The sequence below is a fragment of the Elephantulus edwardii genome, unplaced genomic scaffold (assembly GCF_000299155.1).
Source record: "Elephantulus edwardii isolate Elephantulus edwardi_28Jun2011 unplaced genomic scaffold, EleEdw1.0 scaffold00015, whole genome shotgun sequence".
NCBI classification, from domain to species: domain Eukaryota; kingdom Metazoa; phylum Chordata; class Mammalia; order Macroscelidea; family Macroscelididae; genus Elephantulus; species Elephantulus edwardii.
The window spans coordinates 4,171,794-4,234,561 of NW_006399765.1; the positions used below are offsets into that span (position 1 = coordinate 4,171,794).

General features: G+C 49.6%; 1 protein-coding gene and 1 pseudogene across 3 annotated transcripts; both read left to right on the forward strand.

The window, feature by feature from the left end:
* The first annotated feature begins 3,778 nt into the window (after window positions 1–3,778).
* Window positions 3,779–41,062, forward strand: HM13 (histocompatibility (minor) 13). 3 transcript variants are annotated; one of them, XM_006881415.1, is made up of 13 exons: window positions 3,779–4,109; window positions 14,550–14,648; window positions 19,808–19,890; window positions 24,642–24,730; window positions 26,503–26,588; window positions 26,680–26,805; window positions 27,597–27,654; window positions 29,651–29,734; window positions 31,665–31,701; window positions 33,178–33,280; window positions 38,340–38,425; window positions 39,972–40,118; window positions 40,972–41,062. In XM_006881415.1, exons 1-13 carry the CDS (start codon window positions 3,927–3,929, stop codon window positions 41,060–41,062), a joined length of 1,272 nt encoding a protein of 423 aa, XP_006881477.1. In that variant the 5' UTR covers window positions 3,779–3,926. The 3 variants fall into 3 exon arrangements, with proteins under 3 accessions (XP_006881477.1, XP_006881479.1, XP_006881478.1); XM_006881417.1 differs by lacking the exon at window positions 39,972–40,118; XM_006881416.1 differs by lacking the exon at window positions 40,972–41,062 and having other exon boundaries at window positions 39,972–40,175.
* A 15,736-nt stretch (window positions 41,063–56,798) lies between these two features.
* On the forward strand, window positions 56,799–57,059 carry LOC102847522 (annotated as a pseudogene).
* The last annotated feature ends 5,709 nt before the right edge of the window (window positions 57,060–62,768 follow it).

Consider the following 62,768-nt stretch of genomic DNA (forward strand, 5'->3'; position numbering starts at 1 on the left):
AGAGGCCTGCTATTTCAGAAGTGGGTGGCCAATCCTTCTTCCTAGTCTGTCTTAATCTGAATGTTCAGATTTAGAGGAGTATCTGACAGACAAGCAATTTGTGAAGCAGTGGAAGATAAATCCCTTATTGTGGAGTTAAGCATTAGTTATAGTGTTGACCCCACCCCTAGCCCAGAAATATTATAATTGGAAAAATTCAGAATATAGAATGAACTTTTGAAGGTAAAAAAGAAAAAAATACCTGAATGGCCTAACTTGGATGTATCTTAGTCTTTATTATTATTTTTTATTGATATTTTGACTAAAGTTAACAGAAAACTTGAATTTCCATTCATTCATTGTTGCACATTTTCCTCCTTACAGCACCCCCCCATTTGCTTTTCTCTTTAAAAAGATTCACTGTTGCACTATTCCTTCCCTCCCCATATCAGTTTTTATTCCTACGTAGTTCAGAGTGAAGAGGACTTGAAATGCTTGGTAAAGAAGCACAATAACTACTGTCTCCAATCTGGATTACATTTCAACATCAAGAAAATTAAAATCCTTACCTTGGGCTCATAGGCAGCACGAAGATAGAGAAAAGGTTGATCTTGTCAATGATTTCATCATACTTGGATCCACAATCAGCATCCTTGGCTGAGGGAAGCCGAATATCAAATTTAATAATAGTAGACCAAATGCTGTATAGGGAAATGAGGGAAGTTTAATACAAGCTGAAGGTCACCTTGTGACACTGGGGCATTCCCTAGGAGTCAACATTGTTCTTAGTTTGTGTCAAATGAATCCCTCCCTCTTGAGATTAGCATAAAGAGGAACTTGGCCTTATCTGTAAAAGACTTCACCATTATCCTTTGTTTTTGCTTTGTACTTCCTTGTGATTTTACTTTGCTTACCTTCCTTATGATTCTAAAGAAATACTCAGAGAAGCATGGCTTGGGGCCTTCAGCCATGGGAACTGTTGGCCCCCTGTTTTTCACACTCTGTTCTGTATCATTCCTGGTAGTCTGTCTCATTATTAATAATTATAAAATTATTTCATTCTTTGGGACCCTTGGTGTGCAACACTTGGCACTGGCAGTAAAGAAATCAAAAGACATGTTACACTGGCGAAGTCGGCTGTCAAGGATCTCACCAGAATACCAGAATAATAATAAGGGTAATAATGTCAGGAGTCACTGGATGGTGCAACTAGTTAAGTACGGATTACTAATCAAAAGGCTGGCAGTTTTAACCCACCCAAAAAGTGCTTCAGAAGAAAGACTCATTGGTGTACAAATCTCATCTTCTCATCAAAGTTCTCATCCTCTCAGGGTATATTCCAAGTATGGAATGGCTGATCATATGGAATTTCTATGTTCAGCTACTTGGGGAAGCTCCAGACTGTCTTGCAGAATGGTTGCACCATTTTACAATCCCACAAACAATGTATAAGAGTTTCTTTCTCGCCATATTCACGCCAACATCTATTACTTGCTGTCCTGTTAAACTTTGCCACTGTTTCTGGAATGAGATGGTACCTCGTTGTGGTTTTGGTTTGCATCTCTCTTATTGCCAGTGATTTGAAGCATTTCTTCATGTGTCTGTTTCCATCTCAAGAACATGGAAATAGCCAAATGTCCAACCACAAACAAATGGATTGAGAAATAATGGCATATTCACACAATGGAATACTATGCAGCACACAGAAGCAATAACTTTATAAATTATTACCTAACTTGAGAGGGACTGGAGAGCATTATGCTGAGTGAACTAACTCAGTCCCACAAGGATAAATATTGTATAAAATCATTATTATAGAATGAGTATAAGGATCTAGGAAGGGTGGGAGAGGCTGGAAGCAGAGGGATGTGGATGTGCAGGGGGAGGGGGGATTAATCATTGGGTTGTACAATTTGACGTGGGGAGTTGAGGGAAATTGAAAGAATTTGTTCGAATTTGTATTCGAGTTTTGTAAATAAACTAGTTGTTTGTTACGTGCTGTCGAGTCGCTTGGGACTCATAGTGACCTTATGTACAAGAGCCCTAAACCCTGCTCTATCCTATGCCAACCTCATTGTCTCCAACATACCCTACTTCCACTACCCCAATCACTGAATTGATCCATCTCATCGAGGGTCTTCCTCTCCTACACTGTCCCTCCACTCTCCCAAACATGATATCCCTCTCTGAGGACTGGTTCCTCCTTGCAACATGCCCAAAGTATGTCAGATGAAGCTTCAGAGTCTTTGCCTCCAAGGAGCAGACCAGCTTCACCTTCTCCAGGACAAAACTGTTCTCTTTATCAGTCCATGGTATATTCAACACTCTTCTCCAGCACCACAGCTCAAAGGTATCAACTCTCTACCATCTCTAGTCACTGCCCAGCTCTCCGGATGCATAGCACACAATTGAGAAGACTGTAGCCCGGATCAGGCACACCTTAGTCTCCAGCATGATGTCATTGCTCTTCAGTACTCTGAAGAGATCCCTGACAGCTGACTTCCCAAATGCAATTCATCCCTTGATTTCCTGGCTGCTGTTACCAATAGTGTTGACTGTGGAGCCAAGCAAACTAAAACTATTAACTATCTCAATCTCTCCACTGTCTATTATGATGCTGCCAATTGACACAGTGGTGAGAATCTTTGTTGGGTTTTTTTTTAATTTAATTTTTTTTTTTTTTTGTGAGTGTACCGTCAAATCAGATCTGACTGGTAAAGGAGGAGATTGTCCCTCCTTTTCCCGGCAGAGCATCTGGTGGATTCGAACCGTGAGCCTCTGGGATTGTAGTTGCAGCTTCTTGCCACTAGGCCACCAGAGCTCCCCAATCTGTGTTTTTTTTTTATGTTGAGCTTCAATCTGTATTGAAGGCTGCAGTCCTTCACCTTCTGCAGCAAGCACTTCAGGTCCTCCTCAGTTTCAGCAAGTAGGGTTGTGCCATTTGCACAACGCAGGTTATTGATGAATCTTCCACCAGTCCTGACGCCACATTCCTCTTCGTACAGCCCAGCGTCCCAGATGATCTGTTCTGCATACAGGTTGAAAAGGTATGGAGACAGAATACATTCCTGGCAGACGCCCTTCCCAATTTTGAACCATGCAGTGTCTCCTTGCTCTGTTCTGACTACTGCCTCTTAGTTCAAGTATAGGTTTGCATTAGCACGATCAAAAATGTTGTAGGATTCCCCTTCTTCTTAGAGTCAGCCACAGCTTGTTGTTTTTGTGCCGTTTAACTCATAATGGTTACAACCCTGGAAATATCTTCAGTAAAAGACCAAAAACCAGTAAGCTCCAGAGTGAAACCTGAGTAGAGCCACAGCTTGTTGTGATCCACAGTCAAAAACCTTCGCATAGTCAATGAAGCACAGATAAGACATTCCTCTAGTACGCTTAGCTTTCTGCCAAGATCCATGTAACATTAGCTATAATATCCCTAGTACCACGGCCTCTTCTAAACCCAGTCCGCACATCTGGCAGCTCTCTGTTGACAAAACACACACACACACACACACACACACACACACACCAAAAAAAAAAGAAGACTCAGTGTTGTCCCTCCAAAATATCCAAACTAAAACCCACAGCCATCCAGTTACAGCTTGAAAGTTATATTTCTACTTCACGACATCTCCAGCTGCATGGATATAGTTCTACTCCACTACAACAGTTGGATTAGGTTTTGGTTTTGGTTTGAGTAGGTTGCTTAGCAACCCTTGGCTTCCCCCGCCCCCTCTGTGGCCACTAGAGGGCGAGCGGGCGGGGAAGCGCGTGCGCGCGCCTGCGTGCGCGCTCGCACGCCTGCGCAGCGCGAGTCACCGAGGGGTCTCGTCACTTCCTGTTTCTTTAGGGGAACGTGGCTTTCCCTGCAGCGCCTGTTTCCCTCCCCGCTTGAGCATACGGAGCCTGGAACTGTAGTTCTGTAGACTCACCCCGAGCGCGGCCTCGCTATGGACTCAGCCCTCAGCGATCCGCACAACGTCAGCGCCGAGGCCGGCAGTCCGGCTAACGGCACGACGAGGCCACCCTCCACCCCCGAGGGCATCGCACTGGCCTACGGTAGCCTCCTGCTCATGGCGCTGCTGCCCATCTTCTTCGGCGCCCTGCGCTCGGTACGCTGCGCACACGGCAAGGTAGGACGGCGGCACGCCGGGGCACTTTCTGTCCCTCTCCCTGAGGATGACATGGTCCCTCCCCCTGCCGGTGTAGATCTGACAGTTACCTCCCCTTCCCAGACACTGGCCCTTCCCAGCATCGAGCACCGGCACACCCTCCCGAATCTGCATCCCGGACTGACTCTCGTTCCGCAGGATCGGGGCACCAACCCCCGAAATGACACGAGGACTGACACTTTGCCTCTCGGCCCTGACACACCCCTCCCTCCGTGCCTCATACCAGCAGCTGCTGTCATTGTCAGCTGATGAGTAGGTTGGGGTTCCAGCACTGGTTGCTTTGAGCCTCCTGGACCCAGGCGACCTGTCCTGTCCCGGACATAAGACCCGGCTCTTTAACTGATGGCTCACTGGCCCTGTAGCGCTCCCGAGGGGATGCCATCCCTTGTCATCCTCAGCCCACCCCCGCTCCAGCGCTTTCATCCAGGCCCAGCCGAGACTCTTGCCTTCTGCCCAGCTGGGATCTTTGACTTTAATGTGTCTCGTCCCCGAACCCCTGGATTAGACCCTTGCGTGTACCTCAAAAAAATTAACCCAGAGACGTAAGGCTTCACTTCACCCTCAGGTTTTCACAACACTCTCGGAAACCGGTTCCGATCAGCCAGCTGCCCAGAACCTGCCACCCTTGTGCCTCTTTTTAACCAGCCACAGACTCGTTATTCTGCTGGGTTCCCCTCTGCAACTGCTACCCAATGTTGGGCCTGCATCTTGTCCCATCCTGTAACTGCCCAAGTCCCCGACTCCGCCCCATCCCACCCAAGACATCCACCCTGCCAAGAGGGCGGACCTGCTGTCAGCTTCTCTTTTTTTTGTTTCTTGAGAATGGACCAAACCCCATCTCTCACCTTCCACGTCATCTGTCCCATCGGACACCTGCCTTCTGTGCTTCTGCCCTACCTGAAGGCCTCTCCCACCCATTACACAGATGGCTTTCCACTTCAGGCTCCTTCCCTCCTCCCCTCTGTTCCTCCCCCACCCAGACCTGCAGGCTCAAGAGGAAGCTGTCTCACCCCAAGAGGGCAGGCCCACAAAGCAGCTGCCACTTTTGAAACTGCTCAAGCCCAGGTTGTCAAAACGTTACCCATTTTGGGAAGGAGCAGAGGTTTCACCGGGTTGCTCAGTGATCACATGCTAAGGACAGTACCCAGCCTGGATTTAGGCTCATAAGTGACCCTATTATCCTTTCTGCTCTGTCCCTTCTAAGCAGAGTTCAGATGGCCTTAAGCCTGTGTCTGCTGGGCCGACATAGCACAGAAAAGTTCTGAAATACACCAGGACAGAGGATACAGATGGACAGCATGACGTAAAAGGGAGGGAGGGGCAACCTGACCTGAGCAGCTCCCAGAACTAACTGAATGATTCCCGATACACCTTTCACCCGTGGATCAATAACCTCCTCAGAAAACACCTGTCAGACAGCAATTTCCTAAACACTCACAGTTGTCCAGGCTGAAGGATGCTTCAGTGAAGATAAATATAGTAGAGCCCCATCACCTAGGAATTTAGGAATTTTGATGAGTCAGAAATGATTCAGTCTGTGATTATAACACACATGGTACTTGGAGGTGAGGAAGCAAGGTGGAACACCTGTAGGGCAGAGCAGGGGACCCTGTGTTGGAGGTGGGCTTGATCCTGAAGTAAAAGGTGGGGTTTCAACTAGGAGAAAGCATTTTATGCAGGGGAAACGGAGGCAAGATGGTACTAGGCAGTTCACGAACTAATGGACAGTGTGATGTGGCGGAAGCAGGAGGTATGTGTAGAAGAAAGCTCCAGGTCCGCTGTCACCCCCAGATGCTTCCCAAATGTCTCCTGGCGGGGTCGGAAGGCAGCTCATGAAGCTGCAGACTCCTGCTAGCCTATACCAATAGCCATGATGCTCAGTTGAACAAATCATTTAACCAGCATCCTTTGATCCTCGCACCAAAGCAAAGCCAGTATTATTGTCCCCACTTTACACCCAGATGAAACTTCGTCAAAGAGAACTTCCCACGATCACTGTGCCAGTTGGGCTCTTCTTGATACTAAGGCCATACTGGCTGCTCTCACATGAACTCCAGCTCATAACAACCCCGTGGAAGAAGGAAAACTGCCCCACGGGGGTCCCGAGAATGCAGGTCCTAATGGAGGCTGACTGCCTATTTTTATACTGTAGAACAGCTCGTGGGTTCAAATGGCCAACCTTTTGCCAAGCAACCAGTGCTTAAACACTGTGCTACCAGGGCTCCTTCTTGTGCTAAAATGCTCTGTCATCAAGCCAGTTCTGACTCATAGGGACTCTGTAGGATAAAGTCGCACTACCCTGTGGCATTGCTGAGGCTGTTACTCTTTAAACAGGCTGCTTCACCTTTCTCCCACAGTGCAGCTGGCAGGTTCTTTCAGTTTGTCATGTAGCCAGCACCTACCCCGCTGCGCCACCAGCGTTCCCTTTTCCTCCACCCCACCACCGCTAAAGTTAAACTGGGAGGCTCTGGTGTTCTAGTGGTAAGGCGTTGCACTGCTAACCCAAAGGCAAGTGGTTTGAATCTACCGCCTACTATATGAGAAAAAGATCATCTCCTCCTATGTGATGTGCAGCTCTGAAAACCCACTGGAGAGTCAGCTGTGAGTCAGGTCCGGCTTGATGGCATCTAACAACAAAGACGACTAAACAAGAGCCATATATGCACCTGCTCCAGCTGACCTACAGATTTGGCTTAGACACACGCTGGGGGAATAGATCTCGTTAGGAACCCGCGGACCACCTCTACTTATCACCTTAAAACTTTATGCTTAACTTTAAAACCTCCTCAGCGCAACAGTGATGAGTAAAAACCCCAAGTCTCTGTAAACTTTCATTAAAATTAATTAAAAAACCCCCAAATCTCCTCAGCACAAATCCCTAGAAGTAACCCATATTGCTGTGTAGTATGTGACCTTCCACAGCTTTTCCTATATACACACACACTGTGTGTGTACAGCGTACAGACACATGAGATTATATGGCATATCCTTCTGTACAGGTGTGTGTACACGTACATGTAATTGAGATTGTGTGGTACATCCGTCTCTGCAGCTTGATCCTCACCTCCCCATCTCCACTCCAGTCCCCCCAGCTGCCTCACCTTTGACAGGAAATCTGGGTCATTTTTCTGTGTCACTACCTATAGATCTGCCTCATTCTTCTCTGATGGGATGGGTAGGCAGTGTGTGCCCACAGTAGAGAATTTAGAAGGAACAAAAAGGTGCATGGTGAAAGCCTCCCTCCCACCCCAGCTGCCCACTCCCTCTCCCCAGAGGTGCCATGTTCCCCGTTTCTCCATCTCTGTCTAGATTCTGTGCCTTGACAAATAGGAAAAACAGGTCGCCGTCAAGTCATTTCAAACCCTTTACGACTCGAAGTGTCAATGCAGAGCCATGCTCTGTCCACAAGGTTTTCTAAGGTCGATCACCAGGCCTTTCTTCCCACGTGCCTTTGAGTGGACCCAAAGTTTTAGCCTTTTCTCTGTGTCCTTCCCCCCACACGCACACCCCTGCAAATATTGATCATGAGCTTTTCTCCATTTTTATTATTATAAAACCATGTGTCTTATTCTGTGTACATCATTTTTTACACCTTCCTTTGTATATCAGTGTTATATACTGTTTATGTTCCTCTTTAACAGCTGCATGTTATCCCCATCTCCGTACCCTTCTCTTTGTTTAGATTGATGGTTTTCCAGAGGTAGGTAGTCCCCTGGCAGAGGAACAGCCACTTCACCTGGGAATTTACTTGAAAAGCAGATCCTAGACTTGTTAAATGTGTATTTTAATGAGCCCCCGAAATGTATGTCCAAGTGGGAGAAGCACTGATTTAGTGTCTGTCCTTGGTCATACTGGTCATGTAGGCTCTTTCAGCCCACCCTTATTGGTTTTTCATTTCATACCTGTCTGTGTTTTTATTTATTTATAAATAAACCCTAGTGGATTGGTGGTAAGAAATTGGGCTGCCAACCCAAACATCCATGATTCAGATCCACCAGCTGACCCACAGTAGAAAGATGTGCAGTCACTCATGGAATTTACTGCCTCTGAAAACCCACTGGAGGGTCCACTATGGGTCTCTTCCACTTGATGGTACACAACAATTGTGTGTTTATAGAGTAAATTCCAACTGGGTAAATGCTCTGTGCATTTTGGAGTTATATCAGTTTTTGCCAGACTGCTTACCAGAGAACGTTTACATTTTCATCAGCAGTGACCTCGGTTTTGTTGAATGGCTACACAGTATTCCATTTTTCGGAGATATTTAAGCCGATGTGGCATGCAATTGGATATTGGCTCTAGAGTATCTCCCTGAAGGATAGGTGTTAAGTAGGAGAACAGAAGAGAGGATGGTGTCAAGATGAAGATGAAGGCCTGGAGGAGGAGGACTTGTGATGTGTAGGAAGCTGAATCGTGGAGAATTGGGTGCATGAATATGGTGGAGAGAGGAGGAGGCCTGGAGACTCCAGCTGGGCAGCACTTAGAGAAAGATTTATGAATTCCAGACCTTTCTAGGCCATGGCCTGAAAGCAGGGCTCCCAGAGCTCACGCTGAGGTAATGGCTTGGAGCTGGGCATCTGTCTTCCATTACTGGTTTGCTTCCGTCCTGATAGATGAACATTCAGCGTGTGAGTGCAAACTGTTTTGTCAGCTCTCTCGACCCCCCCCCCCTTATATTTTGTGTTTCAGAAGCTATTACACCTTGTTAAGGAGTCTGGTTGAAAAATGCAAATTGAATTGGTAGAGAATCTTAGCTTACTTCTTTTTTTTTTTTTTCTTAGCTTCTTAACTTCAATGGAAATCTGTATGGTGTCGGTAGTTTAGAGGAGCTCTGATGGTCTACTGGTAAGGAGTTGCACTGCTAACCCAATGGCACTTAGTTCAAATCTACCAGCTTCTCTGCGTAGGAAAGAGGGCCAGTATCTTCCCATGCCATTTACAGACTGAAAATCTATTGGAGGGTGAGCTATGAGCCAGTTCTGGCTCGACAGTACATAACAACAACTACCATGTAGAATAAAGAGTTATAATCTGAGCTCTGGAACCAGACTTCTTGAGTTCAAATCCTGATTCTGCCATTCATCAGCATGTGACTCAAGTTGTTTCACCTCCCTGAGCCTCGTTTCCTCATCTGTAAAGTGTTGTTGGTTTTGTTACTGTTGTCTCGGAACTGAATTGCACAGGAGGAGTTTCCCCGCCTGGATTCGAACTGCCTGCCAGTTTGAGTTGGCAGCATCACTCTTTACCACCAATCTACTAGAGCACCTCTCATCTATGGTAAAATAAAGTACCTACTTCAAGGGGGTTTGTGAGAGTGGAATCATATAAAGTACCGACTAGCGCTTGGCACGTAGAACATTCTTGATGAATGATTTCATTATTTGTTGGGGGTGTTTGTGGGGTTTTTTTATCTCATTATTTGTTGTCAGTTGGATTTCAGAAGTCTTCCATTGTAACCCAGCATGCATGGAATGCCCCTCACAGTAACCCACAGAGGAAAGAAATACATGGTGGGACCTCTGCCCACCCTGAGGGTGGCATCGAGTGTACTGTCATTGTATCTAGACCACTGGACTGGATTGAAAGGAGCATTTAGAAATGAGCCCTGTCTCTGTGTATAGGGACACCAGTGTTGTATGTGTGGTTTGACATCCTAGAGCTGCCCCCCTGGTGTGTGCCCCTTCCTTGTACACAGCAGAGCCTCAGCGCGGGCGAGCAGGACCCTGTGCTTGACCACCAGGGTCACCCTTAGGTGGCATGTGTTCCAGCCGCCCGACTCCCCCTCTTCTTTTTCCAGCGAGTGAGTGAGTGCTGATTCCAAATCACTGAGGTGGTGGTAGTGATTATGTTGGAACCAACTCCTGACAGACCCTCCAGTGGGTTTTCAGAGGCAATAAAGTCACACAGGAGGAAATTGCCTATCTTTCTGCATCAGAGCAGTTGGTAGATCCAAACTCCCTGACTTTGGATTGGCAGCACAACTCCTTACCCAGTAGACCACTAGATTAGCAGCCCCATATCTTACTCCCGTTACAAGGGCTCCTTACTGATAAAAGGCAATTAATGAAAATTCTTTTTTAAAAAGAGACATTTAACTTACATCAGAACTGACTTACCACGAAGCCATCAGAACAGGACGCCGGTGTCAGTCAGGCACTGCTTGTGTCTTGTCTGCGTTTGTGCCATCTCTTTATAAACAGAGCTGTTGACATAGCTTGTGTGGCCTGCACAGCACTAAGTGCTTTCTCTGCCAGGATTCCCACAACCCATTTTACAGCTGAGAAAATTAAGGGGGTGAGAGAGGGAAATTAACTTTCCCAGGGTCCCCTCGCCGGGATGAAGTAGAAGAGACTGAGCTTTCTGACATCAGAGCCATCTCGGCTATATGGGACACATACTGTGTCTCACATCGTTCTACATGTCTGTGGTCTTGTGTCCCTGTCACTGAGTACTACACTAACCTGTTTACGTCTGAGGGTCTTGCCTGCCTGCCTGTAAACCGGTTCCCTTTTACACTCAGCGGCACTGCTGTGCAGGAAGCGCATTAACTTGCCGGACAGTTTGTGCACAGAGCTGTTGAGAGACTTGCCCAACTTCCACAGCACGCTGCTGCCAAAAGTAGAAACCGAGAGCTGGAAGAGAGGAGGGAGGAAGGAAGCTCTGCCCCTCGGTGTCAACATTGCTCCCCCACAACCCCATCGCCCTGCCAAAGCCTCAGAGGTGACTCACAGCAGCCAGAGGTGGTGGAGGCCTGCCACCGCCCTGTGCACTGGAGTGGCAGTGGTGATCCACCCCTCACCACACTTCTCCACACACTGGACTTCATTAGGCCTGAGCGTTTTGGCTCTTTTAGAACTGAGTGTGGTTATAGAGTATCACCCTGTTTAACTGATGAGTAAAAGAGCTCAGAGGACCAGTGTCTTACCTCAGCCTTCCTGTCTGTAAGCTGTCAAGGGAGCAGTGGTTATATTATTGCCATTGGGTATTTTGGGGTCAGTTCTGATTCACAGCATCCCCATATGACGGTAGGACTGCCCTGCAGGGTTTTTTCGGCCATGACCTTTACAGGGGCAGATTGCCATGTCTCTCTCCTGCAGAACCAAGTATGACTGGCTGTTAAACTCCCCCAGTGGCTTAGCCGTCATGCCAGCCGGCCTTCACCTCGCATGGACTTCACACATTAATTGTTTAGCAAGTGTTTGAATTTTACTTGGTCAGAAGCCTCCCAGGAATGAAATTGCTTGGTCAAAGAGTTTGGGTGTATACTGGTTTGCTGTCACATCAGCTGTGGTTGAACACCTCTGCCCACAGCCAGACGATTTAGTATGTTATCAGGCATGTGAGTTTTTGCCATTATTTGAGTGTCTCAGTAAGTTTTATCTTCTTAGGAGTTTTTCATGATGGATGAAAAAATGGAATCTTGCCATATTTTGAGAGTCTTACAGAGAGTCAATGTGAACATTTTTTTTCTCACTTAGAGAACATTTGTAGTTCACGTCCTGAGTCCTCTGCTTGTGTCCTCTGTTTAGAAGACCGAAACACTGGAGCCTGGTGGTGGTGGTGGTGGTGGTTGTTAGGTGATGTCTAGTTGGTTCCACCTCAGTGAAACCCATCTGGTCCTGTGCCATCCTCACAGTTGCTGCTGGACTGGAACCCATTGTCCTACGACAGTGTCAGTCCATCTGATTGAGGGTCTTCACTGGCCCTCTGCTTTACTGAGCATGACGTCCTTCCCCAGGGATCAGGCCCTCCTCATAACATGCCCCGAGTATTTAAGCCATGCTCGACTCAACGGCAATCAACAACAACAACATATATACGAATATTTTTTTAAAAAAAAACTATTGTGATATCAGCTCCAACTCATGACAGCCCCATTGTCCCTACATAACGTTTTCAGTGGTTGATATTTTTGGAAAAGATCCTCCAGCCTTTGGGGGCATTTCTGGGTGGACCTAAACCACCAGCCTTTCCACTAGCCGTCATGTGTGCTAACTGCTCACCTCAGCCGCGGGATTGTTGCATTCTGCCCCCACCGCGTGCTGCACCCCTGCACTGCTGCTCACAGAGGGCCCCAGCTAGCAGGAGTGCGCCCTCCACAGGTGCTGTGTCTGCCTCTTCCCCTTGAGTCCAGACACCTTGGCTGTCAGTGAAAGCTACTTCTAATTGTTAAGATAGGTAACAAGCGGCAAATGACAAACCTAGTGAAAGAAAACCAGGGTTGCCTTTCAGATAACAGTACCATGGTAAGACATCAGTGTTCGCTTTAGCTTGTTGGGTTCCTTTGCCTCCTCCCTCCCTCTCTCTCTGAGGTTCTTTTTTGTTGGGACAAGGATGGAGGTGAGGGGTTAGAACAGAGCTTCCATATGTGCTGGGGCTGGACTCACCCCTTCTCCTAGAACACAAAGTCTCAGCTCCAGCAGGAAGTTCCAGGAGCCTTTTCAGACTCACCAGGGACCTCCCTCCTGGGGCATAGTAGCCAGCAGTGAGCTTCTGGGTGATCCTTTTCCATCAGGTCAGTTGCTTCTCATTGACCTTGTGTGATTTCCTTAGGAACAGAAGAAAACTAAATTGCCCACTGCCAAGGAGTTGCATGCCTCGTAACCAGTCTGCACTGATGCCCAGGATGTGTGATTATGGAACTCCCCGTACTGTTTCATGTCCTTGCTGCCCCCAAAACTCCCATCTCGGTCCCTTTCTGCAGCTCTCCACCCCGGGACACTCCAAGCTATTCGTTGAATTTGCCTAAATTCTTGAGGGGAAAGAATCAGGATTAGCTAGTTAATGGCAGACCCTTCTTCTCTTGGCCTACCCTCTCCAGACAGAGCTGGAATATTAGTGACCCCACAGATGAACAGTGCTGTCTCCCACAGCTGCGAGTGCCCTTGCTCATGAGACGATAGACCAGTGGTGGAATCTCTGGTCTGGGGTGAGCCTGTGGCTGTGTGAAGAGAATTCCTCATTGCCAGGAGCACAGGCTTTTAGTAACTATGACATAAAATATCTAAAAGGCTTTGGGGTGTGTATTTGAGGAGGCTGGTCCCGGGGGCAAACTTCATAGCAGTGGCTTTGGAGCTGTCTTTAGAGGACTGCGGGATCTTGACTAGCAGTGAGGGTACAGCTAGAATCCTGTAGTCCTGAAAACTTTAACTTCATGGTTTTAATACACATTTTAACCAGAAATAAACTACCATTATAAATTTTTCATTAACAGAGTATTTCTTGCCATGAAGCCAATTTAATTCCCGTATTGCAATGTTAATTTCCAGGTTTCTCTCTTTTTAAAAGACTGACATTGTTTTGACAGTGTTCAGTTCTTTCTCGTGCAAATATTTACCTTCCACCAGCTCTTTGCCCACATCGTTCTCTTGCCAACGTAGCATCTGCCATTACAAATTTTGTCATGGATTTTGTTTCTACCATGTTGAATTTTCCAGGTTGGGCCTCTTAAGCTTCTGTTTTGTCAAGACTTGACCCTCCTGTCAGTTGATAATCGGCATGTGTGCCACTTTCAGCATTGTTAGTTTGATTTTGTGTTGTTTTATTTCTATTTCTATTTATTATCTACTAGACTGTTGTTGTGGAGTCAGAATTCACCCATAGCTGACCTTCCAGTGAATTTTCAGAGACAATAAACCAAATAGGAAGAGATTATCTTTCTCCCTTGGAGAAGCTGGTAGATTCAAACCACATGCCTCCAGACTGACAGCACAGCTCCTTACCACTAGGCCAGGAGAGTTCCCTGTCTACTGAGTAAGGGTCGTTGGAAAATATAGTTAATTATATTTACTTCTTGCTAAATGTAAGAAAATTGGAAGTTATTCTCCTAATGTTCTCCAGTTGTTCTGTTGCCCCCAGTTTTTCACCCCATTATTACATATTATGCTCCGCCCTCACCCCCACCCCGGTAGACAGCATGTGCCCTGGGCCTTCCCTGGCTGTTGAGATCCAGATCTCTTGACATTGGCCTGGCAGGGGCAGAACATCTTGAGGAGACAATAAATAGCCCAGAGGCAGAAAACTGTTGGAGGTGCCAGAGTAAAGCTCCCCCTCTTCCACGAGTGAGTACTGCTGTTAGAACAACCAGTGTCTGCTAGGATCCAGCTTGGGGAGCCTGAACTGCACCCCCACCTGGTCAGCCCCGTCTTCTGGAACACCGCTCCTTGCATCTTGGCTTGTTTCTTTTTATCAGTCTTTTTAAAATCTATTCTTTTTATTGTGATTTTAGTGAAAGTTTAAAGTTGGATTTTCATTCATTCCTTATTGTACATTTTCCTCCCTACCTCTTCCAGTTCACTTTAATTTAAAAAAAAAATCATTCACTGTTACACAGTTTCCTCCCTAACCCCAGAGTCCACGTTGCAGTGCACCTCTTATTCTGGCCTGTGATCCTCTTTCTAGAACGCCTCCGACATGCCGGAGACCATCACCAGCCGAGACGCTGCCCGTTTCCCCATCATCGCCAGCTGCACGCTCCTGGGCCTCTACCTCTTTTTCAAAGTAAGTCCTTTGCTACCTGTTGTGTATTATTTGGTTCTAATAAGTTTCTTTTCCTTTGTTTTGTTTTCTTTTCCTCATCACAGGAGCCATACATGTTTGTTTCTAGAAAGTAAAAGAGCCAGGGGAAGGCTAATCATTGGCCCACAACCCAGCAAGAGCGCTGCTATGTGTATGGAACACTCTCCCTCCAACCTTCCCCCCCCTTCCCCTGTGTAGCTTTTTGTTTATGATAGCAGTTCACATTTCATTGTGTTTTTGTCGGGATGGGAGATGGCTTGTGTCAGACTTCCACCATACTAATTGCTTTTTGTTCTTGTTTTCAATCTGTTGAGGTTTATTTTCCCAATAAAAGTTACACAGACTCAGTGTTGAAAACCTGGAAAACACAGAAAAGTAAAAAGGGGAAAACAGCAGCCATCCAAAACCCCTGTGGCAGGGACAGTCCCCGTCTCCCTCCGGAGGTGTGTCCTTCCGCTCTTCTGCACGGTGCCCCCCCGCCTGCAGCCATGTGGTGTGTTCGGTGTTGTAGCTGCTTTCCCACTCAGGCCACTGCCATCATAAGCATTTCCTCATATTTCTGCAACTGCTCCGCTTTTCTTTTTTCTTTTTCTATTCTAAATACCAGCTTGTACTACTCTGTGATTCTAAAAGTAATATATGCAGAAAAGTTAAAGACAGACATAGCAAAAGAGGGAAACTAAATAACGTGGATACTTACTATTGATATTTTGAGATAGCTCCTAGAAGCTTTTAATAAGTATTTTTAATGTATTGATAAAATAGCTGTAAAATTTTTTGTTTTGTTCTTAATGATATACCTCATTTTGTTTTCTTTTTAATGAGGTACCTTTTTCATGGTTGTTGAAAATTCTTCAAAGACAAGAAGTACATTCTTGTACCTTTTAAAAATAAATGTTCAGGGAGCTCTGGTGGCCTAGTGGCAAGAAGCTGCACTGCAATCCCAGAGGTATGCGGTTTGAATCCACCAGATGCTCTGCTAGAGAAGGAGGGGCAGTCTCCTCCTGTACTAGTCAGGTCCAATTTGATGGTACACACACACAAAATAATAAAAAAGTAATTTTAAAAATAAAATAATAAAAATAGGTGTTCGTGTTTTATAGGGTTTTTTAAGAAAATTAAACCTTAAGGAAGGATACGAAAGAGCCTAATATAGTTTCTGCTAAAAAGTTCTGTTCTGCTTATTCTGTGTTGGGCTATAGAAACGTCAGTAAGCATGATTGTTCGCACAGAGACATTTCTGTACCAGCCCAGCCCGAGTCTCCTCGTTTTCTTTCATGGCTGCTTATGGTTCCATTCAGGTGGCCCACCAAGGGCTAAGCAGGGGGCTTTGTCACAGCTTGACCACCACCACCATGGCTTGGCATGTTTTCAGGTACCTCCTCAGTGAGATTACCAGGCCAAACAACATTTGCAATTTAGAGTCCTTTTTAAAAAAAGAAAAGAAAATCATTTCTCTAACTCATGGTGACCCCACACAGGTCAGGACTGAAGTGTGCTCCGTGGGGTTGTCAGTGGTTGATTTTTTCAGGAGACAACCAGGCCTTTCTTCAGAGGCACCTGTGGGTGCCCTCAAACAACTAGCTTTTTGATTGACAACCAAGCCTCTTAACTGCTTTACTACCTGGATTCCCTAGAGCTTAAATAGGTGATGCCAAATGTCTAATACCTATTTCCTATCCCCTTGCCCCTCATTGGTACATCAAAAGCCCTCTTTGTAATAGTGTTATGAGTTTACTTAAAGCATTACATTAAACCTTGATTTGTACATTTAATAGAATGAGAGTGATTCAGGAACCATAGATGTTCGTTGATTTTTTTTTAAACAGATCTTTATTTTCTTCTTCTTTTCCTGGAACTTAGGGTGCAGAAGTGTATTTATCACGTGCCTTTGTTCATACCGTATGACAATCAGTCCACACCAAGACCTTGTCTTTGGTTCTTAATCCCCTGCACCCTGAGTCCCCGATTCATTTCCCTCTCTGCAAGAGGAACCTGCTGTTATGCGTTTGATGTATGTTGCCTGCTAGATAGTGTTAGTGCTGCTGTGTGTGTGAGGGAGAGGCTGCCTTCTGTAAATAGAACTGTGCTGGGCATTCCCCTGTTCCATTTCCTCTCTCCTGCACTGTTTAGGTCTCTCTCACTTGCTCTTTGTTCATCTAATCCATTGCCTCTGGCTCAATTTTTTTCCCCCAGCAATTTCTCAAGTCTCTACTGTGCTCATTTCCAGGAATACACACCCAGTCCCTTGGCTTAAAATCTTCTGCTGTAAAATGTATTTAGCATTCTTTCCTTAGGCTAACATACTAAAAAAACCAACCTGTCACCAGAGGCTGTGAATGCTTTTATTTAAGGCACTGGATGCCTCTTGTCCAACCTGCCCTCCTCTCCAGGCAGGTAAGCCTCAACTCTTTTGAGCAAAACTGTCCCTGGCCCTAACATATCAGGTACCAGGAGGACAGGGCACACCTGCGCCCCAGCCTAGGTGTGTCCATGTTGAGATTGCTGACCAGCAACTACCTGAAAAACAGCCACCCATCTCGTTTTGAACCTCAGGCTGACACTGATTGCTTGGTTTTCTAGAAAAAGAACTCCAGTGGCCTTCACTGACCCCCTTCATCCCTCCTCCTGATCAGGGTACTACGATTTGTATCATTCCTCAGAGTCACAGCATTTGATTTCTCCCACCCCGTTTAAAGCTGCTGTCTTTGAGGCAGCTTTTAGAAATTAAGCCCCACAGTATAAGTAAAACAAAGGAGGAAATTGAAGTGGAAAAGAAAACTAAACTGAAGGGAAGCAATGAAGCCTTGAGTGACAATGGGACACAGACTCCATGCTTTGAAATCTTATGTTTTTGTCCGTGACCATAGACTTGGCCCCAGCTTCCCAGCCAGCAAAGCATAAAAGAAAGTGAGGCTTGGTGCACAATCCTTAGTCAAACCAACCAGAGCTCAGAGGTGCAGCCAATGGCCCATTTGTCTCCAGGACCCCCATAGATATGTGTGAGAGGCACACCGCAAAACTGTCCACAAGCCAGCAGGTCCTTTTCTCATAGTACTCACAATGTAGATCACCAGTGTGTTCGTGAATTATTCTGCAAATAGTTGATGAGTATCTGCTACATGCTGGGCCCTGTGCTGGGTGCCAGGCCACCATAGTGAGAAAAGCAGATGGTTCTGGATCATTTTGTTACATGCACAATGGAGATGGACACCACATAATTACAGATAAATGGCAAGTTCCGCTTTCACGAGTGATATGAAGGAGACCACAGAGCCACTGGGGTGAACCCTCTTCTCGAGTCACCACCTTGGACAGCAGCACTCCCCTGCTGTGCAGCCCGAGACCCCTGAGTCCTTAACATCCCTGCTTTTCCCCCTCAGCTCTTCAGGGCAGGCTCCAGCTCCAGCTTGAGAACAGACTTGTGGTCGGCCACTGCTGGTCACTTCCCTGCCTCCTTCCAGTCTGGGGCACTTCCTCCCTCCGCTCTGGCCTCTGTTTCTGCTCTGCCCTGCTCTAAGACATAAGAGCAGAATCTTCTCATGCCCCGAGCCCTCCAGCACCTGTCTCATCCAGATGAAAACATGTGCAGCATCTGACTGCTTCCTCCCCGTCCCTCTATCCCCCCAGCCTCTTTCCAGCACTCTGCCCTCCCTTCCTCAGCCCCAGGCTCCTGGCCCTGCATCTGCTCAACATAGTTGCACACCCATCTCAAAACCTTGTACTTGGTCTTCCCTTGAATATCCACATGACCTGTCCCCTCACTTCATTTAGGGTTCTGCCACAGTGTCGTCTCATCAGAAGGCCCTCCCTGCCTACCAGTCTAATCTCACATTCCCCCGTCGCCCTCTATCTCTTTGCTTTCTCTTTTGCATCCATCAGCACCTGGAAGTATTTGCTTCTGCTAAGTCTGTCCCTTCAGTGGCACATAACCCAACCCCATAAGGCCCTTGTCTGTCTTACTCATTACGATGTTCCTCGTATTGAGCACAGTCCCTGGCCCGAGCCAGCAGCAGGCAGTTAATAGGTGCTGATGAGAGAGCGTCATGTCAAGGGGTGTTTCTCTGAGCTGAGAGCTGGAGGATGAATAAGGTGGTCCAGGTGAAGTGAGGCAGGTGAGCATCTTGGGCAGTGAGAGAAAAGAAGCCCAGGCCACCCACACCTGCGGGTGTCCTGGAGAACAGAGCAAGTGTGGAGTGAGGAGAGGCTGAGATGAGGACTGGAGCCTCCAGCTCAGATGAGCGGGTGGATGTTTTGAGAAGCAGAGTGATCGGAGGTGGTTCACATGTTCCCTGACAGCCTCCTTCACAGTGGCTAGTGTCCCTGCACCTCCAAGAGCGTGCTCTTCCCTCTCACTGAGCAACCATCACAACAACAAAGTCGGGGCGATGCAGCAAACTTCAGATTAACATGGTGCAGTGTGCTGGGAGCTTTGTGAAGAGAACACTTCCCAGGTTCACCTACATGAAGGTCCAGAAGGGGCCTTCAAGGTCAGTGTCACAGCATCCACCCCCACTGTGGGAATTGGTCAGGTGCTGTCATGTCGGAACCCTCTAGAGGGTTTTCAGAAGCTATAAATCACACAGGAGGTGTCTGACCATCTTTCTCCTGAGGAGCAGTTGGTGGATTTGAACCACAAGCCTTTGGGTTTACAGCCAGCTAACTTTCCAGTAGGTTTTCTAAGGCTGTAAATTGCATGAGTGCAGATTTCCCTCTTTTGTCCAGAAAGCGTTGAGGATAGAGCAGAATGCATAGGTGACCAGTAACCAGCATGCCTAGGGACTGTTGGCCACTCTGGAAAGGCTTGCTAGATGCTTTGAGCAGGGAGAAAGAAACTCGAGTGTGTTTTCTGAGGATCAGACAGTTTGTTTTGGGAACAGTGTGGATTATATGTCCCCAGATACGACCCACCAAGCAGAACCCTGCAGACTCCTTCAGGCGGTGCCTCCAGGAGCTTGAGATTTGTTTCTCTCTCACAGCCACAGAAACTAGAAGGCCCCCAGGGGTGTCTGAGATTCCTCCTGACCCTGTCGCCCAACTCCAGAGGGTTGTGACCACCTACAGAAGAAACAAGGGAGCTCCAGTTTTCTTCTAGCCTCCAGCAAGCCTAACTTCCCATTTCTCTTGTTTTTCCATCTCAGATCTTCTCCCAGGAGTACATCAACCTCTTGCTGTCCATGTATTTCTTCGTGCTGGGGATCCTGGCCCTGTCCCACACCATCAGGTCAGAAGGCATATTTGCCTGCAGTATTTGAAGCCACTTTCTCAGGGGCCTTTCAGGGTCTTGGGTAAGAGTGTGACCTTTGGTGTCACCATGAGCCAGGTGTGAATCCAAGCTGTAAAATCCGAGGGGATCTTCCCCCTCCCTTCCTGTGGCACACTGGGTGACCTAGGACAAAAGCTAGAACCTCTCTGGGCCACAGTTTCCTGGCTGGGGATGATGATGATGGTGATGATGGCGGCGGCGGCACCGTCCACCAGTGCGGGTGTCAGGGAAGTTGTCTGTGAACAAGGAGGTCCATGTTTTTTGTTACAGAATTGAGGTAAGCACAGTCCCACCTACCACGCCCTGACGGGACTCCTTACATGGTCTCCCTGAGGAACAGGAGAGCATCAGACATTGAGAGTGTGGACTCTGGAATTTGACTACCTCTGAATCCAGGCCCTGCCATTTAATAGCCCTGTTACCCTGTTACTTAATCTCTCTGGCCTCAATTTCCTTACCTGAGTGTAGAAGAAAACAGCACCTTTCTCGAGGGGTCACATCGGAAGCTCATTGTAGCACAGTGTCTGGCGTTATAGGTGGTTTCTGTAGCTTAGCGATGTTTCGTTGTTGCTATTGTCAGTATTATTACTGTTCTCTGTGGTATCCTGCCAGGTATCCCGTAAGGTCATCTTGTACTTCTAGTCCTGCAGTACATTCAGAAAAACTGAAGTTCAGACTTGAGTTCACCTCTGAAGGTGGGACCCCTGGAGGAGGTGCCAGGGCACGGGAGAGGCTGGGCATTAGAAGGGCTGTGTGCACATTGAAGGTACTGTTAGAAACTCCACAGTTACAGCCAGTGAAGAGGAGCTGGAGAGAGGATGTGTTGAAAGCCAGGGAGGGTTTGACCTCCCTCCTGTGGGCACATTGGCAGGGCGATGTCATCGTCTAGATCTGACCTTGATGGTGCTGTAATTCTACAAGTTCCTCCAGCTCCCTGAGCATCCTTTGCTTCGATGTAAGATGGAGATCCAAGGGCCCTCGCAGTGCGGGCAGTCAGGACCAAGTGAGCCGGAAGCCCTGGGCATCCTGAGGGACATGGAGCTGGCAAGATCATGGCTGACCTGCACACACTTCCTCACAGGACAGCACTCTGCTGTCTGGCACAGGGTGTTAGGCACTGGGGCCTCTCCTTTCTCCATGTTGTTTATGATCCTTCTCCCAACTCCATCCCAGCTCACCTCAGCATCTATGCGGTCCCCAAGACCAGAGACTCCTCAGTTCCCTCCATGACCCAACCACCGCCAAAAAGTTGTCTCCCAGCTACCATGCAAGAGACCTGACTGACCTCCATCAGGTGACCAAGCAGGGCATTGTGAACCTCTCTCATGGTAGCACCAAAAAAATTTTCCCCCCTTTTAAAGTAAGAGCCAAGGGACTTTGTCCCAAATTTCCCACAGAAACTTGTTGTCTTTTGGCCAAGCCATAATTTTTTACAACAGAAAGGGAAAATAACAGCAGCTCAAACTATACATGTTCAAATTTGTTAGTGCTAAAAGAAATGAACAGGAAGAAGTGTTTTCTTGATAAAAGTTTCAAGCAAAAAATTGGCCGTTGTATTGCCTTGGCCTGGCCTGTGGCCTGTGCTTTCCCTGGGCCCGCTCCATCCCCCCGCCCCTAGGCTTAGCTCTGAGGGGTCTGTAGGAGGATGCACCACAGTCTCCCTGTACCTTCAGGAAGGCTGTTCTTTCAGGGATAGGGGGATGGACCCTGTGAAGGACAGGACAACGGGCTGCTCCTCTACTCAGAGCCTTCCTCCGGAAAGATCCCAGACAGGGTAGAGCAGTGAAATCTTGTAAAATTTACATAGAGAAGAACCTACCCATATGAAAAGAAGGGGAGCATAATCGTGCTGTTTAGTAAGTGGATATGAGGATGAAATTTGCATTCTCTGAAATGCTTTTTTAATGGAAATCCAGTGACGTCGTTAGACTTTAGAGAAGCTGTTTGTGTCCACAAAATTAGTCAGTCCTCCCGCGGGACACCAGCGACAAGGTCCAGCCAAAGGTTCTGAGCAGGGACACTGTGGCCCAGAGGACTGTTACCATCGGGACTCACAGTTGGTGAGGGCAGAGGAGAGGGGCCCCCAGTGACTCAGTGGTTCAACACTTGTCTGCTAATCATAAGGTGGGCGATTGGAAGCCAGAGGCCCCTCCACAGAGGAAAGATGTAGCAGTCTACTTCTGTAAAGATTTACCCCCTTGGAGCCCTATGGGTGGTTCTGCTCTGTTGTGTGTGGTCACTGAGAATGAAAATGGACTTAGAGCAACAGATTTGGTGTGGTGGGTAGGCGGCAGTGAGTTTTGTTTCATTTTGTTAAGCACAATGTGAGGTTCTGAGCCTGCCTGCTTATCCAAGTCTGGCAAGGTTGACCAGAGAGCTTATAAGGAGGGCAGACTGGCTGCCCCCTCCCGAACAGACCTGTAGGATCAGCACAGGCCTGATGAGCTCCAGGCAGGTCAGCCCCCACCCAGGCGCTCTCAAGACCCCTTCCATCTCCACCAGCACTCCACCCATTTCAAGAAAACGGCACAGTTGGGGTATTAAGTGAAGGCAGTCTGCCATGCCAACACCCTCATTGTTCACCAAGACTCAGATGAGCCCAAACCACAGCCCTGACTCCCTCTAAGGGAACCTGGCTTGTTTTGACCACCTCTGAGCCAGGCCCCACCCAGCTGACCTTTAGAAAAGAAAGGGCCCCAAATCCAAAAAGTTGCCACCCCAGGAGGAAGAAGCCACGTCACCAGCTCTGCTGACCCTTCCTCCCTCTCCCAGGGGAGGAGGGCTCTGGGATGTGGTTTCTTTGTGGGAAGCAGTGACCTTTAGGAACCAGCAAGGGCAGAGACTTCCTGTTACAAAGCTCACATTCAGAGGCAGTCGGTAAGCAGGTGCCAGACAAGCGGATGCCAGATGGACGCCAGGCTTGGCCTAGGAGCATCGAGGTGTGCAAGTGCTGCGCTCAGCCTCTCCATCCTTGGCTCTTGTCCTTGGGTCACCCAGAAGCCCCTCTCCTTGTGGGGTAATAAAAGCATTAACACTGAGGGAAAGGGACTGGAGTCTCAGTTTTCCAGACTAGGCACAGTTCCACAGAGAGTCACGGAGCCTGTACATGGCAGGGCTGGAGTTTGAACCTATGAAGTCTAACTGCATGCTCTTGACCCCTGCACTCTGCCTCCTGGGGAGGGTCCTAAGGAAGAGGCCTGGTTGAAGTGAATGCCTCTGTGGGCCTCCTCTACTCCACCCATTCCTGCCCACACTCCCCCACCCCAAACACCCCACCCCCAGCTATGCACAGTGAGCTGAAAGCAGCTTCTAGCTTCCTCCATGCTGTCTTCAGCTTCCGGATGCTGCTCCAAAGCCCTCTGTGTGGCCCCCACATCACTGTGTAGGTGTCCCGTCCAGTCACACCCTTGCCCTGCGAGTGCAGAGGGACCACCAACTCATGACAATGGGAAGATAGAGACCCAGCACACTTCTTGAAGTCTGTCCATGACCTTCCCCCCCCTCCCCCGCCCCAGGTTCTTAGGAAGAGAGCTAGCTCATTTCACCTTCACTTATGTGACCCGGCATGGCCCTGGCTTGCCTGTCCCAGCGAGGAGGCCGTGCTGGATTTGCCTGCCTCGTCAGTCATTATTAGTATGACCTGTGGCCATGATAGGACTTTCAAGCTCAGGCTGTGGACAGTGTCTAGATGACAGAAGGCCCGGGGACCTAGGTACCTGCTGTGAGTCCAGTGATGGACCAGGCAGCTCACCTGCTGTCTCTCCGATCTTCACAGCAAGTTGAGGAAGCTGAGGCTCAGGGAGCAGAAATGGTTCAGCTAGGGCTCCAGAGCTGGTGTGTGGCAGAGAAAGGATTGATGGCTTGGCCACCCAGGAGGATGGCCACAGGCCAGGAGGCCCTGTTGTTCCTCTTGCTCTGAAGAAGGACCCAGAAGAGAAAGACTCCCTGCTCAGCCAGGAAGCAGGTTGCTGGGTGATGAGACTATTGCCAGAGCAGAGCAAGCTGGTCTTGACTGGACAGGAAGCCGGCTGAGTCCAGCCTGTTGCTGGAGAAGCAGCAGTTCTCATCTGAGTTTGCGTTGGGTGAGGGGTGACCATCACACCTTCAGGTCCGGAAGGAGGTCCAGAAATGCGAGTCCTGGACAAGGCAGCATAAGGTCCATTGAATCCAAAGTTGTGAAACAGGGACACTGTGACTCAGAAGGCTTTAATGCCACCGGATTGGCAGGTGTTAAGAGCAGAGTGGGGTCCTGAGCTTGTCTGTCTGACTGCACAGGCAGTTGGTGAAGGTGCAGGAGACAGGACAGCTTAAGGAAGCTGGGCTGACCACCACTCCCAAACAGACCTAGGGTCTCCTGAGGTTACACGTCGCACAGGGATGTGTGCACTGGCCAGATTTTCTAATCCATGCTCTCCTGAATATTGCTTTGTGCCTGGAAGTCTGTCTCCCTCAGCTTTCTCTTTTGTTAATGGTGCTCAGAAGACAGGACAGAGTACTTACAGAGACTGAGGTTCAAAGTTTCAGCTCAGACACGGTTCTCCTTATCACCCTGGGCAAGTCACTTCCCCTCATTTGCACATGTTAAGAATAGTAAAGTCAGCCTCTCAGGGCAGCTGCTCGGAAGCAGGGATAGAACACTGTGAATGGGGAGCCTGGGTGTGTGACCCATGAGGACTCAGTTGGTCAACCTCCTTCGTCTTCCCTTTCAGCCCCTTCATGAATAAGTTTTTTCCAGCCAACTTCCCAAATCGACAATACCAGCTGCTCTTCACGCAAGGCTCGGGGGAAAACAAAGAAGGTGAGTACTGCCGCTTCGCTTCCCCCAACTGTGAGCTGGGCCCCGGGGGTCTTCCCCTCCACCTGGCCTCTCCTGCTGGGCCCTAGAGTCCCTCAGAGAACAGGGAACAGGATAGCGGGGCTCCTGAACATAAGACCAGGGCTCTTCTCCTAGCTCTGCTGCTGCCTACAAACTTCCGTGTTCTCTGACCCTTGGGGTGTTTTGGCTGGTGCTGCTGCTGTTTCATCTGTTAAACAGAAATAGTAACCTCGGGAGCTCTGGTGGCCTAGTGGCAAGAAGCTGTGCTGCAATCCTGAAGGTGTGCAGTTCGAATCCACCAGACGCTCTACTGAAGAAATAGGGGCAGTCTCCTCCTGTGCCATCGGATCTGATTCTATAGCACACAACAAGTGGGGGCAAAAAAGAAAAGAAATTAGTAACCTCGTACCACTTCCCTGCTGGGGCCGCTGCTAGATAGGGAGGGGGCACACGGAAGGTACAGTACAGTGCCTGGCCCCACCCACTGCCCACCTCTGGACCATATATCATCATTCTCTGTAGCGTGTTTAGTATCCCATGCGAGGTTTGATAATTGTTTCCATGATTTTAATCAAGCTGGAAACCATGGGGAATTGGGGGAAGCCTGGCCTTTGTGGATAAGCTAGAAATGGCTTCGCCAAGTGGAAGGTGTTTCTGTCCAGGTGTCAGGCTCTTACTGGTGCCTGCCACATGCCACTTCATCCCTAGAAAGCAGTGAGTGAACATGTTTCCTTTCTGCATCTCCAGGGCGCCTGTGACCCATAAATGCTCATTGGATTTTAAAAAGTCAGAAGTCAAACATGCCAAGACAAGTCAGCACCACAGAGTCCCAAACTCAGCTCTCTTGTGCCCGGGGGTCCCCTCTGGGCCCGGCTCAAGCACCTGGCCTTCCTCATTCCACCCAGAAGGACAGGAGAAGCCAGCACATGTCCCCCATTTAGCTGCCGGGAAAGCTGACAAATGTGTCAGTCAACTAGTTGGCCTCACATCCAGTTAGACTTCATCAGGGTTCTGTTACCACAGAGGAAAGAGGGGACAGAATTTGGAGCCATCCAGGCTTCCCTGCACTCAGGAGTCAGAAATTGCTTTACCTTTCGCCCTTGGTTGACCTCTGGGCATTTGGAGACTGTCGACAGCGGGTCTAGCATCTGGGTGTCTTCTTGGGGTTCCCACAAGAGCAATCTCAGGGACTCCGGCCTGCTCCTCTCCAGGCTTCTGCTGGTATCCACTTTGCACTTTCTTCCTGCACTTCAAATGGAATGGGCTGCCAGCAACCTTTTTGATTCCCTTGTTGGCAGAGTAGAAAGATCCCAAGCTGAACTGACCCGGCTAAAGGCCAGGGATCGGTGACACCGTGACCTGGGCACTGACCAAGCACCTGCTCAGCTGAGCGCTTTCTAAGTATGCTCCCGTTTACTCCCCACATCGGCGATCTAAGGTGGGAGCATTGTCCCCTTTTTACAGATGAGGAAACAGACACTCAGAGAGGGAACTGCCTCCCCCAGAGTCACTCAGTTACCAGTGACAGAGTCCAGATTCCAGCCAGCTCTGTCCTCAGAGCCTCCATGCCCAGCCTCGCTGACTGAGCCTACTTCCTCACAGAAAATGGGGGGCTGGCAGTAGTTCCGGGGAGCTCTCCTTGTCCCAACACCCCTGACTGACCCCACAGCTGCTCCCTCCTCCCTATGGAGGCTGAAGGGGGTGGGAGGAAGCCCGCAACCTGGGGAGTGGACTGACCTGCCTTCTCTGCCCAGAAATCATCAATTATGAGTTTGACACCAAGGACCTCGTGTGCCTGGGCCTGAGCAGCATCGTTGGCGTCTGGTACCTGCTGAGGAAGGTGAGGAGGCTGGGCACTAGCCGGAGGGGCAACACCAGGGCGAGGGGATGAGTGAGTGAGCTGGCCTCACCCCCGAACCACCTTTCCCCAGCACTGGATCGCCAACAACCTCTTTGGCCTGGCCTTCTCCCTCAACGGGGTGGAGCTCCTGCACCTCAACAACGTCAGCACAGGCTGCATCTTGCTGGGCGGCCTCTTCATCTACGACGTCTTCTGGGTGAGTCGGGCCGAGACAGCAGATCACAGACTGGAACATTCTTGAGCTAGAAATCAGAACCCTGGAGTAGGTCCTCTCCCAGCTACCCTCGTCCGTGAAATGGGCCACAGAGTAACCTCCACCATTCACCAAGAGCCCTTCATGAGGTGGCACTTGCCCGTGGTTCTAACGTCAGCACAGTGGCTCTGGAGAGGTTTATATAACCCTGTGTCTCCCCAGCAGGAAGTTGAGAGGCAGGGAGGTGGGACAGTGGGGCCCACGCATGACCTGGTGCTCACTACCTGGGCGGGACCAAGGACAGGCTGGCCCCTGCCTCAGGTGGCCCCTTCCTGCCTTCAGTAGATGGTGATGGAAAATGTCATCACATGAGAAAGGGTTGCCTGGAAAACCTCAACCCCATGGCCATCAAGTCAGAATCAACTCATAGCTGATCCTCCAGGGGGCTTTGAGAGAGTATAAATTGCACAGGAGGAAATTGCCCGTCTCTTCGGCAGAGCAGCTGGTGGATTCGAACCACCAGAGAAGCTCCACTCTAGGGTTAACAGCATAACTCTCTGCGGACCATGTCATTTACCTGACTTGGGCCACCTGCAGTCCTTTTCAGACTCCCTCAGATGACTCCCTCGTCGCTTCCCAGAATCAGGAGCCCCCAGTAAGGTGCCCGTGTGACCAAGTGGCCACCTGACCTCAGCTTCCAGTCTCTCTGGAGCACCTTCCAGCTTCCCATCCAGCTGGGTCTCAGGTTGACAAGAGAGGACCATCCTTTCCCACTCACACTTTTCTCCTTACAGGTATTTGGCACCAACGTGATGGTGACAGTAGCCAAGTCCTTTGAGGCACCAATAAAATGTAAGTGGCCACATGCACCACACTGTCCCCTACTCTGGCTCATCCCCTCGTGACCCCTTGTTGCAGTCAGTTCTTTTCCGTGTCCTCCCTCCCACCTCCCTCCTCCAGGCTCCCCAGGCCTCTCTGCCCGGTCTGGTCCTCACTGATTCGTTCGGCTGCAGCCACGAGCCACCACCCTCTGGCCAGGCTGTGACGTCAGGCCCCTGGGTCATAGTGCAGTGAGGTGTGAGGGGTGCTGCTTTGGGAGCAAGCACAGAGCAGGGAACGGGACCCCGGGATTTCCTTAGAACTGATGCTTCCCTCACAGGATCCCCCAGCACCTCACCATCGGCCTCCGCCCCACACCTTTCACTGCCTTGGTTTTTTCTTCATTGGTTTCCACTGGTTTCAAGTATTAGGAAACTCACTTTACACAAGGGGAAATTTTGTTACCTCACATGACAGCAAGCTTAACGTTAGAGGCGCTCAGAGATGGATTAACTAGTGCCTCAGCGGAATAACCCGCAAACCAAGGTCACTTCCTCTTCCTGTCCCTTCAGCTCATCCTCTCCTGGTCGTAAGATGGCTGCCACAGTTCTTAACAGCTCTCCAGAGGCCGAAAGGGGAGAGATTGGGTTTTCTTCCCCCACAGCTCCTTCATATCTCACTGGCCAGAATTGGGGTCATAGGCCTGTGTCCGTGTCCACACTGGTTTATCAGCTCGGGAGTGGGAGAACTGGATGAGGCTGAACTGTAGACTTGTCAGGCATTACCTCAGGGACCCAGGGTCTCCGAGAAGGGAAAGAGGCTTCTGGAAAGCCGTCTACGGGGAGAAGGCTGACTCGACCATGGGCAGTTGAGGGGAAGTGCGTCTCGGAGAGTGTAGAATCGGTGTCCTTCCCACAGTCCCCTCCTGCAGTTAAGATTCTCTGGGAGCGAGGGAGGGGCTCGTGGCCACACTGGTCCCAGATCCAACAGACCCAGCTCAGCAACCCCAGAAGAAAGCAAGTTTCTCCCCACATGAACCTAAATAAAACTAAGGGCCTGAGCTGGTCACTCCGACCATGGCGATGGAGTGTGACGGGACAGGCCTGTGTCCCGGCCCTTTGAGTATTTGAAGGGGCAGCTACCAGACCCGAGTGCAGCAGGGAGGCCAGTGGTCCGGAACAGTGCTGGGCAGGCCCGAGCCGCAGTGCTTCCCCGTGCATTAGGATGCGTGCAGGGTGTGGGATAGGAGACACTGCTTCAGCTAAGGGCTAGAGGAGGCAAATATGGGGGGTCTCCTGAGAGTAGACAGCCAGCGGGGAAGTGTTGCTGAGTTTGCGGCAGTAGCAGGGACGTCTTGCCAGGGAGCCTGGGTACAGCTAGTGAGCAGCGGCGGGCCATTGGTGGGTACTAAGAAAATGGCACCCCCATTTGGCCTCAGGTACTTAAATTCGCATTTTCTAGGTTGGGATTGCTTTCTGCCATAAACAGCTCAGGGCAGAGAGCAGAGTGGGTACATGCGCCCATGCTGAAGCCAGGTCTCCTGGGCTTAAATCCCAGCTCTCACTTGCTGCTTGTGTGGCCCTGGGGAGACTTAATCTCCCTGGGTCCAGGTTGCAACCTCTAAAAAATGGAGACAGAGCTCTCCACAGCCCAGGCTTCCTTCCTTCAAAGGGACGCATCTGTCCAAATCTGTGGTAGAGAGGACACCCTGTTAGATGGCAGCACTGCATGGGGCTGGCTTATGTCTCAAACAATGGGCTTTTGATTCAGTCCCTTTTACCCAGAGGATCAATCCCATACCTGTGAAAAATGGGGAATGTGAGTCATATCTCAAGGCATCAAAACCTGGGGCCCAGATGGTCCCAGATTCCACCCCACTTCCCTGATTCCAGGTGGTGCCATCACCCTTCAGCCTGCCTTCCCCCTGGCCTCCACCAGATAGAATGGGGGGGTTTCCAACACACTCTTGGAGCTGGGAGTGGAATAAAATGAGCTCCAACAACTCCTCACACCCTCCCTCCCCTTGCAGTGGTGTTTCCCCAGGATCTGCTGGAGAAGGGCCTCGAAGCAGACAACTTTGCCATGCTGGGACTCGGAGATATTGTCATTCCAGGTAACCCTGCCAAGACGAGGGCCATGGTACAGGGTGGAGAAGGATGTCCCCTGAAGCAGAGGTCTTATTTCAAAACTGATAGTGTTTCTATTGGGGGTCTAGGGGCGGGAAGAGGACTGGCCTCACCACTGGTCAGCACAGGGTTTGGTGAATGATTGAACCTCAGCACACAGGGATGGCGTGCCAGCCCTGGCCCAGCCGTGCACTGGGCAGACAGCAGTGAATAAGGCTGTCCCTGTGGAGCTTCTGGGACAGAATAATGTAATCATAGACTAGACTGAGAAGGAGCACGTTCCATGACTGTCAGATGGGAACCCTACTCCTCTGACACACATGCTCCTTCCTGGTGTTTACAGGTATTTTAAATAGACTGGAACCACCAGCATGTCCTGGTGCCCCTTCCCCAAGTGTGGGCCTGTGGGCCACATCTGAAGGCTGCAGAGTCTTCACTGGGGTAGGCACCAGTGTGCATGCAGCTGCTTGTGTGCGTGAGCTGGCGTTTGTGCACATGCTCCTACATGTAGTGTTCCTTAGTGGACCTGTGGCTCTGGGCACAGGTGCCCCAGCTGCAGTCCCAAGTCTAGACCTACATCCTTAGGAATCCCTGGCCTCGCCCCACCAGGGCAACCAGCAGCACAAACTTCCAGTCAAAAGACTTCAGAGCACATGGAGCTGGCCCTCTGAGGGGAGCTGAAGGCTGAGACTTTGACTCCCTGGTATTCCCCTAGGCCCAGAGTTGGGAAACCAGAACACTCGATGCTTACTCAGAAGAAAAAGTGGAGCAAATTAAAAGCCAGTTTCTAGTGTAGCAAGTAACAACACACAACATCCACTTTATAGAGCCAAATTTTTGTGTGCTGTCAAGTTAGAACCAACTCCTAGCTGACCTTCCAGGTTCTCAGAGGCAGTAACACACAAGAAGAGATTGCCCATACTCCTGCAGAGCAGCTGATGGATTTGAACCATGTGCCTTTGTGATTGCAGCCCAGCTTCTTACCCATAGGCCACCAGAGCTCCCTTATAGGGCCAAGTAGAACTGCTCTTTCCAAGACTGCTACATCTCTCACACAGAGCACATGGTGGATTTGAACTGTCAACCTGTTGAGTAGCAGCCTAGCACTTAATCACGATGCTACCAGGTCTCCTTAAACAGTTTTCATGAGAAAAAAAGCCACTTCTCTCTTTAAGTCACTGGGCCTTCTGGGGTTTCTGGAGTCCAGATATTGCAGCAGGCAGACCTACAGAGCCTCTAAGATCTCCTCACTTGTCTGTCACAAAGAGAGGGGTTTTCATTCATTCGTACACATTTGTACCACCCCTTTATTCTTGAGATAAAGATCCAGCTCCTTCTGTGGCCCATGGCAGTACAACCCTTGCATCAGTGGCCCAAGGCTGAGACTTAACTGGCTTTCTCAGTTTCTGCCACATTCCCTGAGCCCTCTTGCCTTTGCATGTGCTGTTCTTGCCCTAGAACATCATGCCCTCCTAGGTTTCATCCCCTTTTTACACCGCCATGAAGGAAACACCCGTTCACTAGGTAATTGAGTCTCTACCCTCTGCACCTTCACTGAACTCAGTAGGAGCAGAGATTTTCCACGTTCCTCTGCTGCCCACAGTGCCCAGTCTTAGTAAACGTAGTCCTCTGTGAACTTGGTAACCTATACCCTGCTGTGGGATGCTGGAGCAGTGAGGGCCCAGTTGAAAGCAAAATCTTGGGGCCTTCTTGTTGATGGTAGAGAAGGAGGGTTTCTGCTGGTGGTTGGCCCCCTGAGACAGCCCTGTGGCTGGGGTACCAGGATGGGGACCAGGACTCAGTCAGCATGTTCTCTGTCCTGCTCTTAGTAGTTGAGACGAGCGCTCCACCTCCATCCCTAAGCTACAGAGGCTCTGCCTTTCCTGGGCCCTCTTTAACTGCGCCTTTCTGTCACAGGAATCTTCATCGCCTTGCTGCTGCGTTTTGACATCAGGTAAGCTTCTTGAAGTGGAGACTGTCACCCACAGCCCCAGTGAGTGAGAGGCTCCCCTTTCCAGGACCTCCTGGAGCCCTCCGGCACCTCCATTCCTGCCCAGCCTGTACAGTGTCCTATGTCTGCAGTTCACATGTGAAAGGAAAACCTGGGGCCGCAAAACATTCACCCCAGAAGGCTCTCTGACAGTGTGACTTTGGCAAGTGGCCTGACAGTTCTGACCCTCAGGTTCCTCCTTAAATTAATGGTAGAGAGTCGTGACCTCAGCTTCTCCGGAAAATTCAGCTGATGCCGTCAGTATTATTATTATTATTATTATTATTATTACTATTATTAATTAATAGTTTTTCATTATCCCGGGCCAGGTTACTGTGTCCCACCATCTGGCTCTGGCTGTTGCCCGTCCATTCTTACTCTGACTTTTGAGTCTTTTCTTGAAAATAAGGCCAGAGGACAGGGAGGGGGCCAGCGAGCCAGCCACCAGCAGGTGGCACCAGCGACTGCTCACCATCTGTTCTCAGCACCCGGAAGGGCTTGCTCGATTTTTCACCCAAATTTTTATGCTTAATCTTGATTTATGAACATTTCTTAATTTTCTTGTGCTTGGTAACTCCAAAAACAGTCCCAAGAAATGCTAACCCTTTCAAAATCAAGTCAGCACGTGAAATAGCTCTTCCGCCCTCATGTGCACGTGGGTGGTCTGGACTGTCACACGGGACCTGCTGGACATGGGCTTTCCCCGGAAAGGGGCCCACCTGGGTGTAAGTAGGGCCATGTCTGTCCCTGCTACCTGTGCTCGAGGCTGTTCTGAAATGACACAGATAAACCCACGAGACTAGGGTTCCCTGGAGGTTCCCCTCTGGTGCTGTGAGCTCAGCTGCCCGCACCCTTGGCAGCTGGATTCCCCACCCAGCCCGTGCTTGCCGAGCGAACGAGCCCAGCCCTTCGGAGCTGGTCCCTGGGTGAATCTGTTCCCAGAGGCCGTCAGCTGGACCCCAGCTTTCCAGCAAGAGAGCTCAACACTCAGCTCAGGCTCAGAAGCAGTCCAGGCAGGGGGAGAAGGAGGCAGGTGTTCTCAGTCCACGGCATTAATCGAACACATACTCCTTTCCGGGCACTATTCCAGGTGCCAGGGACACATGGGTGGCAAGGAGCCAGAGATCTGTAGGGGAAAAGTGAAGTGCAGGTTCCTGGCTCCACCTCATCCCTGTTAAATTAAAACCTCAATGCCAAAGTCATAGAGCCACTGCCTTACGTTATAACATTTGATTTTCACAACCACCAGGCAGCTGGGCCCCTGGTTTTCCCACTCTCTGCACATGCGAGGAGCAGTATTAGTCCAGAGACAGAGTGGAGGGCAGCCTCGGCACACAGCCCCAGGCTCCCGGCCCATGGTCCTCAGGCTCCCTGGCAGCCTTGGCTTGGCTCCCCAGGAAGCCCCACAGCTAAGCCTCTTTTTCCTCGCCTCTTCCCCAGCTTGAAGAAGAATACCCACACCTACTTCTACACCAGCTTCGCAGCCTACATCTTCGGCCTGGGCCTGACCATCTTCATCATGCACATCTTCAAGCACGCCCAGGTGAGCCTGCCTGCTCTGTGCAGGGCGTTCACTGCAGCTCCCGGCCTCACACAGGCTCACTTGTCACACCTTCAGACGGTCTATGGGCAGGCGGCCGCTCATCGCGTTGGACCAGGCATGTCTGTGTTTCTCTTGCTTCCTGCACTGTGGCTTCCCCTGCTCCAGGCACATCCACACTTGTTGCAAAGAGGAGAACGCAGTACCGCAGTACCAGCCCTGTGGGTCATCTTCCATCAGGAAGGCAGACTCCCAGAATGACCTCACAGGTCAAGGGGACAGATCTATGGCATGTGGCAACCCCAGCGGCCAGAGTGTCTAGAATTTGTCCTTTTAGCCCAGGAAATGGGGCAGACAAAAAGGAAGAGGAGTGGGGTGGGTGCTAGATGGTTTTGCCCCATGTCTGTCTCAGGACAGGAGTGATGGAGGAGTTCACCAGGGTGGGTATTGAAGCAGGAGGTGGCGAGAGCATGACACGGGAGTCAGCCCTGTGTCCTGGAGGAAATGGGCAGAATCACTCTCTTGGAGTAGACAGAACCAGCTGGCTAGGTGGGCAGTAGTAGTCCAGTAGTAGCACTTTCTCCTTCCTCTGGGAAAACATGGGTTCAATTCCCTCCCAGTGACCAGTCATCTGTCAGTGGAGGCCTGCGTGTTGCTGTGATGCTGAAGAAGTGTCTGTCGAGCTGACAAACAAAGGCAGACTAGAAAGAAAGGGCTAGCAGCCAGCTTCCAGAACTCAGTCCATAAAAGCCCTGTGGACCACAGCGGTTTGATCTGGGGATGGTGGCAGGAGGTTGGGGAGAGGGTTCACCGTGAGCTGACTGCAAGGCAGCAAACTCTGGGTTAAGCCCCTCCCAGTGCCACAGTCTTTGTAAATAGGTGCCATGGGATCGGCACATGAGGGACCCAGGGTTCCAGCCCGTACTGCGTGGAAACTCAAGTCAGAGAGGTATTGGGGCCGGAGGCTAAAACGAGCCAGAACCAGGAGTTCTGAGGGTAAATGCAGACTCCACCGTTGAGTTGTGTGAGTGAGCAGGTTGCTGAATGTAAGGCTGGTTTCTTCTTAGATAAAAACAGAAAAGGGATAGGTAGATAATCCTTGGTGTCATTTGAGGATGGAATGAGTTAATGGGAGTACAAGTTCTTCGAGCCAGGCCTGGCCCAGTTAGTGTCTGCTGCCCCCGTTACTGTTGCTCCTGCTGTTCCCCACGCCACCCCCAGCAGCCACAGAGGAGCTGTGTCTGGCGTAATCACGACAGCTGTTCGGGGCTCCCACCCCGGGCTGAGCACTGTGTCATAGACCCTTACTCACTCGGTCATTCGAGCTTCACAGCGCCACTCTGATGTTGGTCCTGTTTGTGTTGTTAGGTGCCATTGAGCCGATTTTCAGCTCATCACAACCCCATGGGACATAGGAGAAGTTCCCCTGTGGGGTTTGAAGCTATAATCTTAGAGACCACCAAGTCTTATCCCCCCACAAGCCATGAAGTGAGCTCAAGTCACCAGCTTCTCCGTAAGCAGCAAGCACTTAACCATTGCACCGCCAGGGTTTCTTGTTTGCTTCTCGTACAGAAGAGTAAAGGAGTCATGGAGAGATCGCCATAACTGACTCAGGGTCCCCGAGCAAAGACGGGGTGTCACCTGTTCCACATCTGTTCCACACGGCCTCTGGAGGACACTCCTGTGTCAGGGACAGTGTGTGCACAGTATTGCACTCATCCAGGGAGCTGTAGAGTGTGGCTGGGCGTCAGTAGGGCCAGATGGGAGACCTCTGGAGTACTTTACTGCCTGTTAAAGTCGGAACCCCCTCATAGCTGACCCTCCAGTGGGTTTTCAGAGGCAGGAAGAAGGCACAGGAGGAGGTTACCCATCTTTCTCCCACACGGCAGCTGGTGGATTCGAACCATGGACCTTTAGGCTGGCAGCACAACACCTTACTCACTAGACCACCAGAGCTCTCCCTTTTCTGCCTGTATTAGATTAATGCTGTCCCTTTCCCCAGGAACATGGCTGTCAGACTGCCCTTCTCCGCTTCCCACTTCAGTCATAGCACTCAGAACCTACCTTGACAAACCCCATCACTCCTGCTGTGGGATGGGCACTGGGCAGAAACATCCAACACACTGTGTTCATCTGCCCCAGTACCCAGGCTGAGAAGCCAAATTGCAGACTGGCAGCTGGGCTTCAGCTCTGCCTGTTGATTCCCCCCGTGGCCACTAGGTGGCGAGCTTGACCTCAGCCTGGGATGGACTCAAGGAGGACTCCGCCTTCTCATGCGCTGGGGGGGGCAGGATAGATCATCTCCTCATGGGGACAGTTCAGCCCATAGAGAAAGGAAGGTTTCCCTGGGTCATGCAGCAAGTCAAGCTGGGCCGTGCAGGACCCTAGACGCTTGACATCCACCTTGCCAGTCATCAGGAAATCTCCCTGAGAAGCTTTTGTGACAAGGTGACTGAGAACCTGAGGAGAACCTGTGTCTTGGGGCCCCTTCTACCCCGAGACACAGACAGGCACACTACCAGTATTATCTTAGCCAAGTGCCAGTCACACTGGCAGCAGCGACTCAGGAGGTTTAGGGGTCAGTGTATGTTAATGATGGTGAAACTATTTGGAAAGTATGAGAAAGGTGGCAGCTTGAAGAATGTCACCATCATCACTGAATTGTACATGTAGAAATTGGTGGATTGCTGTATGTTTGGTCATACATATCTTCACCAAAAAATGATTTTTTGGAAAACCCACCCCAAGCCAGGAGGGGCTAGTAGCCCCCAGAAGGGCGCTCAGAGATGGGTCAGGTGTGACCCCTCATTGTACACAGGACAGGCAAGCCCAGAGAAGGAGGCCGTGTGGTCACACAGTGAGGCCAAGATGGGACAGGAAGCCTGGAGTCCTGACATCCACTCACTGCACCTTGTCCATCCCAGACGCCAGTCCTGACTTTCTTTGGAAAGGTTGCCCAGGGTCTTGAGAGAAGACAGAATGCCAGCTCGTATCCCTCTGATAATAGAGAGCTCGTCTCATTGTCCCCAGAGGAGCCTCCATTGGCCCACGCTTGAGTGAGGATGTGCCTGGCTTCAAGGCAGACGATCCTGAATCCAGAACCGGATAGTCGTACAACGTAGTCTAGGCCTCCTCCTTCCTGTGATCACTCGGCTCAGCTCTGAATTGGATAGAAGGACTTTATCCCCAGAAATGAAAGTTCAGTATATTCTTTGCCTACTTTATTTCTCTGGGAGCTCTGGTGAGCTTGTGGTGAAAAGCTGCACACAGTTTGAATCCACTAGCTTCTCTGCAGGAGAAGGATGGCAGTCTCCCTCCTGTGTGACTTACTGCATCTGAAAACCTGCTGGAGGGTCAGCAGTGAGTCCACAGGACTCAATAGCAACTTTGTTTCTGCTTTTCATTCATACTGCTTTCATTTTTCCCCTATTCATATTTTATTGTTTTTCTAGCTTCTTGATTCAAATTATTTATTTCAGCATCATTCCTGCGTTCTGACAAACACACGTAGGTTATATATTTTCCCCCGTGGGAAGTTTGACCTGTCTTCCCATTGTCTGGAGTGTGGGTTAGTTACGCATCTCACGGCAGAGCACCCCACTTTAAGGGTAGTTCATAAAGTGGTGCGCATATGGCCATAAGGAGGAAGAAACTAGGCAGAAGGAGGAGCAGCACCACAGGATCTGCACATGCAGAGGTCCTGTGGTTGGAGGTAACAAGCCTAGTAGGAAGCCAGCACTGTCAGAGCAGGACATGTCAAGTGCGATTGGAGAGGAAGGCGAGGGTCAGACCTGACATGGCCTTGGGGTGAAGAAGAGTGAGGGTGGAATAATCGCCATCCCTCTAAGGCTTCATTCAGAGAGTAGTTCAGTGTGTCTGGGCTCAAATCCTAGTCTCACTTTTAGATCAGTGAGGCCTGAGCGGTCCCCTCCTTCCAACTGTCAGCCAAGGAGAATAGCCACAGGGACCACAGAGATGTGCCAGAACATTCCCTGGGAGTCACCACTCTGCAGACAGGAGCTGCTAGTATAACTCCTCTCTCCAGCACAGCTGCACCAGGATTCTCAGCCTGAGCAGACCCTCTGGGCCAGCAGAGCCAGTGACCAGCTGAGTGACCTTAATGCCAACTTCAGCACGTAGTCAGTTTTGTTCAGCTGTGTCATCATTTTCAGCATCTTTTCGTTTTGTTTTGTTTTGTGGGGTTTTTTTGTTGTGGTTTTTTTTTTTAATTGGGAAAAAGATATTGGGGGTACAAAGAGGTGAGGGTTGGGGCCAGAAGGGTGAGGATGGGCAGGGATGCCGTTTCAGAGCTGCAGAAATTGGTTGGTGGGGGGAGCAGGTGAAGGAAATGAAAAGGATCCAGTGGGGACCAGATGCTATAGGGCAATCATAAGCATTTTCCAATGGTATTTAAACCACCTGTCTTATTGATTTGGGAACTGGATGCCGACTCTCTGGCTTCTTCATGCTGAACAGGGGTGATGATGTGAAGGGGGAAAGGGAGGACGCTTTATCACCTTACTGGTGATCTTGGGTTAAGGCTGCTTGCCTTCTTGTTCTGTTAGAAGATATTTTCCTGTCATTTGCTCCCCTCTGGACTGCAAAGTGTTTTCCCAGGTGGGTCCAGTGGGGATGGCTGGTTGAACCCAGAGGTTCCATCCTCCTTTGCTTCCTTAGCTGACATTTTCAGCATCTTAATGTAACAGCATCTCTTGAAGCATTTGTTTAAAAAAACAGCTTTCTGGCACCACAGGCCTGGGGACGCACATGGAACCCAGGGTGTAGTGAATCTTAACCTGCTGCCCCAGCTGATTCACGTGCTGTCAGCCAGACCCCGGAAGCCAGCGCTTCTGACTGAAACTTCGTATGCGGGAGTGTCTGGGCTTCTGGCACCCCTTAGTGGGCACAGCCTGGCCTGGGAAGCAGCCCGGTCTAGCACCTCTGAGGGCCTGAGTCAGCTACTTTGTCAGGCAGGGTGGTAGCCACGCCCAGGAGGGTCGGGCTGGGGTGTGACCCTGCTCGGTGCCCTGCCCCATGCCTGACCAGCCATGTCCTCTCACAGCCTGCTCTCCTGTACCTGGTCCCTGCCTGCATTGGCTTTCCAGTCCTAGTGGCGCTGGCCAAGGGAGAAGTGGCGGAGATGTTCAGGTAAGGCCAGGCGGGGGGGTGCAGGGGCGCAGGTGCATCTGCAGGCAGCTTGTGGCGCCGGCTGGGGGTGTTTATACACGTCTCCAGGGGAACATTGTTCCTGCCACCAGCCCCACCCCTCGCCCTTTCCGCCAGCACGTGGGTGCCTGGCCTGTGGGTACCAGTGGGAACCTTTCCCTGGGCGGAGAGCCAGGGGGAGGCCAGGGCCTCCAGGCTCTCTGGGTGGCACCCACACCCAGATGCCAGCTGGGTCGTGAGAAGGGGGTATCTAGCTGGTGTAGATTTCTCCCAGGGCTGCCCCACTGCCAGGAGCCCGGGTTCCTGGCCAGCTCTGCCACCTTGTGGCTTCAGGCTTGTCCCTTCCTTCCTCAGCCTCAGCTTTCACGCATGAGTAATAGACACAGCAGGTGGACGCACCCAGCGTGGTGAAAGGTACCCCAGATTAGAAGGCAGTCAGCCCTCTCTGGCCCCGACGAGCTGAGGGGTGTCAGGACCCCTTCCGCATGCAGAGCCACCTCCCCCCAAGAGATAGGCTTGGAAAGCTCTTGCCCTTGTGCCCGTGACCCACAGCCAGCTGGGTTGGGCGGTCTGAGGTTTGAATCTCATGCAGGCCCAGCAGCACCTGCCACACCCTACGCACGGGCCGCCCACCCTCCCAGGCCTGCGTGACCTGACAGGTGTCTGCTCCCCAGCACCAGGCCCCGCCTGCCAGGAACCCAGAAATAGCTGCCAACTGCAATTGAAGCTGCCCACTCAGGGGCCTTCCACCCAGCCCCACCTGCCCGGCCTCCGGCTTGTCCCTCACACACTCGCCAGGGCCAAGGCCTCGTGCACCTGGGTGCCCTCAGGGAACCCATGACTCACCCTCCCTCGTTCCTGTCTCTGCCCTCCCTGCTCTGCCTAAAGCCCCGGGGCTCCAGCCTGCCTGCCTCATGTCCTGGCCTGGCAGAGCCCTGCAGGAGGGGTGAACCACAGGGCAGGCCTGGGTGCCCTTCAGGCCAGGGATGCCCCTGGTCCCCTGGGCTTGGCACCTGTCCCTCCCCCTCCGTTCCCCTTACAGACCACCCAGTCCATCTCTCTAGCCACCTCTCTTCCCTGGTTTTCTACCTCATCCTGTTTTATCTTTCTCTTCAGCAGCTCTCCCTTTTGTCATATGTTTACCTTTGAATAGGTAGCGCACACACACAGGTCACAGTTCCCCAGCTAGGAGAGGGGGACCCCTCAGGCCCAGCCACCCTACAGTGGCCAGTGTTCACACACACGATTGTCCTTGACAAGGGGGTGGCATGCTGGGTCTCTTGTTTGCGTCCCTGGACACTGCATCCCAGAGATAGGAGCAATACATAGCCCAGCACAGCCATGATGTATAGGCGCATCTTTGTTTTTTCTCCATGTAACACTGACGTCTCCTGAAGCTTGAATACGCAGAGAAACACCAGCACATTCAGTGCCCTGCCCCTAGACTAAGGCATCCTGCTCTGTCCTCTCTCTCAGCCCTTCCCCTCCAGCTCTCTTTTTTTCCTGTCTCTCTCTGTCTCTCACACAGCTACGAGTCCTCAGCGGAAATCTTGCCTCATACCCCGAGGCTCACCCACTTCCCCACAGTCTCGGGCTCCCCAGCCAGCCTGGCCGACTCCATGCAGCAGAAGCTAGCTGGCTCTCGCCGCCGGCGCCAGCCGAATCCCAGCGCCATGTAATGCCCAGCGGGTACCCACCTGCCTGCTTTCCCCCACCTGCCCCAGAGCCCAAGGTAGGGCCGACACTCCAGCTGCAGTATACAGGGCAGGGAGCAGTCCTGGGGGGCGGCAGGAGGCAGCTCCTCAGAACCACCAGCCAGCGCTGCACACGGCCACAGCACCCCAGAACCTCACAGTCCTTGCGATCAGTGCAGGCCATACACGAGAGCATATGTGGATGGCCCTGTTCACCAGTAGTACTCTCATCTCACAGCGTGCTCATTGCTGTGCGCACACACATACCCCCTCGGGCAAGTCACTTTCCTCTCAGAGCTTCTCTTTCTTCATCTCTAAGTGGGCACATTCCTGCCTCACAGGGTTGATGTGATGGGGAAATGTACGTATTGTCCTTGGCAGGGACTCCGTTACTCAGTAAGTAAAGACCATAGTAAATGCTAAGCCAAGGTGTCTGCATTCAAGATGACACCAGGCCACTTGCCAGCAGGGTAACACCCCTGTTGCCACTCGGGGCTGAACCCCAGGCCTCTTACCAGGTGCCCTGGGAGGCAGTCCATCTCTACAGCCATGGCCTGGCTGCCCCTTTCTCCTCCCCAGCAGAAGGTTCAAGAAGCTTTAAGTTGGCCCTCACATGCCCAAGTCCAACCTCTCCTCCATTTGCCACTGCCCTCGATGCCCCTTGGCACCACTGGGAACAGAAAGTAGAGTCCCTGTCAGAGGAGAGCACAGAATCAGGCAGGGGCGAGAATCAGAAGATGCTGGGCCACAGATACAGGGTAGCATTCGGGGGAGGGGACAGAGGCCACCTTCTCCTCCTCTAAATGGATTGATTTTATTCTGCTTTTTGACCAGCTATGAGGAGTCAAATCCTAAGGATCCAGCTGCAGTGGCAGAATCCAAAGACAGCACAGAAACGAAAGGGACCGAAAAGAAGGAGAAATGACGCTGCTGGCACACGACCCTCCAAGGACAGACAAACAGACAGGATGAGGATGGACGACCGTGTGCCGGGCAGGGGGCACCAGGACCGCAGTGGCTTCAGCAGGGCGAAGGACCTCAGTGGCCTTCCTCTGTCCCCTCTCATTGCAGGCGAAGCAAGCCCTCAGCCCCCCCACCCCCAACCCCACCCTGGGCATCAGGTTGGGAGAGCGGGTCTGATTTTTAGATTTTTGTATCATGAACTGACTTTGCCTTGCATTAAAAACTCTTCCTGTGGCCAGGGCAAGCACTTCTAGAATTTTCTATGTGGAAGAAACTAGCATCATGCACTGACTTTGCCTGCTCTCACTGTCCCACCCAGAAACTACTCCAAGCTCCTACCTGGGGACATGGGGTACCCCAATCTAGAGTGAGGCCCTGACCACTGAGTCCCTCCATCCTAGGTGCTCAGCACCCCGGAAACATCCTGGGCTGGTCAGGGGCCCACAGGCCCTACTCGCACCAGCTCCGGGAGTTCCCACCACCTTCTACCACTTGGGGGCAGTGGCGGTGCTGGCCAGGCACCCACGTGCTGCCCACACTAAACCTGCTCTGTGAACTGCCATCACGGCTGAGCTGACTCAGCTGAGTCTCCGCTGGGTTCAGAGGCTGTAAATCACGAGAGAGGAGATTGCCCATCTCTCCCAAAGAGCTGCTGTGGATTTGAACTGCCAAAGAGGCACCGCCTTTGGTTCAGCATCGCAGCTCCTTACAGACAACACCACAGAGCTCCCACACGTACCCTGGGGGTTTACTAAAAGTGGGCCTGACTCCTCAGGGGCCAGGATCAGTAAAACCGGGGATATGGGCCAACCTGTATGCCCCAGGGAAGAATCTGAATGTTATTCCCAGGCTGGCAAGGAGCCTCCTAAACCGACTGCAACATCCTTGAGTTTCAGCTGGAAGGACCTGGCTTCTGTGTTCCCCAGGTGATGAAGGCCTCATCTCCCTCCCTTTCGCTCCTGCTAGGAGTCTTCCCAGAGTGGTTTCTTCAGGACAAGAGGGAGGTAGGCCCTTCCTGTTCCTCCATAGACATTACAGGGAAGCTGCCCCCTGGTTCAGAGAGACCATCAAGGCCGAAGAGCTGGGGGGCCCAGCACCAGCATTTCTGGGTGCCGTAGCCTGCAGGAGAGCACCCAGTGAGGAGTGGGCAAAGTCCTCATGCATCTTCGAGTGAGGGAAAACTGAGGCATGGGGGCTTAGTCTGAGACGGAAACTCCTGACACCCGGCCCAGGGTTCTCACTTGCCATAGTCCAGTGTCGGAGTAACAGCAGCTTCCACGGTTGGGAGGTAGCTGTGGGCAGAGTCCACAGCATAGGCCCCCTCTCACAGGCTGGTAGCTACTGAGCTGTGACATGCACCAGGCACCTCATGACAGGTTGTCAGGTCACAGTCCCTCTGGCTGGAGGTGCTGTAGTTGGTGGCACTGTGAATGAGGAAATGGAAGCCACTTGCCCCGGGGCATCACCCTGACCTCTGGCAATGTGGATGACCTGCAGACCCCTGTACCCAGGTCACTGGTGGCTGGATACTTCTGAGCCAGCCACCCAGCTTCTCTCTTCAGAGGTAAAACAGGCAATTGCAGAGACCCCTTGAAGCCAGGTAGTCCTTTCTGGGGGGTTTCATGGGTCCTTGCCGGCTGCAGGGGGGTCATGTGGTCCTGGAACAAGGCCCCTCTGAGTGAGGCAGATGGGGCAGATGGCCCAGGCACAGCACGGTTGACTGTGGCCTGGGGCCCACAAAGGCCTCATTGAGTCACCACTGGCCCCCTGCGAAGGCTGAGGTGGCGGTGGCGCCGGGCGCCTGCCACCTAATGACCATCCTGGCCCTGCCAGATGTTCCACAGACCTCAGCCCGGCCATCCTGGGCCACCCGGCCAGGCAGCACCGCAGAGGCCACTCTAATTCCAATTAACCAGCTTCAGCTGAGCAAACAGCAGGCAGCAGTGGCCCAGCCCGGGCGGTAGGCCCAGCCGCAGAGCCTCTGAGTCTAGACTCCAGATGTGAACCGCCACCACTGCAGTCCCATGGAAAGATGGCACCAGGCCGGGCACCGATTGGGTCCACAGTGGAGAGGCAGGGGTTTCTGGGTCTGCGTCACCCGGGGTAGGAGTGGATTCTTGATAAACTTTAGCCCAATCTCCCCAATTGTGCTTCTGGTTTGCTAGATGTCCCTCTCAGAGCTTCAGTCACCCCCAGTTATAACAGAGAAGGGGACTCCACGGGGAGCCTTTTGGTATTGATGTATTTAACAATGGTACTGTATTTCAGCGATGTTTATGTGTAAATCTGTAAATTAAGTACCATCCATTTTATAGATAGGGAAGCTGAGGCAGTGTTTGAATCCTCTGGTTTGGTTGCCAAGACCATGATGTTCACCATGATGCCCTCTTTTGGGGACAGCTTTGGAAAACAGGTGACACCCTCAGAGCAACAGAGGGCTGGGATCCCCAAGAGCCCATTCAGGTGTCTATCAGGGAAGAATCTCAAGGCTTCTGTCAGTATCATCAATGAGTCAGTGCTCCTCAAAGCCTAGCCCCACTCCCACCCCTACAAATGCCAGTTCTCACGTTGGGATTCTGAGAGGAAAATACAATTTTAAATGGCAGGGTAGATCATGTCAGGTCAGGAGCTAGGATATATGGGGAATGATAAAGGAGTGAATCGTCTTACCTCATTGCCTTATGGGTAAAACTGACTCATTTGCTGACCTTCCAAAGGGTTTTTCAGAGGATGTGAGCACTGGTAGAGACTGCCAGTCATGCTGCCATGCAGCAGCTGTGGATTTGAACTACTTTATCTTTTGAGTTGGCGGTTCAACTCCTTTACTAGGCACTAGAGCTCAAGGAATGGAGACTAGACCCACACACACACACAAAACAAGCCTTGGAGGGGCAAGGCAGAAGCAGCATATGAGATCTTGACAGTCCCGGGTCTGCCATCCTTGTACAAATGGGAAAAGGAAGACCCATTTATTGGGAGTGAGGGGCTTGCCCGGGCTCCACCAGTAGGGGCCCTTCCCACTGCTTGCACCCGCCCCTCAACTCCTAGGGGTTCCAGGGACGCCGAGGTGGAGGCTGCATCCTGCCCGAGTCAGAGTCAGGAAGCGCCAGCCGGGAAGGGAAACGCCACGCCCGCCCCCGCCGCGGCCACACCTGGGCTCGGGCGGGCGGGCCTAGCGGCGCCCGGCTCCAACGAGTCTAGGCCGCCAGATGGGCCGCCGCCCGCACCGCGCTGTAGGCAGGAAGCGGCCGGAGGGCCAGGAATGCGGGGGCCGGACAGGGCGGCCCGGAGCCCTCTCACCAGCTCACGGGGAACAGGGCCCCGCCTGCAAGTCCGAGCGTTCAAATCCCTGCGCCGCCAGCTAGTAGAACAACTGTGTCCCCGTCTCCGTTTCCCTATTGGAGCTGATTACCTCAACCCCTTATCACTGTGTGACCTCAGAACCATCACTTCCCCTCGGTTACAGCCCCGGGGAAAACGGGAAAATGAAGCAGAACCACCCTAGCCACAGGCTGTCCCCACAGGAATGTGGACTCTGCTGGATCTGAACCCGTCTTTCCCTTTTCCTCCAGCATAGCCCCTGAAACGATGCGTTTAATTTTTTTAAAAAATGTCACCGAGTTGATACAGACACTTAGGGGAAATCGATTGTCTCGCCTTTCTTCTGTAGAAAAACTGGTGGATTCAAACCACCAACCTCTCAGCTAGTAGCACAATGCCACTCCACTGTGCCACCAGGGCCCCTATTAGATGGGTGAGTGGACATCAGGTGGAGAACTGTGGGCTCCTGGTACACAGAAGTCACTTCATAAACAGCCTTACAACATCTTAGGTCTACTGCTTACCCGCTGTGACTTACCTCTCTAAACCTGTTTCCTTATATACGTCGTAAGTCGCTTTAAGGATTAAAGGAAATAGTAAATTTAAAAAAAAATAATAACATTTTTTTAAATGGTAAATCCTTAATAGTTGATAACTGTTGGGAATTACCACAGCTCTGAGGGAAGATGATGAGTCGTCTCCTCCCATTTTGGTTTACAGTCTTGGAAACCCAGGTGAGGGGTCGCTATGAGTTAGCAGTGAGTTACGGGATTTAAAACCAATCCAAGTGTAAAAATAAAAGAGAAAGAAACGCTGTTTGGGGCACAAAAAACCGTACAAAAGAACTGAGTGAGAGGAACGTTTTGCCATATATGGAATTTTTGTTCTATTTTTTTATCTTTTCCTTTTTGAGCCAGGGGAACATATTTTTAAAAAACAAATGCACTTTTAAAATAAAAAGAAAGCCAGCCACAGAACATATGCACATACACTTTCTCCCTCGTGGAGAAACCCTCTGAGTTTCAGAGGATGCTGAGAGATGTGAAAAAGTGAAGTAGACCTCGCAAGACCTCCTGGGTCAGGCCAAGGAGCTCAGCTAGGCTTTATCCTGAATTCAGTGGGGAGCCAGGGAAGGATTCTGCACTTCTAAGCGTTCAAAGTGGAGAAGGTCTGGAATGAGGCTACAGGCCAGTGATGAAGGGGCAGTCTATGGAGCGGGAGGAGGAAGGACAGGAGAGACAGTGGGTTCCGGAGAATGGATTAGGGAGCCATCCAGCCGTCCTGGGGTGCCACAGCAGGGCCACTCACCACCACAAATGTTCAGACTCCACTTACAGGGCCCCCCTTCCTTGGGAGTCATTCCACACCAACCATTCCCATCCTGAAAAACGTCACCTCCAGGTCAGGTCTCTGGATCTGATCTGGTCCTTGGCGAACGCGGTGGGGGGTGGGGGGAACTTACATTCCCAGTACTTGGCGCTCCTGGGACCCAGTAGGGCAATAGAGGTAATGAAGCTGGGGGTGAAGAAGTAAGGGGGGGAACATAATCCTGTTTGCAAGTACTTGTACCTGAGTCAGCCTGTGAAGCTGTCACTAGAATTCAGAAACAGGTATAAACAGCATATGGCAAGGGTGGCACGTCCCTTAGATGCTACTTAGGGTGTGAAGTGTATTTCTATTTGCCATCACAGTTCCCATCACTAAAGCTAATTGCCACAGACACTGTTCACAGTAGGCACCCAAACCCAGCCGGTGTCCAGTCCACCCTGGACAATGTAGACAGGAACCTTCATGAAATAATTATCATAAAAGTTCCTACAAATGCCACTGCTGTTATTACTAATGACGTGAGGTGCTATTCCAGATGTTTACATCCTTAGTGCTCACCCTGTGTGTAATGGATGTTATAGCTTTTTATCGTTGACTTGAAACCAACCCATAGCTGACCCTCCAGCAGGTTTTCAGAGGCAGTTAGTTGCTTTGGAGGAGACTGACCATCCTTCTCCCAGGGAGCAGCTGATGGATTTGAACCGCATGCCTTCAGGATTGCAGTGCAAGTTCTTGCCACTAAGTCACCAGAGCTCATAATGAATGATTTGTTGTTCTTGTTCTTGTTCTATGCCATCGAATCACCTGCGACTCTTAGCGACCATGTGTACAACAGCTCTAAACTCTGCTCTATCCTGTGCCAATCTTATTGTCTCTGACACACTCCCCATTATACCCCAGTCACTGAATCCATCTCATTGAGGGTCTTCCTCTCCTGCGTTGTCCCTCCACCCTCCCAAGCATGATGTCCCTCTCCAAGGACTGGTCCCTCCTTGCAACATGTCCAAAGTATGTCAGATGAAGCTTCAGAATCCTGTCCTCCAAGGAGCAGCCTGGCTTCATACTCTCCAGGACAAATTTATTCATTCTCTTAGAAGTCCATGGTATAAGCAATACTCTAACACCACAGCTCAAAGGCATCACTTCTCCTTCTATTATCCCTAATCATTGTCCAGCTCTCTGATACATAGCAAGTGATTGCAAAGACCGTGGCCTGTATCAGGTGCACTTTAGTCTCCAGATTGACATCACTGCTCTTCAGTATTCTGGAAAGGTCTCTGGCAGCAGACTTTCCCAAAGAGTGTTGATTTTGGAGCCAGGCAAACTAAAGCTGTTCACAATTTCAATCTCTTCACCATCTATCATGATGCTGCCAATCAGCCCAGTGGTGAGAATCTTTGTTTTCTTGATATTGAGCTTCAATCATACTGAAGGCTGCAGTTCTTGATCTTCTGTAGTGAGTGCTTCAGGTCCTCCTCAGTTTCAGTGAGCAGGGTTGTGTCATCTGCCTAACACAGATTGTACATGAGTCTTCCTCCAATCCTGATGCCACATTTCTCATCATAGAGCCCAGCATCCCAGATAATCTGTTATGCATTTAGTTTGGAAAAAGTGTGGAGGTAGGACACATCCCTGGCATACCCTTCCCAATTTTGAACCCTGCAGTGTTCCTTTTGCTCTGTTCTGATGATTGTCTCTTGTTAAATACAGGTTTTGCGTAAGCACAATCAAGTGTTCTGGGATTCCCATTCTTCTCGGAGTCAGCCACAGTTTATTATGATCCACACAGTCAAAAGCCTTTGCATAATCAATGAAACATAGATGGACATTCCTCTGGTACGCCCTGCTTTCAGCCAAGATCCATCTAACATAAGCTACAATATTCCTAATACTATGACCTCTTCTAAACCAAGCCTGCACTTCTGGCAGTTCTCTGTGTGATGTTCCAGTTGTTTTTGGATCATCCTCAGCAGAATCTTACTTCCATGTGATATTAATAATATTGCTTGATAATTTCCACACTCTGTCAGATCAGCTTTCTTTGGAATGGGAAAAAAATATAAATCAGGAAATAGAGGCACAGAGAGGAGAAAAAGTGGGCCCCAGGTTGCACAACAATCAAGAGCCTTCCCCCCGCCCGCCTCCGCCCTGGGTTCAGCTGAGGTCATCACCCGTGCTCCAGCCTGGCTAAGCCCCTTCTCACCTGCTCACAGGGAAGGGAAGGGGCCCTACCTGGCCAGCCTGTGCCCCCAGGGAGGGGTTAGCTTGTAAGAGTGTTTGAACCTTCATCATTATTCATATCACTATTCACTTATAAACCTTTTATTATCAAAGAAGCTGCATAGAAAATTTGTCAATTCGAATATACACAAAATAGGGGTTATGGCTCCCTGAATGGAAAACCAGTTTACTCTATGAACTTTCACTTGAATCACTCCCAGTAACCATAACAAGTTTTTTAAAAGTAAACTTGAAGTGCATAGGTTTTTTTTGGGTTTGTTTTTTTTTAAGGAAGGTATAATGAGGGGAGCTCTGGTGGCCTAGTGGCAAGAAGCTGCACTGCAATCCCAGAGGAACACGGTTCGAATCCACCAGATGCTCTGCCGGGGAAGGAGGCGCAATATCCTCCTGTACCAGTCAGATCTGATTTGACGGTACACACACACAAAATAATAATAAAGGAAAAAAAAAAAGGAAGGTATAATGGGGTAATTAACACAGCATATTGCTACCACCTACATAGGGTCTCTCTGAGTTGGGGCCAACTCAATGACACTTAAATAACAACACGCTGTGCTGTATTAACACCTTAAAAGATATTCAGATGTTTTTTCCTAAACTTATTGTATCCATAAATTTAAATGAAAAGAATTCACTGTGAAGACTAACGCACAACAGATTCAAGTCATGGTCTTTTCAATTGCTTTATGTGTGTGTGTGTGTATATATATATATATATATATATCTTCGTCTGTCATACTTTGGACATGTTGCAAGGAGGGGCCAATCCTTGGAGAAGATTTGCCTGTAAGCAAAAGCCAGGAGGCTGCTGTGCAAACAGAATAAGGGAACACTACATGGTTTAAAATTAGGAAGGGAATGCATCAGGATTGTATTCGCTCTCCATACCTATTCAATCTGTATGCTGAGCAAATTATTCGAGAAACTCTGGGAAGAGGAATGTGACATCAGGATCTGAGGGATCATCAATAACCTGCATTATGCAGATGACACAGACTTGCTTGCTCAAAGTGAGGAAGACTTGAAGCTCTTGTTGCAGAAGATGAAAGAATAAAGTCTTCAGAATGGTTTCTCAATGTAATGAAGACAAAGATTCTTACTACTGGACCAATAGGCAACATGATGATAGGTGGAGAAAAGACAAACTGTCAACAACTTCATTTTACTTGGATCCACAATCTTTCTATGCAGCTGAGAACTAGACAATGAATAAGGATGACAGAAGAATTATTAAAACCTTTGAGCTGTGACGTTGGAGAAGAGCGCTGAATATCCCGTGGACGGCCAAAGGAACAAACAAATATGTCTTGGAGAGGGTGCATCTGGAGTGCTCTTTGGAGACCAGGATGGTGGGGCTTCGCCTCACATACCTCACATGTTGCTAGGAGGAGCTATTCCTTGGAGAGGGACATGATGCTCAGAAAGGTGGAGGGTTGGCAAAGGAGAGGTAGACTCAACCAGGTGGATTGACACAGTGACTGCTGCAGTGGGCTCTGGTGTGTCAGGAGGTGTGAGGATGGCACAGGATAGAACAGAGTTCAGATCTGTTGTTCATCGGGTCACTATGGGTCTTCCTCAACTTGATGGCACCTCACCACAACAGCAAAGCAAATGCCTGTAATAGGTAAGTTTGTGTGAGAGAGAAAACACGCATGCTAGAGTGTGAGGTGAGAGTGTGAGCAACATGGGTTTGTGAACGTGTATTTGTGAACGTGGAGGGGTGGCCTCTAAGAGATGTTTCTGCAGGCTGTGCGTGAGTTGGTAACGCCTGTTGATAGCCTGGGATGGGATTGAGCTTTCTGTTTAACTCTAGTCCAGGCTCCTCTCTTGGGCCTTTTCTCTTTGTGAAAGAAAGATTGTATTTGTTTACAAAGGCTTTGTCTATTGACCTTCTTTCTACCTACATATTCAGGTCTGCTTCTGTTCTAGGCCTTGTACCAAAGGGTCTGTGCTCCTTCACGGGCCTAGGTCTGCCCCAGTCTAGATACGTCCACCACCAGCGCCCCTGGTTCTCTCCCTGTCTCCTGGCTTCCTGGAGAAGTTCCCAAAGGAGGCTCAGGAATTAGAAAAACAAGTATGGAATTTTGCCTCAGTTTCCTCATCTGGCAAATGGGATTTTTTTTTTTAAATTTTTTTGTGAGTGTACCATCAAATCAGATCTGACTGGTACAGGAGGAGATTGTCCCTCCTTTTCCCGGCAGAGCATCTGGTGGATTCGAACCGTGTGCCTCTGGGATTGTAGTTGCAGCTCCTTGCCACTAGGCCACCAGAGCTCCCTGGCAAATGGGATTTTTAACAGCACCTGCTTCACCAGGCCAATGAAAGATAATCCCAGTGGAGCACTTAGAACCATGCCTGGCACACGTGGTGCACTCAGACTGACTGGTGGTGGCCCGGGCTGCTGCTCTGATTCAATCTCTTGTGGACTCTCTTCCCCAAACAGGCATTTCTGTCTGCTCCAGGCAAAGGGTGACACGCTTGCTTTTTAAGCCTAAAATCTTTCCCTCCTAATTTGCAAAGCGACTGTTCACTCCTCGCCCTAGATTTACGTTGGAAATATGTGCATGGAAGAACCATTCAGGGAATCTAGAAAAGCGCGACTGGAGGATGACCCCAGAAGGCGCCGATCTGCGCGCTCCCTGTGAAAGGCAAAGGCTGGATAGTGCAATCGGTGGGAAAGTTGCAACTGAGAAGGAAAAAGGCCCCCAAAAAAGCTGTTTTTAATCGGTGTCTCTTTAAGCCCATGGGATGGAGATGTCCTAAAATAAGAAATTAAATAGAGGGAGAATCCCATTATCTGTTGAAAAGAAAAAGAGAAAAAAAAAAGAGTCCCTCCGGATTCTGCACAGGGGACCCCTTTCCAGCCACTGTGTGGTCCTGGCCTGAGAACAGCGAGCCCCCCCGCCCACCCACCACCCAGCCCGGAGCCAGCTTCCCAGGATTCTCATGGTAATGAAGGCATCCATCTTCTCACAGACACACACTGGGCCTCCAGACCCTCCCAGGCCCCGCACAATGGCCCCCAGAGCTCTGGCCCCACCACCTGTTGGATTTTCCCAGGGAAGGGAGGGAAAGAAAAGAGTCCCTGCTCCCAGCCCCCAGCCCCAATTGCGTCCTGGGAGTCAGATAGCCAGGGCGCCCCCCCCCCTTTATTCCTGGCCCTCCTCAGTTCTTCCTCCTGCACAGTGGAGGTGAGGGTACCTGAGTCACTGTGTGGCTGGAAGGATTCCCATGGAAACAGGTACTGGTGAACTGTGGGCCTGTGGCCTAGAGATCAGCGAGCTGTCTCCCAAATGCCACAGCCCCGAATGTAGCAAGCCCAGAATTGGAATCAGGTGTTGCCTCACCCTAGAGCCTAAATGAAGCCTTAACTGCTGCATTGTATCATCATCATCATCATCAATAATAATCTTAGAGGAGATCCAAATAGTATTCTTCTGTGTCTCCCTAGAACTTGCTCGGAACCTAATAAAGCATCACTCCAGCCAGCCTTTGAGTGAGACCAACACATAGCTGACCCTCCAGCAGGTTTTCAGAAGGAAGAATCTCACCGGGAGTGGGGTGGGGTGGTGCTTGTCCATTTTCATCCTGAGGAGGGGCTGATGGGTTCAGACTGCCAGAGAAGCACAGCCTTCGTGTGAACAGTGCACCTCACTCCCTGCAGACCACCAGGGCTCGCTGGCACACTGTGGTTCTATGTGCTGTGAAGTCAGAACCCTCCCATAGTTGACCCTCTACCAGGTTGTGGTTGTTGTTGTTTTGTACCATCGAGTCAGAACTGACCCATAGCTGACCTTCCAATGGGTTTTCAGAGGCAGGAGAAGACAATGCCTATCCTCCCATGGAGCATCTGATGGATTCGAACCTCTTGCCTTTGGGATTGCAGCACAGAGTCACATAGGAGGAGATTGTGCAACCTTCTCCTGCAGAACTGCTGGTGGATTCCAAACATGTGCCTTTGGCTTGGCAGTACAACTCCTTACTACCAGGGCACCAGAGCACATTGTTGTTATTGTAGGTAGCATCGAGTTTGTTGTTGTTGTTATGTGCTGTCGAGTCGCTTGTGACTCATAGTGACCCTATGTACAACAGCCCTAAACTCTGCTCTGTCCTGTGTCAATCACACTGTCTCCGACACTCCCATCCCGATTATCCCAGTCATTGAACCAATCCACCTCATAGAGGGCCTTCCCCTCCTGCGCTGTCCCTCCACCCTCCCAAGCATGATGTCCTTCTCCAAGGACCAGTCCCTCCTTACAACATGTCCAAAGTATGTTAGATGGAGCCTCAGAATCCTTGCCTCCAAGAAGCCACCGGTTTAACCCTTTCCAGGACAAATCTGTTTGTTTTCCTAGCAGTCCATGGTATTCTCAATACTCTTCTCTAGCACCACAGCTCAAAGGCATCAATTCTCCTTCTATCCTCCTTGGTCATTGTCCAACTCTCTGATGCATAACAAGTGATTGCAAAGACCATGGCCTGTATCAGACGCACCTTAATCTCCAGAGAGACACCATTGCTCTTCAGTACTTTGGAGAGGTCCCTAACAGCAGACTTTCCCATGGCAATGTGCCTTTTAATTTCCTGGCTGCTGGTGCCAAGACTGTTGACTGTGGAGCCAAGCAAACTAAAGCTGTGTACAATCTCAATCTCTTCACCATCCATCCTGATGCTGCCAGTTGGTCCAGTGGTGAGAATCTTTGTCTTCTTGACATTGAGCCTCAATCCATATTGTAGGCTGCAGTCCTTGACACTCTGCAGCAGGCGCTTCAGGTCCTCTTCAGTTTCAGCAAGCAGGGTTGTGTCATCTGCATAACGTAGATTGTTGATAAATTGTCCCTATAAACAGTAGACGTCAACCCTGTCCTATCCTGCGTCATTTTCATCACTCCTGACACACTTGAGCCCACAGCAGCAGTCACTGTCAAGGCATCTCACTGGGGACTCCTTCTCTTTCTCTGTCTTTCCAAGCATGATGTCACTTTCCAAGTAATAACCTCTTCTAGCAACGGGTCCAAAGTATGAGAGTAGACAAAGTATGCTTCTTTGCCTCCAAGAAGCACTCTGGCTGCACTTTTTCTAAGACATGTCTGTTTGTTCTTTTGGCAGTCGATGGGATATTTAGCACTCTTCTCTACCACCACAACTCAAGGTTGTCAATTCTTCTTCTGTCATCCTTATTGTCCTGCTCTCAGGTGCATAGCAAGTCATTGAAACAACCATTGCCTGAATCAGGCACACCTTAGTCTTTAAACCGATATCATTGCTCTTTGGAATTTCAGAGCAGTCCCTGACAGGGGACGACTATTCCAAAGCAACATGTCTCCTGATCTCCTGATTGCTGGTACCAAAGGTACCATAAGTTGTTGATCCAAGCAAGACAAAATCATTGACAAAATTCAATCCTTTTTTCATCCTTCATGATGTTATCTATTGGCCCAGTGGTAAGGGCCAAATGTCAGAGCCATAGTAGCTGTGCTTAATAACTAGATTAAGTGAATTTATTTTTTGGGCTATGAGTTGGCTTAATCATCCATTGCATCCTGTTAAGCTCCTGTTGTGCTCCTGTTAGCTCACCATCAGCTGGATTCATCCTCACGTTGCTTGTAGATTGATGCTGAAATAGTTATTGCCATTTGATTTGTATCCACAGGAACCAATAAGCCCATGAACTAATGATTCCCCAAGTAAATTCCTAGCTCTCCCTTGTGATAAGTGATGACAGAGACTATAGGAAAGAAGAGGGGAAGACATTCACAGCCGACTTCAGGGTTGCTACTGCTGCTAGGTGCCAGGAAGTCACTTCCAATGCTGTGGACAATCTCTAGGGATAACACCGCAGAAGGAAACTGCTCAATCTGGCACCATCCTGATGATTGACACTGTGTTTGAGCTCATCGCAGTCACAGTGTCAGCCCATCCATCTCACTGAGGATCCTCCACTTTTGCTGAAACTCTTCTCCATGAAGAATGAAACTCTTCTCCTGATAACATCTCCATAGCGCCTAAGACAAAATCTCACCATCCTTGCTTCTAAGGGCCATTCTGGCCTTTCTGCTTTCTTTTTTTTTTCTTTTATTGGGAAAAAGCATATTGGGGGTGCAAGGAGGTGAGGGTTGGGGGCAGAAGGGTGAGGATGAGCCAGGATGCAGTTGCAGAACTGCAGTTTGGTCGGTGGGGGGAGCAGGTGAAGGAAATGATGAGGGTCCAATGGGGACCAGATGCTACAGAGGAATGACAAGCATTTTCCAATGGTAATTAAACCAACTGTCTTACTGATTTGGGAATTGGATGCCGACTCTCTGGCTTCTTCATGCTGAACAGGGGCGTAGATGTAAAGGGGGAAGGGAGGACACTTTATCACCTTACTGGTGGTCTTGGGTTAAAGCTGCTTGCCTTCTTGCTCTGTTAAAAGAGCCGTTCTGCTTTCAAGACACCTTTGTTCATTCCTCTGGCAATCAACCCATAGTATATTCTTTGCCAGCATCACAATTCAAAGGTACCAATTGCTCTTGGATCTTTGTTATTCACTGTTCACCTTCTGCATGCATAGACGGTAATGGGTGATGCCATGACTTGGGCCACGTGCACCTTAGTCCTCAAGGTGACATCTTTACTTTCTGACACTTTAAGAGGTCTTTGTAATAGATATGCCCGCTTCAATACATCTTGGTTGTTGTTTGCCTGGCATTGACTGTAGATCCCAATAAAATGAAATCCTTACCAAATCCAATATTCTGAAGAGGGAGAAAATTATGCAACAATGAATGAATATTTTAAAAAAAACAACTAGTGAACTAGGGAGAAAAATGTGCAACAATCAATGAATGAAAATCCAACTATTCTGTAAACTTTCATTAAAATCACAATGTTGTTGGTAAGTGCCATCGAGTCGAGTATGACTCATAGCGACCCTATGAACAAAAGACCTGAACACTGTTCTATAACTATTGTAGTTTCTCTAAGTTCATAGAGTTTCCAGAGGCATGTTGTTTAGTAAGTAGATGTCACTCCTGCTTCCAAGCCACTCTTAATCTGGGAGCTCCACCAAACGTGCACCATGAGTAACCATTAAGGCATTTGACTCACTAGTGGCACAGTATTCGGCATCACAGCAAACCCAGGTTACCTCAGTACAGCAAATTAATAGATCACTCTATCTGCATCTTCCTGTGCCCTAAGACTAACTCCACCTTGAGGAGGCCTTCCAACTGGAGGGGTTAATCTTCCAGAACTCTGTCAGGGAATGTTCAGCTGCTGCTGCAAGGTTTTCACTGGTCAATATTTTCAGAAATAGATGACCAGGCCCTTCTTCCTAGTCTTAGTCTGAAAGCTCTAGTGAAACCATGGGTAAGCCTGTTGGTATTTGAAAGACTGGCATACCTTCCAGCATCATAGCCACACAAGCTACCATGCTATGACCGAGTGGCAGACAAGTGGGGACTTCTGGAATGAAGGGACATTCACCAAGTGTGAAACAGAACAGGGAATCAAAAGCATTGTCTTGGAAATCTTGCAACTCACTAAAGGTTCCCACCCTATGGTTCCCCTAATGTCTCCTGTCACCCTCACCCAAACCCAGCTGCCCTTGCTGCACTTCAGTTCTCAAACAGGGGTTTCCTTTATGCATCTGTTTGCGAGTCTAAGGTCAGAGCACTGACTGTGTGTGAATGGGGCAGTCTAAATGCGGAGGTGTGTTGGAAACTCCTGAATCCTTGTGGGATTTTAAAAACATTGTTCCTTTAACCTTGATGGCTGACCTGTCATACTCCAAGGACAGTGGATGACATTCCTCTTCTCTGGAAGTCTGGCAGAGGATGATTAATCTAGTCCCCAAAAATATTTTTTTTCTTTTTAAATTTTTATTATATTATTTTTACGTGTACCGTCAAATCAGATCTGACTAGTACAAGAGGAGATTGCCCCCTCCTTTTCCACCAGATGCTCTGCTGGAACCACGTACCAGAGGTACGTCTTGCCATTGCAGTGCAGCTTCTTGCCACTAGGCCACCAGAGCTCCCCCAAGAAATCTTTTACAATGTAACACCATAGCTTAGTATGCAGCAGTACTGATAAGTCTTTACAATTTGTCTGTACCAGGAAATTGGAACTCATAGTTGACTGTCCAGCAGATTTTCAGAGGCAATAAATAGCGTGGGAGGAAATTGCTTATCTTTCCCCTACAGAGCAGCTGCTGGATTTGAACTGTATGCCTTTGGGCTGGCAGCACAACCCCTTTACCCCTAAGTCACACTAGATCATGAAAGGCACATTCTCTCCCCACCCCAAAGAAGATATGATTGAGGAAGCAATTTTACTAAATGATTACCCGAAAAAAAAATCTGTCTTATCAGTGTTCAGGGAACACCCAATAATAAGTGGAATGGCATAGACCTTTGACCAATTCCTCTTCTGAATTAGGGACTTATCGCAACCAAATTCTCCCTTCTAGATATCCCACCTTTCATTCCCTAAAGGTCATTCAAGGAAGTTTGGATGGCCTAGGGGTAAGGAGTTGTTCTGACAACCTCAGAGCAAAAGGCTTTAATTCACCAGCCTTTCCCAGGGAGAAAGATGGGCAGTCTCCTTCTGTGCAATTTGGTGCCTCTGAAAACCCACTGGAGGCTCAGCTATGAGTCAGTTCCAATTCGGTGGCACTTATCAACCACAGCAATGGTCTTTCCTACAATTAAGAATTTTAGTTCCTGATCTAACTATATAAGAATGTATCCTTTTTCGGAGGCAGTGTGGCCGGGTCCTTGCTGGGCTCCGGTCCCCCGGGCTGCCGCCCACTCCGGGCTACAGCCATGGATCTCAGCGCTGATTTTCTCCGGGAGAAGCTGCAGCGGGAGCTGGAAGCGGAGCACGTGGAGGTGGAGGACACAACTCTGAACCGTTGCACGTCCAGCTTCCGAGTCCTGGTGGTGTCCTCCAAGTTCTAGGGGAAGCCGTTGCTCCAGAGACACCGGCTGGTGAACTCATGCCTAGCAGAAGAGCTCCCGCACATCCATGCCTTTGAACAGAAGACTCTGACCCCGGAGCAGTGGAACCGTGAGCGGCAGAAATGAGGAGAGACTTACAGCTGGACAACCATTAAACCGTGAATCAGGACCAGGAAAAAAAAAAAAAAAGAATGTATCCTTTTTCTATGACAACAATCTGGAACAAGAGGTGCATTGCTAAATGGAATAGAGGAGGAGGAAATGGAAGGAAGAAAATGTGCAACAATGCATTATTATTATTTTTTTTAATTGTTTTTCCCAGCCAGTTGTGGGGTAACACAATGTGACAATAGACATTTCCTTAGCCAGGCCCATCTCTGTCCCTCAATACACTTTGTTTTTATTTACAGACTCTGTGAGATTGCCTGCACCCCACTTATGGGTGAAGAATGCAATTAAAGATGATAAATGACACTGACAAATTGTAAACAAAGAAATTTTTTTTTTAAAAAAAAGATGATTTTGAGTTTGTTTGAGGCCCTGTCAGATGTTCTGTAATGAATTTGTGCTACCATTTTAGGCAACTTTTTGATACAAGAAATACAATAAAACTAAACAGAGAAAGATGTAGTTAAACAATATAAAAGGGGACAGTCCACCTTAGATCTGAGTCTCCAAGGTGATCTCCCACCCAACCCTTCAAGATAGCCACTAAGACAACTTGGTGGTTCAAAACAACTATGAGTCATTAAAACTAATAAAGTTTAATAAAAATAATTTTTAAAAAACCCAACTATGAGATATCATCTCACCCCAGTAGGAACAGCACAATTTAACAGAACAGCTAACATCAAATGCTGGTGAGGTTGTGGAAAAACTGGAACACTTATTCACTGTTGGTGAGAGTGTAAAATAGTGCAACCACTATGGAAGGCTGTATGGTGCTTTCTCAAAAAGTTGGCAATAGAAATACCATTTGACCCAGGGGAGATCTTGTGGCCTAGTGGCAAGAAGCTGCACTGCAATCCCAGAGGCACACAGTTCGAATTCACCAGATGCTCTGCCGGAAAAGGAGGGGCAATCTCCTCCTGTACCAGTCAGATCCAATTTGACAGTACAGACACACACAAATTAATAAAATAAAAATTTTAAAAAAAAAGAAATACCATTTGACCCAGCAATTCCACTACTGGGAATACACCCTATAGAAACAATAACTACCACCCACGTAGATACATGCACACCCATGTTTACTGGCAAAGAGCTGGAAACAACCGAAGTGCCCATCAACAAATGGATAGAGAAGCTCTGGCATATTCATACAATGAAATACTATGCAGCATTGAAAAACAAGGAACTCATGAAATATTATGCAAAATGGATGACCCCGGAGGACATTATGCTGAGTGAAATATCTCAGTCACAAAAGGACAAATACTGCACAGGGCATTGTTGTAAAACGGGACTGACATCGGGGTTGAGGGAAGACAGAGAAGGAGGGGAGGAATGATGTATATTGCATTGAAACAGATGAGGGAGAGAACTGTTTAAAAAGGTATATATGATTGGGTATTAGTGTCATAACAAGAGTCCAGAATGAAGGCTGAACAGTGGAGTGGACTTGGGAGGAGCAATTGCATAACAATGAGCTTTTCTTTTACTTTTCAAGGAGAAGAGTAAATTGGGGGTGAGATGGGCAGGGAGAAAAGTGCAACAATAAATGACTGGAAACTCTAAGTCTCTGTAAATTTTCATTAAGATTAATTTAAAAAAAAAAGACAGCTTGGTAGGGGTGTCTCTGCGCATTGACATTTTTTTTTTTTTAAATTTTGTGTACGTGTACCGTCAAATCAGATCTGACTGTACAGGAGGATATTGCGCCTCCTTCTCCGGCAGAGCGTCTGGTGGATTCGAACCGTGTTCCTCTGGGATTGCAGTGCAGTTTCTTGCCACTAGGCCACCAGAGCTCCCCGCGCATTGACATTTAAATTCTAGTTGAATCTTGAAAACATCATGTTAAGTGGAAAATGTCCATTACAAAAGACCACAGTTGTATGACACCATTTATAAGAAATTTCCAAAATAAGCAAATTTTTAGGCAGAAAGTAAGCTGATGGAGGCCAGGGGGGTGTCAGCTGATGGAGCTGGGGCTTCTGTTGAGGGGAAAATATTCTAGGATCAATTACAGCAATGACTGCACAATGCGATGAATATCTTAAAAGCTACTGAATGTACACTTTCAAGAGCTGTGATGGCGAGCTCTGGTGACCTAGTGGCAAGAAGCTGCACTGCAATCCTAGAGGTGCGCGGTTCAAATCCACCAGATGCTCTGCTGGAAAAGGAGGAACAATCTTCTCCTGTACCAGTCAGATCTGATTTGACAGTACACACACACACAAATTAAAAAAAAAAAAAGAGTTGTGTGAGCAAATTGTATCTCTATGAAGCTACCATTACAAAGAAATATGTCTTGGAGAGGGTGCAGCCAGATCGCTCTTTGGAGGCAATGATGATGAGGGGCATAGTCCTTGGAGAGGGACATGATGGAAGGCTGGAGTGTCAGTGAGAGAGAGGAAGACGCTTGACCAGGTGGATTGACACCATGACTACCCCAATGGGCTCTAATGTCTCTAGAAGAGTGAAGATGGCACAGGATAGGACGGGGTTCAGATCATAAGGTCACTACTCAGCTTGAGGGCACCTAATAACAACAACAACCAACCTACCACTAAAGGATGTTGTTGCTATGTGTTGTTGAGTTGGAACTGACTCATGGCTGACACTGCAGCAGGTTTTCAGGGACAGTGTATCCGCACAGGAAGAGATTGCCCATCCTCCAGCAGAGCAGCTGACAGACCCAAACCACTGACTGGCATGTTGCTCTCTTAACCAAAAGGCGGAGCATCTCTGGTGGTTCAAATCCCACAATGGCTCTGCAGGAGAAAAGTGAGAGGTCTCCCCTGTTAAGATTTTGTTCTTTCCTCCTCCCCCCAGTTGTGGCATCTGTTTACAGCCTTGGAAACCTGATGGAGGATTGCCAGAGTCAAAACTCACTTGAAGACAGTGAGTTTTTGGGGGTTTTTTTTTAGCCATTAAACCAGAAGGGTAAATTCTAGAAATGAGATCCTCTTTGACCTCCCAACCCAGTGAAAAGACTTTGAAGCCTGCAGGTTGTGCTTCCACGTGGTTATGATTGCAAGCAATCTTCAGGTCCAATCCTGTGTGGACCTTCATCCACTCATTAGTTGTAGATGTTTCCAAAGTACAGAATCTCAGAGTGAGAGAAAACCTCAGGAGTATGTTTCTATCCCTTCATACCTTTGAATTGTGGTGTTGGAGAAGAGTGCTAAATACCCCATGGACTGCCAAAAGAACAGATCTGTCTTGGAGAAGGTGCAGGCAGAATGCTCACTGGAGGCAAAGATGCTGAAGCTTCATCTCCCATACTTTGTGACATGTGAAGAGAGACTATTCCTTGGAAAGGGACAGGTGCTTGGGAAGGTGGAAGGACAATAGAGGAAAAGAAGACCCCAACCAGGTGGATTGACACAGTGACTGCAGCAAAGGGCTTGAGAGTGTCTGAAAGTGTGAGGATGGCACAGGACAGGACAGGGTTCAGATCTGATATTCATAGGGTCGCTATGAGTTATACTCGATGCCTAGTTGCACCTAACAACCTTTATCTCTTCTGGATCCAGCTCTTATCCCTTTACTTTCTATTTTCAATTTTTTTCCTGTTCTCTTCTTTTTTTGAGGCACCATGAGACTTTATTGAATAAAGAAGAGAAATTGTCATGATTTCATCTTACTTGCACCCACAATCAACATGTCATGGCACCAGCAGCCAGAAAATTAAAAGATGTATTGTACTGGGAAAATCTAGAATCAAGGACCTCTCTAAAGTGCTGAAGAGCTCTAATGTCAGTTTAAAGACTAAGGTGAGCCTGATCCAAACACTCTTCAATTACTTGCTGTGCAGCCAAAAGTTGGACCACAAATAAGTATGACAAAAGAAGAATCCATGTCTTTGAGCTGTGTTGTTGGAGAAGAGTGCTGAGTATCCCGTGGACTGCCAACCTCCTTGGATAGTGGAATTTCATCTTAAGTACTTAGGGCATGTTGTTAGGAGGCTCTGGTCCTTGGAAAAGGACCTCATGTTTGGAAAGATGGAGGGTCAGTGAAGGAAGGGAGTGACAGAGTGACCACAGCAACAGATTCTAGTATATCATTGATGGTGCCTTGTTCATAGGGTCGCTGTGAGTCATAGTCAAGCCAATGACACTGAACAACATTATCACGCCGGAGATTGCCTGACTTTCTCCTGCAAAGGAGCTGGTGGATTTGAACCACGCACCTTCGAGTTAGCAGTGCCACTCCTTAACCACTAGGCCACCAGTAAATGTTTAATAAACGTCAGTTTAGGACTGCTCCTGTGATGGTGATGATGATGATGACTGTAGTGGGTAGATGGGTAGTGGGTGGAAAATGCTCCCACCAGAGAAGCCCCCAACCCTTACTTCAGGGCCCCACCTCCACTTGCTCACACCACCTCACCTCCCAGATCCCTGAGCAGCCTCCAGGGACACAGGCGTTGAGCAGGGCTGGTTTTTCCCAGGCACCCCCTTCCCAAACATCTGGTGGCGAACATCTGTCCGCAGCCTTTGTCTACGGGGCCGGCCTCGCACCCATCTGCCGCCGCCCCCGGGCCCGGCCCCTGCCCCATCTGCGAGCATCTCCCAGGGCAGTTCCCGCGTCCCGCCCCCGCCGCGCACGGTTCCCACGGGCCCGGAGCGCGGGAAGTCCGGGCGGCCCATCTGCCACCAGCGCGGCGGGTCCGGGGCCGTCCCGGGGGTGGGGGCGGGCACCGCGCACAGGAATGCCTTTCAGGAGGGTGACGACCCCAGACAAAGAGCAGGGTTTGGGCCTCTAGCTCCAGGCTGGTTCAAAGGACAGCCCGAGGCTGCTGGGGCAAAGGGCCGAATAAGTAGCTCTTCCCAGAAGGTCAATGTCCCCCCACCTTTTCCTCCAACTAGGAACCCTTGGGGGTCCTTTACGCACCCCTTCCCTCTCTACCAAACGTATACCTTTGACAGCCCTTCTGCCTGCAGTGCCTCTTCGTGGTCGCCTAATTTTTTTCCTCTGTGAAATTGTCAAAGTCTAGGAAACTACAGCGATGTGTGTTTCAACTTCGCTATCCCAACCTAGCAAGGAAAAGACACCCCCACCCCCAGCTGTGCATCTGAGAGCTGGACAATGACTAAGGATGACCCAAGGAGAACTGATGTCTCTGAGTTGTGGTTCTGGAGGAGAGTACTGAAAACCCCACGGACTGCCAAAAAACAAACAGACGTTTTGGAGAAAGTGCTCCTTGCAAGCAAGGATGGCGAAGCTTTGACTCACGTACTTTGAGCAGATTGCTAGGAGAGGTTATTCCTTAGAGAGAAACGTCTTCCTTGGGAGGGTGAAGAGACAGCAAAGGAGAGGAAGACCCTCAACCACGTGGATTGAAACAGTGACTACAGCAAAGGGCTCAAGTGTGTCAGAGAGGGTGAGGATGGCACAGGATAGGACAGGGTGCAGACCTATTTATAGGGTCACCATAAATTGTGACGACAACAGAGAGAACAACCGCCAACAATTTGTTGTATTCTATTTCTCTTGCCCTTTCTTTAAAAATAAAACTTTAAGGGGAGCTCTGGTGGCCTAGTGGCCAGGAGCTGCAACTACAATCCCAGAGGTGAACGGTTCGAATCCACCAGATGCTCTGCCGGGGAAGGAGGGACAATCTCCTCCTGTACCAGTGAGATCTGATTTGACGGTACACACACACAAAAA

Excerpts from the sequence above, each read along its gene's own strand:
- HM13 (XM_006881415.1), top strand. The coding sequence starts at position 3,927 with ATGGACTCAGCCCTCAGCGATCCGCACAACGTCAGCGCCGAGGCCGGC. Across the intron at positions 27,655-29,650 it reads CTTTGAGGCACCAATAAAAT|TGGTGTTTCCCCAGGATCTG; the intron begins GTAAGTGGCCAC and ends CTCCCCTTGCAG. Across the intron at positions 31,702-33,177 it reads CTGCTGCGTTTTGACATCAG|CTTGAAGAAGAATACCCACA; the intron begins GTAAGCTTCTTG and ends CCTCTTCCCCAG.